Genomic DNA, 72,089 nt, shown 5'->3' with positions numbered 1-72,089 from the left:
CTCCTCTCCTCCCAGTCATCCTCCCCACCCAGTCTCTGTTCCCACTTCTCAACCCACTCCTCTGTTTCTGTTTAGGAAAGGCAGGTCTCCCATGTGTGTCAACAAAACATGGCATATCACGTTGCAGTAAGACCAAGCACCTCCACATGCATTAAGGCTGGGCAAGGCTACCTAGTATGAGGAGGAGTTGGATCCCCAAAACCTGTAAAATAGTTGGAGATAGCTCCTGTTCCTGCTTTTAGGAGTCTCAGAAGAGGACCAAGCTACACAACTGTAACATATATGCAGAGTGCCTAGGTCAGTCCCATGCAGGCTCCCTGGTAGTTGGTTCATTCTTATGAGCCTCTATGAGTCTAGGTTAGTTGATTCTGTGAGTTTTCTTGTGATGTCCTTGACTCCTCTGATTCCTACAATTCTTCCTCCCCTTCCTCCAGGTTCCCCAAACTCCACCTAATACTTGTCCCTGGGTCTGCATCTGTTTCCATCAGTTGCTGGATGATGCCTCTCTGAAAGTTGGCTTAGGCACCATTCTGGTCACAGGAGATGACTAGTTCAGTTTAAGTATCCTCTGTTATGAGGAGTCTTAGCTGGGATGATCCTTGTAGATTCCTGGGAGGTTCCTTGCACCAGGTTTTTATCTGACTCTAAAATGATCCCCCTTTCCAGTAGTCTCTTTGAGTACTCTTCCCCACTGTCCCTAACTTCAACCCAGGGCAATGTGCTAAGTCATTCTAGTGGATAGACTTCCACTATGTAAGTGGATGCTCGTGTGCACGTAAGCAGATCCTGTTCCCTGAAACCATCCCTGGAGTGGTTTTTCTTCATGCCTTCTACTGACCCATGGGCATTGTGGGCTTGTTGGGGCATGTGTAAATAATAACTGTAACAGCAACTTGGTGCCCAACATGGGTGACAAACTCACCCACATTATGGTCTATGTGTTGAAGGGCACACATACACATGTACAATAAATAAATGTAATTATATATTTGAGAAACAATCCTAAAATAGTTTATCAGTGTTTTTTCTTTCTTTTTTTTCTTTCTGGAAGGGTCTTACTAACTCTTGATTGCTTGCCTAGAACTTACTATGTAGAGCAGGTTTGCCTCTGCCTCCCCAGTACTAATATTAAAAATATATGTCACTCTGTTGACTATTAAAATGTCACTATGGGGAGAATGTACTTTGGTATGGAAAAAATGCAAAACTAAAGTCTGCTGTTTACTGAACTTGAGGCCAACCTGAACTACTTGAGACAGTGTCCTCTCCAAACAAAAGCAGCTGTGTGTGGTGGTGCATGGTGTAATTGTAGGACTCGGGACAGGGGCAGAAGGAGGAAAGCAAGTTTAAACTAGTGTTTGTATAGCATTCCAGGTGAGTCAGGTCTACATAGAGAAACCTTGTCCCTCAGCAGAGCAGCAATAGATGTCCTAACCCATGAAAATAGAATGCCTACAAGTGGTTCAGGTGCTTGCTTCTGAACCTGTTGACTTGAGCTCAATCCCTGGGGTCCACGTGATGGAAAAAATGACTCTCACATGTTCTCTGATTTCTGCATGTGTGCATGCATAGAAAACAAGGTGCTGTGGCTGTAGATCACTGATAGAACATCTGACCAAATACATGAAAGCTCTGGGCCCCATCCTAGCACCTCAGAAAAACATCTTACTTGACACAATTTCTTTGCTGTCTCTAATCTCCTGAACCTTCTTGTGCAGCCCGTCCTAGTTTGGATGCTGGGATTACAGGCATGTGCTACCTAGTCAGCTTCATATATTGTTTAAAAGTCTCCTGAAGAGTTGGGATAAAGACTTCCTAAACATACAGAAGTACTAAGAGCAGAATGCATTTACACTCCTCTAGCCCTAGGCATTAAATCCAGCAGGACATAGGCTCTGGCAGCTCCTTTCTGTTCTCCCCACTTCAGAGGTCACTCATCCAGGTTTCCGTTTAGTCTCATTAAGGTGAATGAATCATCAGTGTCTGGACAGTATTATGTCCATGTGACACAACTAGATTCATCTGAGAAGGAAGTGTCAATAAAGACAGTGTGTCCATAGGATCTGGTTCTAGGCAAGCCTGTATGAACATTTTCTTAATTAGTAATTGATGGGGGAAGTGACCAGTCCATTGTAGATGGTGCCATCCTTAAGCTGGTGGATCTGGGTTCTGTAAGAAAGCAGGCGAGCAAGCCATGGGGAGCAAACCAGTAAGAAGCACCTTATATGGCCTCTACATCAGCTCCTGCTTCCAGGTTCCTGATGTGCTTGAGTTCCTGTCATGCCTTCCTTCCTGAGCAAGGGGAGCAGGAGCCCTTGTGTGGAAACACACTCATTGTTGACCTCACCATGCAGTGAGCACACCTCAGCTGCTTTTGCTGTTACAGTGGAAGGCAGGTCTGTTAACTAGCGAGCCCTAGTTTCTCCAAAATCTCACAGTTCTGGACTTGCCATTTAACATGCAGGTATAAGGTCCCTCTGGAGTTAATTTTGTACAGATCTTAAAATCTGTTAGTAATACATTTGCATATAAATGCTACCATGTTCTAGTCGCGTGTGCTAGGGTTTTCTAATCTGGTTTTTCTGGGTTTTCTAATCTGGTTGGTCAACACCGAGTATGTTTTAATTCTGTTCTTATGTCTATTTGCTCTAATGTTCTGTTGATCTCTTTATCTTTCCCAGATGGTACAATCTTTATGGTAGTTGTGTGTGAAGTTTTGAAGTTGGATGATGTCACTGGTGTGGTATTTATTCAATCTTATGTTGATCATTATTTCATTCAGGATGACCTTTTGCCATCAGTTTTCTGTTGTTAATAGCATAAATTATTAGAGTTTTTATTGGACTCAAATTTTGAATTTTCATAGTATATTATTGACATAATAGCCAAGATAGCAGCAAACCACAAGGTTGCTTTCTTTTCAAGGTTGGTTCAGCTCACTGCTAAGATTAGCCCATCTCCATCAGACACAAGTCCTAGTGGGACCCACAGTACTCAAAGCTTAAATGTGCACTGTTACACCATTTCTTTAAAAAGGCATTTTAATTAGGTTATCATGAATATAGGTGGAGATGGTACCTATGGCCTAGGCATGTAGGCTCCACACAGCAAAGAAATAGAGGAAAGAACTCTGTGGCCTCAAGCAGAGACAGTTGAGTCCGTCCATGTGTCTTATCAACAGATTGTAACTGGAAGCCAACTGCTATCGTCCAGGTGGTTCATTTCTTTTCAGTCCCCATATACAACGTGTTGTTTGGCTGCATTTTATCCCAGTAGAGTGTGGTCTGGGCTGTGCTCAGACAGATCTGTGACTCTCCATGTTGGCTGGAATTTGAGACTTTGGAATCCAACTTGCTATAACAGCGAAACTGAATATAAAACCTTAGTAGCCTTTTGAGGCACTTCTACTCAGTTAGAAATACACTGTCCAGGTGACATCATACAAAAGTCACATTGAAGACACCAAGGAATTGCCATCATTGCTTCTAACTGACTTAATCTAAGGTTTCCCAGGTTCTCTGAGAACTGGGTAGAGAGGGAAACAAAGGATAATGCCATGCACTCAGAGAAAAGATAGGGATTCACGTCTTAGTTTGGATGTCCTGTACTGTTTGATCTCTTCTTAGGTGACCTAGGGAAGGTTATTTTGATGAAGTCTGCAACCTAGCAAGAAGTACTGACACCCCTATGTGGGGTAAATAGTTTCTTCCTTTTGTTCCCCTTTCTTTTTCCTCCTCTGTCTGCCTCTCATTTGTCTTCACTCCATTTTCCTTCAATTTCCTTCACTCTTTTCCTTTAGAGCTCTTTCTACTTTATTTTTTATTTATTTTATTTTATTTACTTTCTAAATAAAGTAAAATTTCTAAATAAAATAATAAAATAAATAAAATGTATTTTATTTACTGTCTACTCTATTTTTTTCATTGTTTATATTTGCTCAAGACCATCAAGCTCCTATCTTTGAATGCTAGGTTCCCAATTAGTGGAACTAATTGTGTAAAATTAGGAGGTATGCCCACGTGGGAATAGGTGTGTCTTGTTTGTTAAGGTGTCACTGTAGATGGGCTTTGAGATTTAAAAAAACCCAAGCTGAGATACCTGTTTCTTTCTCTTTGTCTGTCTGTGTATCAGGTTGTTAGTCTCAGCCCCATACATGCCTACCTTGATGCTACCATTCATGATGACAGTGAAGTAATCCTCTGTATTCAAGCCACAAATTGAAAGTCTTGCATTATAACAGTCACCTTGGTCATAATGTTTCTTCACAGCCAAGGGTAGTAATTAAGATAGATGCTTGTGTAATATTTTGCATATTTTCTGTATATATTCATCCCGTGTCCTGTGAAAATGAGGAAGGCTAGATTAAAGAGTCATGGATTGTCTTGACAAAACATTTAGTCTGTAGCTTGCTTATTACTGATGACTCATGCAGATCCGTAGAGGAAAAGAGCAACAACGGACAGATATTAATGAAACCTGTGTGGTTTGGCAAGAAAAACAGTGGCAGTCATGAGCTGAAACAGAGACATTAATTATCAGGGTGATTAGGATCATTAAAGAGAAGGCACCTGTTTCTCTTTGAAAATACAGAAAAGGTGTTGCAAGGGTACTGCTCAACCAGCCAAACATTTAAATAGTGAAGGAAAAGGCAACAAGATTCCTAGTCCCAGAAAGCAACTTCATACAGAACTCATTGCTGGTGTGCTCCAGTTGGGCAGAGCCAGTACAAATCTAGACCCCGTGTGGACGCGTCATTGATGTGTCACGTTTTTTTGAAAGAAGAAAGATGCACAATTTAAAGGTCATGGGTTCTTCCTCTGTGCTTCAGTTCAGCACTACTGCAGGCACCTGTTTGGCAGAGCACAGCAACAGGGAGGAGATGTGATAGTTCATTGTATGAAGGTATTAAAATGAAGACTAGGTTGCATTTTGAGAGCACCAGATGTTGAGGTACCCAAGCTTTGAGACACCTTTCATGAATAGCTGCATGTAGGGAGTGGAAGTTGCCAAAGAGAGAGATGTGTGAAAAGTTCCAGAGAGAAAGAGCCACCTCAGCCCTTTGAAACTGAAGCCCCAAGTGCCTGACACAGAGCTGCAGGACTTGGTGTTTGCCCAGCAGGGTTCAGGCTTGCCTTGGTGCAATCTTTCTTCTTTGAAAAGGAAATGTGTATTCTGTACCTTTGTGTGTTGTGTAGATATAATTTTTTTTCACAAGATCTCTCTATTAAGAGACTGCCTTCAGTGTGCGAAGAAACTTCGTATGTTCTAATGTTGTTGGGACTGGTACAGAATATGGAGATGTTTGTGTGTGGTTAGAGTAATTGCGTTTTGCATCATGGGTTGAGTGTGAGCCTATCATGACCCGTGTCAAAATGTGGTGGGTTGAGTGAAAAATTTTCCAAGTACAAAGTTGTATTTGAGACTCTGTCTCAGGTTTGTGTTTTCTTCGGGGTACATGTGGTACTACTAGTATGGGGGGCCTTTCTGGACCACATTAGTCTGTGGGGATGGGCTTTGAGTGTTTATTCCCTGACCACACTTGCCTTTTTTTGTAGTTGAAACCGAGCAGTTCCCTTCATTCTCATGCAGAATTCGTACCATAACAGACTCCATCCCTAAATAGCATAAGGTAAAGCAGAAGTAATTGCATTTCCTTGCTAAGCCATTTTTTTTTTTCTGCCCTGATATTCTTCATATCTTTTTGCTGGGAAGAATTAGGTTTTTGTACATGTGAAGCATTTGCTCTTGTGCTGAGCTATGCCCACTTTTTTACTTTTAAACTTTGGCAGAAAGTATCATTTCTCCCACCAGGATGGCATACATTTATGAGATTAATACTGATCTCCTGAGTTATCACATTGCAAATATGTAACTTTCTACATATCTCTATGTATGTTTTAATATATTTTTTAATTTTCGAAATGTGTGTGAGAATATTTTGCCTATACCCATGCATGTGTACCATGTACGTGCCTGGTGTTCACTGAAGTCAGAAGAGAGCACTGGATTCTCTTGAACTAGTATTACAAGTTGTTGGGAGCTCCAAGTGAGTGTTGGCATTGATGCAGCTTCTCTGGAAAAGCAACAGATGATTTTAAGTCTTGACCTGTCTTTATATACTCTACTGGGCTTTTGCTTGTTTGTTTGTTTTATTTTTTAGCATAAGCCTTTAGTCGTTAATGGTTTTGATAATCCTTTAATCTATCAGGCAATAACTTATTAAAATGCATTCCTTCTTAAGAATATCATATTAGCCTTATAGCTTGAGTGAGGCACTCCAGTTTTCTGAAAGATAATTACATATGTTGAGTGGATTTTTAACTCATTGATGGAATTTAGAGTGAGCTCCTGAGTGCTCTCTCTCTCTCTCTCTCTCTCTCTCTCTCTCTCTCTCTCTCTCTCTCTCTTTTCTGTTTGAGACAGGATTTCAGTATATACCTTTGGCTATCCTGGAAATCAATACATAGACAAGACTGGCCTGGAAATCATAGAGATATACTTGTCTCTGCCTCCTGAGTTTTGGGATGCCCATCCTGTCCTTTCTTTTTTGATGTCAGTAATTTCGATAAAGTTTTGCTGATGTTCAGTACTATTGCTCAGTTTACATGTCTCTCACTATGTGTAAGTCAGCATTTCTCTTGCAATGCCATGTACTTTTTAGATGGTCAGAAATTAGAGTCATAATTCTCTTCTGTTTCTTTCTAAAATGACTTGGTGATTGCATTTGAAATTTTGTGATGTTAAATAAATTTGTGGAATACACAGAATTATAAATATGTTCACAATGAAGTGTACATTTTTAATGCAGTCTCAACATTTCTGTTACATACTTATATGGGATATTGTAGGATACAGTGACCTGTGAGGATGTGCACGTAAACTTCACGCATGAAGAGTGGGCTTTGCTGGATCCTTCCCAGAAGAGTCTCTACAAAGATGTGATGCTGGAAACCTACTGGAACCTCACTGCTGTAGGTAAGACTGTGAGTTTCCTTCACTTTGAAACTTAAGGGGACAAGCCTTTAATGGAGGTTGGTGATCCACTGTGATTTCGACTGGGAAAGTAGAAAAATGTGGTGACTAAGTAAGGCCTGGTTCTAAGGTTCACTGATGATAATAACTCAAATTTTGCATAATTTCCAATAATATATCATATATTTTCTGATAATATATTTTAGGCTACAAATGGGAAAACCAGAATATTGAAGAACATTGTCAAAGTTCTAGAAGACATGGAAGGTAATTAATTTTCTTGTGCAAGGTGATATATTTGTATCTCTGAAGAAATTTTAATGTGCCCTGATATTAATGAAAAGCAACAGTGTAAATACTTATAGCTTTGTGATGATTATTAAATTTTTACAGTATCATGTACCTCAATTTCAGGTACCTAATCAGTGTTTGCAAGGTGGTCCTCTAAGAAACAAGACAAGGAAGCAATGCCTTAGTAGATGTCACTGTATTAGTCACAGTCCTCCGAGATCCATATTGTAGAACTATCCATTTAGTTGTATTCCATTCAAGCACTGTAAAAGCATTCACATTCATGAGGGGATGAGGGTGTGTCCAAGTTACCCTTAAGCAAGCTAATGTTAGTCTTGAAGTGACCCACCGTAGTTTAGTGAGAGGGGCAGTTTATGACAGTCAAGAAGGGTGTTGTGGTAGATAGACCTTAATCCCTGTACCCCATCTCTATGAAGAACAAATATTCAACTGTGTGAATGGAATGTGAAATCCTTTCGTTATTGTTCCCTAAATAGGTCTATGATGTGTCACTCTGGATACAACTCATGTGATCCTAAGGGATATGGAAAGAAGCAATGCACCTCTCTCTCTTCCCCCCAAAATAAGAGATATGTAGTGGTTCCTGCTATGAGAAGATATAGTGATTGTGATACAAGTGTTCAATTAATTGGATTTCCAAGTTTACAGGGAGCACATCCACAAGCACACGATGAAAAAGAACCTTGTGAGTACAGGGAATATGGAAATTCTTCTGCTTGCACTGGTTCATGCTGCACATGTAACGTGACTGACACCGCAGAAAAATGTTATGCTTGCAGTCAGTGTCCCAAAACTCTGAATCTTTCCAGTTCTCATCAAAGTGGTGAAAAGACTCATTTGGGAAAAGGATGCTGTGAATGTGAGCCTTGTCCAAAAGGCTTGACCCATCACAGGTGTCTTCACACACACAGAAGGTTCCATACCGAAGAGGAACCCTGTGAGGATAAAAAATGTGATGAAACATTTAGATCTGATTCTTCTTTACATTTACACCAAAGACCACATTTGAAAATGGAACCTTATGAGTATAATCAAGGTGATCAAGACTTTGCATGTCACAGTTATCTTCAAGTGCCCAGAATTCATACAGGAAAGAAACCGTATGAATGCTATCAATGTGGAAAAGCCTTTGCGCGTCCCAGTGAACGTAAAATACACGAAAGAAGTCACACTGGAGAGAAACCCTATGAATGTAGTCAATGTGGTAAAACCTTTGCATATCCCAGTAGTCTTCAAAGGCATGAAAGAAATCATACTGTTGAGAAGCCCTTTGAATGTCATCAGTGTGGTAAGGCCTTTACACATAACAATCATCTTCAAAGGCATGAAAGAAGTCATTCTGGAGGGAAACGCTATGAATGTTACCAGTGTCGTAAAGTCTTTGCACATAACAGTCATCTTCAAAGGCATGAAAGAAGCCACACTGGAGAGAGACCCTTTGAATGCAATCAGTGTGGTATAGCATTCTCATCTCGCAGTAATCTTCTCAGTCATGAAAGAAGTCATGCTGGAGTGAAGCCCTATGAATGTAATCAGTGTGGTAAAGCCTTTGCACGTAGGAGTCATCTTCAATATCATGAAAAAATACATACTAGAGAAAAATCCTATGTACCTCGCAGAAGAGGTAAAGCTTTGCACAGACGCCTTGGTGCTGGAGGTGCCAGTCCCATGGGGTGTCCATCCAGACCGTCAGCAGTGGTGACATGGAACCAGTCAGAGCCTAGAAGAGAAGTTTGTACTGCAGGTGGCAGAACCAGTGAAGTGACCCAAGCTCTTTGGAGAGGACCTGAAGATTGTGGGTGGGTCCCAGCCATTAGTAGTGGAGTTATTTATGCTGTTGGAGTTTCTTTTTCCTTCTTTCAGAATGTGACCACTCTGATTCTTCCCTCTTGAAGGGGAAGGTATTTAATTTACGTTTGATTTTTAAAAAAGCCATAATTGAAAGACTTTGAACTTTTAAAAGAGATCTTGGATTTTTAGTGAGATTGGATATTTTTAAAGAAAAATTTTAATGCATTTGAATTTGCAAAGATTATGGGACTTTTATTAAAGTTATTTATGTTTTCAATATGAGATTTTGGGAATGAATAAGAAAGGAAAGGTTGTGGCTCAATAGTGATGTGTTTGCATGTGAAGCTGAGAACTGACCCACTGTACTGACTGGTCTTATGTCAACTTCATGCACAAACTGGACTTACCTGACAGGAGGGAAACTTAATTGAGAAAATGCCTCTGTAAGATATGGCTATAAGGCATTTTTAAAATGATTCATGGGGAAGGGTCCTGGGATCTATAAGAAAGCAGGCTGAGCAAGCCATAGAGAGCAAGTCAGTAAGCAGCACCCCCTCCATGGCCTTTGCATCAGCTAGATTCCTGCCCCATTTAGGTTTCTGTCCTGACATCTTTTAAGATGAACAGCAATACTGAAGAGTAGGCTAAATAATCCTTCCCATATCACCACTGCCAAAATTCTAACTAAGAAATCCTGTCTCAAAAAAATAAAAAAAACAGGGTTGTGGTCAGACAGGGCAACAATTAAACACACTGGTCATTCTTCCAGATGACAGAGTTTCAATTCCCAACACCCAGATGGAAGTTTACAACTTTCTGTAAGTCATGTTCCACGGTATCCAACACACTCATAGAGACATACATGCAAACAAAACACCTATGCATGTAAAATATATACTATTCTTTTAAAAAAGAATATGTCACATTGTGGAACTTTCTCTAACATAATCTGGACTCATCTCTACTCAAGTAAATCTTTTGTTGTCTTCTTTCACATGAAGAGAATGGTATTTACAATTATAATTAGAAGCAATGTCCAGAGTCCATTTACAGAGAGATAGAAATCATTTAATCCTTCAATTCTCAAATAGGGAATTTCATCACTATGAAGTGAGAGAAAGCAGAAGGAGTACTGGCACATCTTCATCTTCTACACTATAATAACATATTTGGGAGTCAGGGATTTCCTCAGTAGTAAAGCTGCTGTTGGGTACCCACGTTTGAATACTAGAACCCACATCAGATGGCCTAGAACTACTTCTAAAGCCTTGTCCTGGAGATCTGTTGCATTCTTCTGGCTTCCTTGGGTACCAGGTATGCAAATGGTACAAAGATAGATATGTATGTATTTGTGTGTGTGTATTTTCCATAGTTTTAAAAAACCTTCATTTATGTGTTTTGTTTTTTCCTAAAATTAAAATAAATTTAGGTGTATTTTTGGAACATGGTTCTGGAAAGGGGTCTTTTGAAGAGAATTCCATATGCTAATGTTAACAATTCAAGAAAAGACAAGAGTCTTGAGACCTTAGTTTCTTCAAAACATGAAATTGTTCTTGGCATGTGTTTTTGTGTTCCTCCCAGGTGTAGTAGGTAGGAGTGAGTTGACTTCAGATTATACATTATTGCTTGCTGTTGTTACTCATTAAATGCTTAAACTATCATTATATGCCCATATGGAAAGACATGTTTTGGCCCAGGTGGCTTGTTTTTATCATTGTATACAGCTTGAACTCATGAGACCTTTCTTCCTCATGTGACTTTTCTTAACCTGCCAAATATAAATTGTCTCGGGCTCTGAATAAAGTTGGCTATTGTATGAGACTTTAGTCTTCCACATTTATTGGCTTCTCTCCCAGGTCCCACCATCTCTAGAGTGGTGAAAAGCTGTGCTTGCAGAGGAAACAGATGTCGGCTACGAGATAAGAGAGTGAAGACCCTCAAAAAGGAAGTGAGTGAGAACAAGGTAGCAGAAACCAGGGAAGGCTGTGCCTTATATCTAACCAGTCCATCAGTTTTCAGAGTTAGGAAGAGCACACGTGTTAAAACTGCAACTATTAAATCGCTTGCAAATGTTTATGATTGTTATTCCTGTTTGCACAAGAAGGAATTTTAGATGAAACAAAATGGGACAGAGTCCAAAAGTTCATTGAAAAGGCATATTAATAAGTGGGAAAGATCCCTGTGCAATTTTTGGTCGCTTGATTATTAACTGGGGCTGATATCAAAATGATTAAGGAAGAATGGGAGAATATTGTACATGAAGGAGTGATGGTGAATTCCTTGAATGAATATAATCTTTATGATCAAACCTTAAAAGTGGTAAAAGAAGCAAAAAGCTGATTTTCCTTGTTCAGGGAAAATCAAGAGTAAAAATAGCATCCCCAACATCTATGTAGGCAACAGTTCCTCGAGCTCCCTTACTGGAGCTGTCTTTACATCCATGTTGTCCATTTTCTGAAAATGACCCTGTAGCATGGGGTGCATTATTTGCTCATTAACCAAATTTTGAATTATCCATTTTGATGAGGACTTAGGAGCATATGTGGGAAAGCTTAACTTCCTTCACCAATTCCTTCCTGGCCTCATGAGTTGTAATTGGTATGTCCAGTGCAACTTCAGCAAAATCTAAAAGTTACAACTATTAAATTCAGACCAAAAAGGCATTATGTAACATATGGCTCCTTTGTTGACTTTAAACATATTCATTTCTCCACTAAATTGTCACCTACAGATATTATAGCATAAGATAAACCTGTGAAATGGATTTATTTACATCATAAAGGCCATAAAGCTCTAACTGGCCAATAGAAGATTTACAGCCAGGTTTCCTCATGCCCACAGGTATTCCTAAATATTGGCCTTCAATAGTTTTGTATTTAAAAAATTGCTTTTATACTATATGTATTCATCATGATGATAACATGCATTTTGCCTTTTCCCTTCACTCAATCGTAAAGAACCGGTGCTCCAATGTCAGTGGACTCTATTACCTCAAGGCATGACAAACTCCCTTACTATGAATGAATACTATATAGGAAAGGTGTTGGAGCCCGTGAGGAAGGCCTCACTTTAGCCTAACGTCACTCAATATATAGATGATATCCTGTTTGCCTGCTCCAAAGAGGAAGAGCCATAATCCATAGATGACATGACTCAGGATATACCAAAATGGACTTATTATTGCGCTGAAATGGTACAAAGATCAGACACTGTACAATATTTGGGGAAATTAGTTACTAGAATAACTGTTAAACCACACCAAAAAAAGTCCATTGGACAAGACTATTTATTTATTTATTTATTTGTTTGTTTGTTTGTTTTGTTTTTTGAGACAGGGTTTCTCTGTAGCTTTGGAGCCTGTCCTGGAACTAGCTCTTGTAGACCAGGCTGGCCTTGAACTCACAGAGATCTGCCTGCCTCTGCCTCCCGATTGCTGGGATTAAAGACGTGCGCCACCCAGACAAGATAATTTAAAAGCACTCAATGACTTTTAGAAGTTATTAGGGCAATTAATCGACTGTGTTATCCTTTAGGGGAGTACCCATGATGCACTAACTATTCTGTTTAAAACTAGAGGAGAAGCAGCATTGCTTCTCACACATTATCTTCGGAGGCAAAGGAAGAACTACAGATACCTGAATCTGGAATAACAGAGACATTGTGTGTCATGTGGATTTTCACTCCCTTTAAAATTACTTATTCTCCCCACTAATTTGTCTCCTACAGGTATTATAGCACCAGAGAATGAGCCTTTAGAATGGATTTGTTTACACCAAAAGGGGTAAAAATATACTACCAGCTTTCTTTACTCTTCTTGATCAGGACCTGATATTGCCTGATATTATATGAATTTGATCTTTGCTGTATTATATTATTTTTAACTAACAATCAGTGCTTAAACATGTTAGAGAATTCCATGGACTTTCACATTATTTGCTGATTACTGTGGAAGGCTAGGAAATTATCCAGCTGTCAAGCTATACTATTTTTTTTACATGACCTGAATTTTGATTACAAAAAATGTCCAAACCTCTTCCATTCTAGAGGCAGAACCATTATATAGATGGCTCATCTAATGGATTAGGAAGGATTCATAGTCCAGAAATTCATCAATCTATTAATACTTCTTTTTCTAGAGCTCAACATGTGGAGCCAGCTGTTTTGATTGATGTATTACAGTTCATTTATAAACCTTTAAATATTGTTTTAGATCTTGCTTATGTTGTAGGATTATTTTCAGCAATAGAAGCTGCTTTAATTCTATCTTCACTTGCTGTCATTCTCCCATTACTACAGGAGCTACAACTTCTGATTAAAACCAACACATAGCCTTTGTTACTCATACTCTAACCTCCCTGTGTTTTTATTGCTAAGGAAATAAGTGAGCAGATGCATGAACCTGCCTTGTTTTTCTTCTCCAGAACAGGTACATAAGCACCTACCCACTAAAGCTAATTGACTTAATATACATAATATACTCTATCCCACGTATAGAAGTGAGATAAATTGTGAGGAATATCTGATTGATTTTTTTACACCAGTAGAGTTATATAGCTTGAATTAAGTTAAAACCACTAATGAATTATAATAAATGACTGTCTTGAACCTTTTGCTCTTCAACTTTGAATGCCCTACCTGCATGTATTTGTTTATATCTATTCTAAATTTCTTTGGGCTGTACATCAATCCTCAAGAGAATGCTTCTGTAGTAGGCTCTACTCTTATCAAAACCTTTACTATTATGGGAGTTTCTACTTCTAGACAACTTGCAATGGAATAGCTTATACTAATAAAGTATTTTAATAACTGTAAAGTATTAATCATATTACAGGCATTCCTTAAGATTCTCAAGACCAGAATATAATTTAAAGAGCAAATAGCATGTTAAAACAGTTCACTAAAAAAAATTAAAAAAAGGGAAAGTATCAAGAGGTACTTTTAAGTTTTAAAATTAACCTACAGGTTGTATATGTTTCAGAGCTCAAAATCATTTCTCTGCAGAGCACTCTGAACTGTTTTGAGCTAGGTCTGTGTGGTTTAAACAGTTTGAGACTTGGAAGTTCAGTTGGCTGAAAAATTGGGAAGAGATATGCATCTGTCATTGCAGATAGACGCACTGAAACATTATGGGTTTATGTTCAGCTCCTCTTTTCAGGGACCATCAAGGACAGCTGCACAGGGTGCGAAGAGCATGGAAGTCACAGGAAAGATAGCAACCCTCCAGCTAATGGGGAAAAAGAGATAGGAACCACATCATCAGAATATTCAACCCACCTGGGGCCAAGGTAAGAATCTATACACCAAGGAGAAGATGTTCTACAAACACATGAAACTCTGTTCTATGTGACCTGCAAACCTTTTTCTGGCACTGCTAGTTGATTTGACCCATGCATCTGCAGTGAATGCCGCTGAATACATGTATTGATCTAACATTACTCATCCTTTTTAGCTTCACACTGGATTGTTTGGATCCAGCTCCTGTTATCAATACTAATGGCTCTGTGTTGATGACTAAGTGGGCCTTGGAACCATAAGAGACTCATTCATCCATCTGAAGAAGGAACTGTATTTAATTTTTCCTTGGGATTTGAACCACTTCCCATTTGCATAAGATGTCATAACATTAGCATTCTAATTAAAGGCAAATGTGGGCTTATGTTCTATGAGATACCAGAACTACTCATCATATGGATCTCTTCAAGCTGTTCTCTAGATTCTTTGATCAATATGGTAATATAACCAATACTCCTTGAAATAGTTTGGATTCCTGTTCTTGGTGATAGACAGTTCTTTCACAACTTCAATATTATTTATTACATTTATAATTTGCTTGTTATAGGACACTCATATATCAAATGACAATTACATTTATATACATCATCTTAAAACTACTCTGGATATCCTGTGTTTAAAAACATAAAAAAGGGGAATCTGTTGGAACACAGTCTAAGAATGAAATCCGATGAGGAGATTTCTGAGTGTTTATGAGAAAATCTCAAGAAAACAAGACAAGATTGTTATGACCTTACCACGCCAGCACGGTCTGGAACCACGAGTCTCGGCGGAGGGTATCCAGGTTGAATGAAATCCACAGAGCATGAGGTTGAGGTGAAACAACAGCTCGTTTATTGTTCTGCTGGGGCTAGCTTTTATACCATGGCACCAAATGGGGAGGGGGCTGCGAAGGGACTGTCACCTGACCCAAGGACGAACTCTCACCTGACTCCAGTAGGGGTCAAGGACTGATCACGTGCACTCCACCTTCATCTGTCCCCAGTAGGGACTGTCACCTGACCCCAGCAGGGATCAAGGAATAATCATGTGCACTCAAACTTCCTCATCCAACTCCAGGAGCAGAGGGAAGTTCTGATTCTTTGCAGATAAGCACCTTGAATGGGGGCAGGGAAATATAACTCGGGGTAGCAATTCCCACATGACCTCAGTTTCTTCAAAAACTTGGACTTGTTCTTGGAATGTGTTCATTCTCCTCTTGCTTGTAGCATACAAGAGTTAATTTACTTCAGATTACTCATTGCTTGCTCATATCATTCATACAGGAAGCAGTATGGACAATACTATGCTCATATTCCCAAATATTGTTTATAATTGTTTGTTTACATTTAAAGGGGGATATGCTATAGAGATGAATAATTTGCTTGGTATGAATCTGGCCTATTAATATGAATTTAAGGTCAATTTTGTTATATGTATATTTCTGCTCTTGATTAAGGTATTTTGTATGCAGCTCATTTAAAAATGTAATGTATAATTAAGAAATATAGATTAGTAGACAATCATCTATAATAGTCAAGCTTGTAGTCATGTTAGTTAGGTTTTATAGATATATAGAGGTATATTTCAGTTAGATAGGTATTCTTCAAATCTTTCAGAGACCTTCAGAAAATGGCATTTAAAATGTTTTAAGAACTTAGGACTTTTCATGACAATGAGACACATCTGCTCCTGGCAGCACCAAGCTACTTCAAGAGGAGGATGGGCATCAAAGAGGCTCCTTATGGAGTTGGTGCTCTTGCCTGGACTTGCCTGGACTTGCTTGATGTTATGCTGCATGAACTGGACATGTAGGACCCACAGAGAAATGACTGCTGAACTTGCCTAAAGGTGAGATGATCCTTCAGGGTTCCTGCTTCATAAAAGAGTCTACAAGACATTCTGCAGGATACAGAAGAAAGTGAGTGAACTGTCTTTGAAATTCCCTGCCTAATGAAAAAGTCTTCTGGATATTATGGGCTGAAGATGGATGCCCCAACAGTACAAAAGAACTTTGGGTGACTGTCCAGGCAGCAAGATGTCCCTGTCAAATGCTAGTTTTGGAAGTTGTTTACAATGCACTTCTTGTTTACTTAGGTAATATTATAGCCTTCTGGAGTCTTTGATTGAGTTGAAGTATAGTTATAGTTTTCTTTAGTTATGATAAAAGATAAAGTAAATAGAAATATTGTAACTGTAATTCTTACTTGATACCTGTTTTGTCATATGTAATTTTACTATGTTAAAATTAAAACCTTTTTAAAAAAAATTTAAACAGAAAAGGGGAGGTGATGTGGGAGTCTCCTCTGTGTGCTGTGATTACCATTAATAAATAAAGAAACTCCCTTGGCCTGTTGATTGGGCAGAACTTAGGTAGGTGAGGAAGATGGAACTGAATGTTGGGAGAAAGAAAGGCAGAGTCAGGGAGACACCATGGAGCCACTGTCACTGGAGATAGATGTGCTGAAACCTTGTGGTGATATACAGATTAATGGAGATGGGTTAAATTAAGATGTAGGAGTTAGCCAATGAGAAGTTAGAGCTAATGGGCCAAGCATTGATTTAATGAATACATTTTCTGTGTGGTTATTTCGTGTGTAAGCTAGCCAGGCAGCCAGGAACCAACAAGCGGGTCCTCTCCAACAGTAGAAGGCATATAGAAGAATCATCTAGGGATGGTTTCAGGGACTAGCACCTGCTTTCCTGAACATGGGCAGCTACTTCTACAGTGGAAGCCTATCTACTATGGTTGGTTAGAATATTAGCTTAGACTGAAAAGTGAGTGCTCATACAACCCACCAGGGTCTCTCTGCAGAAGTAGCACATAAAAAGAGATGGAGAGTACAGACAGGTCAGTAGTGAGCTACTGGCTCCCCATGCTACTTTATAATTAAATGTTCTGGCTTCAGGTAACATTCAGGAGCATTGGTGGTCCATGCTTGTTACTTAGAAGTGCAGTGTATTAGGTAGACTGACTGCCAGAACATGCCTGCATTTTCTACCACAATTCCCCCCTCTATATCATCTTACATTCCCAAGAGCAGATCCCCATGATCAACAAGCAGAATATGCCAGTCAATATTATTAAAAATAAAAAAGATGACAGCATAGGTCAGGTAAAAACAGCACCACTGACAACTAAGCTGGTGACAGTTCCTTCAGATCCCTTACTGGAACAGCCTTCAAATACATGTCCTCCCTTACCTGACCCTGAAGCATGGGGTGAGGAATGGAACAATATATCCAGTCTTAATTTCTCTCCATTTCCTGATGAGGACTATGAGAACCCATGGAAATGCTAACTCTACACCCTAAGCATGCTAGGGCATTGAAGGAAAAACTAATTCATTTGTCGATTCTTTTCAGCCTCATGAGCTGTACTTGGTGTTTCCAGAGCTATTTAAGCAAAACCAAGATGTCGAATGCCTAATTATGCACTAATCGATGTATTTAAGATTTTACAAGGAGAAAAGGCATTGAACAATCCTCACATATTATCTTCAAAGGAATAAAAATGAACCACAGCTATTTGAATTCAGACTAAAGGAGGGCACTCATTTCTACCTGAACTTGGAAAATGGAAGGTGGAGGTCACATGGTGAGTATTTAATGTCTGGACAGTTACTGACACTCATGGCTGGGCCCAAAGGGCACGTGGTACTATTGTCACAACATGAAAACGACTGACAAAGATGCCAGAAAGCAGAAGGTGATGGATGGGTGGATAAAGATGGCTTTCCCTTCCCAGATGACCCTGCTGGGGTAAATGATTGTCAAATTCCAGCACTCTGAATATCCGGCAACTTCAAAGCACAAGCTTACATTTCTTTATACCATCTTAGTTGTGAAAATGAAGACAGCTATGATGACCACAATCAAGAATTCTACAGTGACTCCTGCTCTTTTTGAGAGTGCACAGAGAGGGTGTGCTTTGGCTGCCAAATTGTCATTATTAGAAAAGTTAAGTAAAACCATCTTCTAATGGTACTGGCTCATCACCTTCAGAAACCTGCAGTGCCTGTAGAGAAGGCTCAGCTGTCAAGACCGTGTGCTGCTCTTACAGAGGACCCGAGCCTGGCTCCCAATACCCAGGGTGTTTCGGTCATTTGCCTTTAATGTCAACAGCTCTGATCCTTTTCTGGACTCTGAGAGAACTAGGAAAGCATATGCATTCATACATGTATGTGCAAACAAATAAATAAAGCTTAATGGTAAGTGAAAAAAAAACCTATGGGTAAAGCTTCAGACATTGTCAAAAAGCAGAATGCTATTAAGACAAATATTTGCTTGAGATCTAGAAAGGAACTGATTTTCTTATTAACCTATCATCTTATGATAGTTTATGTAAATGTTACATAAATGTTATAATGTTATAAAATATATAATATATATTATATAACATATATAATTATATAACATATAATATACATATTATATAATATATAATATAAATATAAATGTTATAAATATGGTCAGGCAGGGTAACTTATGCCTTTACACCTAGATGTTCAGAGGCAGAAGTAGATAGATCTGTGAGTTCGAGGCCAGCTGGACTACATAGAGAGACTTGGTCTCAAAGATATATATATATATATATATATATATATATATATATATATATATATATATATATAATGGAGTTGAGAAACAGAAAGTCTTTGTTCTAGGGAGACTACTCTCTTGAATGTAATTTTTGAAGATTACTAGTGTATCGTGTGAATATATATTTCTCATAGATGATCCTCATAATTATTTGAATGCTTTCATACTGATAAAAGAATCAACTTTTAAATGTTTGAAAAAGTAAACCTGTTGATTCAAAATCACAGAAATTTACTACTTGAATTTCTGGCTAGAGAGACGGCACATACTGTTTGTGCAGGGGACTGAAGTTTATTTCCATGACTTCTATCAGGCAGAGCGAACCAGACTCAAAACAAAGTACACAGACATACTTTTCTTTAAGATTTTCTGGAATGTGCTCTCACTATGCAGCACTAGCTGGACTAGAACTTTCAAAGTACTAATTGGGAAAGAATAAAGAGATCAAGAGAACTTGAGGAAACACTTGTGAATTTAAAAAAAAAAACAAACCAATAAGTCAACTTTGACACACGAGGTCAGGTAACCCAGTAAGTCTGGCCTTACTGACACACTTGACTGGGCCACCCTGGCATCTCCATGCAGATGTGTTCATGGCACAGACTTTACACACTGTACAGAATTAACTGCAGACAGATCCTACACCTGAATGTTCAGTGCCAAGTGCAGAACTTTTAGAAGACGCTGGAACCAGGGCTCTGCGAGTTAACTGCCTTCCACTGCAGAGATGAAAGGGGCGTCTACGCGTGCGTGCTGCATGGTGACGTCAGTAATAAGGACAAACCATCACACGATCAACCAAAGTTCGCGTTACGTGCAGACTCAGTCTGCACATCGAAATTATTCAGAGTTGCAGGGACAGCGTGGGGGGGGGCGCTCACGTGACCTCACGGGGCACCGCATCTGCCGCCGGTTCCCACAGCCCCGGGAGGACCCCACACCGGCTCCCGCGGCTCATCCCGCGTGGGGACTGCGGCCCTCGCTCACCATGGCGGATTCCGAGCTCGCCCCGCTCTCCCCACAGCTCCCGACCGCGGGTCACAGCGGAGACACGGAACACGAGAGCCTCCCTCAGTCCCTGATTGTCCAAGTCTGCAGAACGGCGGCCCGGAAGTGCCCGCCCCATTCTAACTGACAGTCCGTCCGGAAGCTCTGATTGGCTAGTGAGGCCTGCGTGCCAGCGATCCCTTATGACTAGAGTGTTGTGAAGCTACACAGCACAAAGGTTTCCAGCTCTGGCTCTCACCCCAGGCACTGAAATGTCCCAGACCTGCAGAGATTGGCATTGCAGCAGAACTCGGTGTAAGATCTCTGTATTGTGTAACAATCTCAGCCCTGTTCCATGTCACGCTTTGTTCCTGAAAATCAAGGCAATGTGAACACAGCATCTTGTAAAATCAAAACACAAATTATAGATGTCACAGAAGACATTCTTTCTTAGCTGCTCTGAGACTCTGCATAGAATAGAGTATCTCCACCTGTTACGATTTCAAAATGCAACACCGGCTTCATTATCACATTGCCATACAATGAACAATCCCAATCTCCTCACTGGGACATTGGCGCTGCCATTCAGATGACCGCAGCAGTGCTGACCACCCACAAGAAAAATCCATGAACTTTAAATGTTACGTCTTCTGTTTTTCAAGAAAACGTAGCAGTACATATTGCATAACAATACAAAGTTCCAGCTTTGGATGGACCTGGCCCCACTAGAACAGAACAACAGCAAATTCTGTATGAAGGTGTTTGGGGAACCTGTGATCACCTTCCATAGCTCAGTGCTTGGCTGGGTGGGCAGTTCCTTTACATGACAGCCTCTGTGTCAGCACATGACAGCCTGTGTCAGCACGTGACAGTCTCTGTGCCAACACACGGAAGCCTCTGTGTGAGCTCAAGACAACCTCTGTGTCAGCATGTGACTGCCCCCTGGAATGACTCAGTGTTGTTCTCCTTTCCAAACCACACAGATTTTACTCATTTCTGCCCCTACAGTTGCTCTTATTCACCATGGACCTGCATGAGTCGTCAAAACTAACTGTATCATGGACTGTATGTTTTGTCAGTACAGTCCGTTACTCTTTAACACAGCCTTACCCAATAGCATATGGCATGGGCACCACACAGAGAGATCGTACATCAAAATATTGCACAGATAACCTATCTTAGTGAATTTCCTATTGCTGTGGAGAATCATTATGACCTAGGGGACTCTTACACTGGAAGGCCTCTAATGTGGGGCTTGATTCCAGTGTCAGGGGATTAGTCAACTACCATCATAGATTGGGAAGACATGACACTCAGTGTTACATACAGATACACAGGCAGGGGGAAAAAAAGCACTTGTTTGGTGTGGGCTGTTGAAACCTCAAATCCCACCTACCGTGGCCCACCTCAGCAAACAAGGACACATCTACTCCCCCCCCCCCCCCCACGACATACTGCCTATTATTACACCAAGTATTTAAATATAAGAGTCTGAGAGTGATGAGCACAATATAAACCATAACAGGAATATGACCTAAGGAGGGAGGGAGGGAGGGAGGGAGAGAGAGAGAGAGAGAGAGAGAGAGAGAGAGAGAGAGGAGAGAGAGAAACGCAGTAAACTTTTTCCAGATATAGTATGGATCCAGTCCCTCTGGCCAGGCAATCAGATCTCTTAATATAACCTTCCTTACCCTATCTAAGAAGAAATCAAACAATTCTAGGCCTCCATGCTAAGGTAAAGTCTCTGTGCTATGACTGTTCGGTCACTTTAAGAGACAAGCCATGCCCATTCCCCGCGGCCCCGCCCCTCCTCTCGCCATCTTGATTCTCTCTCTGTTCCCTTTGCGCCCCCCCTCTCCTTCTTCCTCCCCCCCCCCCGTCTCCTCTTCTCTTTCTCTCTCTCTCCCTCTCCCCCTCCATTTCTCCCCTTTTGCCTTCCCCTTCATAACTCAACTAATAAATATTTAACCTCATTCTACATGTCGTGTCTATCCATGTTTCTGTCTCCTGCCCGTCAGCCATGTGTCTCTGCCTGGGACTGGCTGCTCCCAGAGCCCCGCTGCCTGCTGCCACATGGCCTGCTACCTCCATTTGTGGACCTATAGCATTTCTGCTGCCTACTGCTGCCTGGGATCTTGCAGCATTTTTAACACTCTGTCTTTCCTTTGAGTGCGTATCATTCGTTACCCTTTTTTCCCTCCCTTGGAGAAAGTTTCCTTGGAGAACCTGGGAAACCTGGAAACATGTCTGGTGGAAGCAAAGAAGGCAGTCCCTTGGTGTGATAAAGTGTGACTGTTGCAAATGACATCCGGAAGCTGCATTAACTGTGTAGAAGTGCCTCACAAGGCTGCTAAGATTTCAGTTTTGATTTAAATATTTTAACAAATTCTAATCTAAAGGCATAATGATTTATTTGATAATAGATTGCTGCAGTTTCATGATGGGCAGCTTGGATTGCATGTAGGGGAAAGGGCCAACCAATGAAACGCACCCTGGCCCTGAAACCAGAGCCAGTGAAAGAAACCCACCCTGGCCCTTTTACCCTACATTACATTATAACTTCATGGGCCACTTTCAAAGGCTCAGTTCAACTAAGGCATAAGAACAGGCCAAAAGCTTTCTCTCAGAAGGAGAATGGCTGTCTGGAGATGATGGTGGAGTCTTGCTCTGAAATTCCAAAAGTCTCTCCTGTGATCCACCCATAGGGGATAACCAAAGGCTCCAAACAGTATCCTAATTTGCTACCAACACATCAAGTGTCATTAGGTCTGCTGGATCACATAGCTCAAGCGGTAGAGCAGCCAGCACAGCAGCCTGGACCTTCTCCTGTTCCAGGCCACACACAATGGTGGCGGCTTTCCATGTCACTTGGTATATGGGCTAGAGTAATAAGCCCAAGTGAGGAATGTGCTGTCTCCAGAATCCAAAACAGGTCTAATAAAAGTTGTGCTTCTTTCTTGGTTGTGGGAGGGGCCTGGTACAACAGCACCCTTCATCTCATATGGAATATCTCTGTATGTCCCATACCACTGAACTAAGAATTTCACTGAGGTAGAAGACCCTTGACGTTTGGTTGGATTGTTGTCCCATCCTCTGATATACGTATATGTTGCCAATGCATTTGAGTGTTTACTCCTTCTTGCTCACTTGGTCCATTCAATAATCCTCACCAATGTAGTGCAGCAATGTGATATTTTGTGGAATAGACACACCATGAAGATCCCCTCTAACTAAGTTATGACACAGGGCTGGAGAGGTAACTTATTGTTGAAGTAAAACTGTAAAGCTATTCTGCTGAACTTGTCAACCGAAAGCAAATTGCTTCTTGTGGTCCTTATGGACAGACACTGGGAAAAAGGCACTTGCTAGATTCCTAGCTGCAATACCAGGAGATGTGCGAATTATCTCAAGGAAGGACATCACGTCTGGTACAGCAGTTGTCTTTGGAGTCACTACCTGACTGACTCTTTTATAGGTAATTGTCGTTTCTTATTATAATCTTATTATAATCGGTAATTATACATCTGTCTTCAGCACTGGCCAGAGAGAAGAGTTAGCGGGAGATGTGGTGGGAACCACCACCCAGAATCACTCAAGTCCTTCATGGTGGAGCTAATTTCTGCAGCTCCTCCAGGGACGCAGAAGTCCCTTACTTCTGACTGCTGGATTTTATTTCTGACTACTCGTTTTGATTCACTATTTTCCCTGGCAGAGGCAACTCTAGAGGCTCCATTTAGCCTTTCCAACCATAATAGCTCGAACTCAACAGGTCAGAGAACCAATGTAACAGTTCTGCCAATTTCTAAGTATATCTATCCCAATTGTACATTCTGAGATTTGAAAAACAAGTACAGGACGATTTCAGGGTCCCGCTGGGTCTACTGTAAATTGGAGTCCACTAATTACTTGGCCTCCCTAAGTCCCCCCTTTAACGAGAGAGCCGCAATGTTTCTTGGGATCTTTCGGAACCAGTGTCAACTCAGAACCAGTGTTCAATAGACTCCAATAATTCTAATGGCTTCTTCCCCGCTGTGTTTAGTTACCCTTGTGAAAGGCCGTTGGTCCTTTGGGAGAAGAACTGGTAGAACTCTCTAGAACTGGGAGAGAAAGGGTAACGGTAAACATTTTCGATATTTTATCAAGGTCCTTCTTCAGAGGAAGTTAGCCATCCCCTCATTCAAGAGTTTCTGGTCTAAAAAACTCGTTCCCCAGGTTAAGAATCACCTTTGCATCATCCATTGCAGCTTTTTGTTGGGAGCAATGCAGTCTACTCTCAGATTGGCATGTGACTACCTGTTCAACAGTTTTCCATGGGGCAAGCCACCTGTAGGAACGAACTATCACTTGGCAAGGGATACAAAAAAGCAAAGGAATTGGCAAAATTCATGCAGCTTGCAGGCTCTTTTCTCTCTCATTATATTGGTGATTCTTTGGGTGGTTCTTCGTTTTACTTTGTCAGTCACACATACAATAGCTGTAATTTCCCCTGGAAACTCTGTTCCTTTTCAAACGTTTTTCCCTAAGATTCAACAGGGGGCTAATGTTTCTCAACTCTCTTGTCTGGAATTACTAATGACAACTTCTAATCCTTGGATCTTTTCTGACTCAATACAGACAGTTAGTTGCGTATGAGAAAGCAACACTAGGAACATTAACCACGTCGCTCATTCTGGAAAGGAGAGGAGGGCATGCAGACAGAGAATAGGGAAAACCTCAGCAATACACATAGTGCAAACTGATGACAGTAACTTCCCTGGATACCAATCACAGAGAATCAATATATTCTCATAAGAATAATGAAATATAAAATGTTGGATGGAGAGATCCATCTTTTCCATACACAGGAATGTGGGATGGGATAAGAGTGCTTGTCTAAGTCTGCCAAAAGAAAAAAAAACCAAAACAACAAAAATAGTTTTTTAAAAAGCCTGGCAATCGTGATGCCCACTTTAATCCCAGCATTCGGGAGGCAGTGACAGGCAGAACTCTGTGAGTTCAAGGCCAGCGTGGTTTACAGAGAGAATTCTGGGACAGGCTCTAAAGCTACAGAGAGACCTTGTCTCAAAAGGAAAGAAGAACCCCCAAACATCAAAGCTTGCCTTTTACAGAGAGATGAGACATGGGGTCCTCTTGTAGAAAAGGGAACTGTATAAAAAATCTTGCAGACATGAAATAATTATCTGGGTGCTGTGGGAGCTCCTTCAGCCAATAGCCTGAGGGTACCAGACCACTTGGGTTTTTTCTCCTGTACTGTAAGTGCAGCCGGAAGGCATGCCCTTGCTCTCTTGCTTCTGACTGTTGGATTTGGTTCTTGTTCCCCATTCGTGCAGAGGACTGTGATCTGTGAGGCTATCCCTAAATAAATAGCCCTTTACTATACGTAATTCTGCACTAATGTGGGATTATTTTGTAACTTTCATCATCATCCTGTGTCCAAACGTGGGGACCAGTTTACCCTTTTCGGAATTGGTTCTATAGCCGTGTGGCACATGGGCACTGACTCTCCTGCCCACGGTTCCAGCTGGCGCTTAGACCCAGAAGAGTACTGCTCAGCATTCCCTGCCTCGTGCCCCGTATGCTGTCCTCGGCACATTACACGCCAGTTTGCATGATGCTGCCGCAACTCGCACTGACAGAAAACTTTGGGTTTTCTCTTTGTCCTGGTCCCCAACTCTCGGAATCACTTGATCGCTTTAATAACTGCTATTAATTTGTTAAACAAATCATATTTTTCAGCACCTAAGTAAGCAATAAGTGCTGTTCACTGCCGCTAGCGTCTCTTGGCCATGCAGTTGCAACTGCGACACCTGCTGGCCAATAACGATTGTTACACCTACTCCAATTCATTGTAATTGCCTTACGACAGGTAAAATCTGAAAAACTACATAAATTATTGATAACATAACTGTCTAGGAGTTCAATAATCATTTTGCTTATGCTATGGATGCTATTCTGCAAGGCTTTTGTTATTTGCCTCTTACATCCCTTTATTTGATTATAGGAATTAGTTTTGTTTTTCATATCATCTCATTAAAAATGGTTTGATAACAAGGCCAAGAATGAAGAACCTTTTAGAAACAATACAGTTTTTACAAACTAATAATGGACAGATAGTTGAGAAGATCAGTACTATGGAAAGGAATAACATGAATTTAAGAGAATTATCTGAAAGAATTTGTGTCATTGAATTTAACAGTCAGAATCTATTGAAAAGTTATGATAGATTAACGGATAAGGTATCTCTCCAGGAAGGTAATATGCACACTATCAAAATTACACCCAGGATGAGACATTATATTTACTGGACAAGTTTCATACCTTGTATGACTAAAGATGAAAAGATAGCTATCCAGAAAGAATCAATAAGCAAAGAGAAATCTGACTTATGATGTTGTATCATCTTCATGATAAAATTTGATTATCTGGACATGGACACATCTCTACTTAAAAATCAGAGCTGGCTTTGGAGTTGGACAATGGCTATTCTTCTCTAAATCCAAGCACGCTGTTAAAAGAAAAATTCAGAATTTCTGTCTCATGTCAGGAGCCATCTGGTATGGGACAGAAAGAAGATACATGTTAAGGAAATATTTTACTTTTCTCCATGCACATTTTGTCTGTATTGTATCTTTTCACTGAATATATGTCTATATGAATAATGTCTAAGTTTTCCACAATGAACAGTAGATTTTCCTGCAATAATTTTTGAAGCTTCCTGGAAGAAGATGGGGCCCCACAACAATGACTCCACCTGGTTGATATGATGTCATTATGCTGATAATGCTACTATGAGTCTGTTTTTTGGGTACCAGCTGCAGAAATGATGTTCCCTCTTACAACGTTCTGGCCAGAACTCCAAATAAGAACTCCAGTAAACTTATACATCATTTTACTTTTATAGGATCCCATAGAAATGACATCACCCCCATGACAACTGGATGCAATTCTAGAAGACAATGTTCTCTCTCCCAACAAAGTTTGTCCTCAGGGTTAGGGGCGCCATTTAGGGGTTGATTATTACTCATATAGGGTTTGGGTGGAAATTATGTGCTCCCAGAGAGCTCATAAAAAAAAGGGAAAGCTGAATGGGTTAATAGGTAGATTAGTGTAAATTTACTCACACTAATAATAATAGTGAGTAATAGAATGAATACTTGTTAGCTATATTTATGGACAATTTACATTGGCATAGATTTTTGTATATTGATACAAGTTTAGATTATAATTGTTATATTGAATATGCTCCTATTTCTGTTTACAATGTTTGTACACATATGCAAAGTTATTTTGTCAGATTATATGCATGCATACTTCTAGCTCTGCTTAAGACATTTTATAAATTGATATAATTTTACGATATAGTTATAATACTGCATTATACATTTCTACCTCTGTTCAAGATACTTATACATTGGTTATATTTTGAGATCATTGTCCTCATGTACTGCACAGTTGTTTAAAGATTGTTTAATATTCTGATATCTTAATCTTTAAGTTATATAAATATTAAGTATTGTAGGTCAATAGTCATTCATGTTTGTTATAATTTTAGTCAGACTAATTAGGTTCTTTAGTTACATAGAGATTGTATTTTGCATAGAAAGTTAATCTTCAACCACTTCAAAGTTCTGTAGAATATGGTATTTAAATAACTTAGGATTCTGTTGACATGAGACACGATTGCTCTTGGCAGCACTGATCTATTTCCGAGAGAATGTTGAACACTACAGACACTCCACTTGGAGTTTGTATTCTTCTTTGCACAACTGACCTTTGGGCAAGGAACTGCCCATGCCTCAACCACTGAGAAAGTGTATGATGTCTGGACTGGACAATCAGGATACAAGAGAAAAGACTGTCAAATCTTGCCAAGACAGGGTAAGACAGTTCTGAAAAATTTCCTGCCTATGAAAATGGCTTGTCAGTTACTCTAGGCCTTAGCCAAAGTTGGTTGCTTCAACATTGCAAATGAGACTTTGGGTGATTGCCCAGGTAGCCAGTTATCTCTGTCATCTACTGTGCATTCTGGAAGCCGATTGCACTTCCTGCCTACTAAAGTAATATTATCTCCCTTCTCAGGCCTTTGATGGAGCTGTAGATTAGATAGTCATAGTTACTTTCCTCTCATGATTTAGTCAAGCCATTTTTTGTTTTGTTTTTTTATCAATAATTATTTAGCTTTACATTTTTCTCTGCTTCCCTCCCTGCCTCTTTCCTCCCCGCTTCAATCCTTCCTCAAGGTCCCCAAGCTCCCAATTTACTCAGGAGATCTTGTCTTTTTACTTTCTACTTCCCATATAGATTAGATCTATGTAAATCTCTCTTAGAGTCTGCATTGTTGTTTAAGTTCTCTGGGATTGTGGTTTGTAGGCTGGCTTTATGTTTAAAAACCACCTATGAGTGAATAAATGTGATAATTGTCTTTCTGTGTCTGGGTTACCTCACTCAAAATGATGTTTTCTACCTCCATCCATTTTCCTCCAAAATTCAAGCTGTCGTTATTTTTTTCTGCTGTGTAGTACTCCATTGTGTAAATGTACCACATTTTTCTTATCCATTCTTCGATCGAGGGGCATTTAGGTTGTTTCCAGGTTCTGGCTATGACAAACAAAGCTGCTATGAACATAGTTGAGCACATGTCATTGTGGCACAATTGAGCATCCTTTGGATATATACCCAAAGGTGGTTTTACTGGGTCTTGAGGAAGGTTGTTTCCTAATTTTCTGAGAAATCACCACACTGACATGCAAAGGGGTTGTACCAGCTTGCATTCCCACCAGCAATGCAGGAGTGTTCCCTTTTCCCCTCCAGTATAAGTTGTCATCAGTGTTTTTGGTCTTGGCCATTCTTACAGGTGTACGATGAAATCTGTTCAAAGTTTCATGCACAGTGTACCAAAAGTATTGTCACTCACAAGTGACGTCAGGATATACAACTGATACATCTCCTTAAGTTTGTGATATGGTCAACACTAAGGACTTTCAGTACTCTGAACGCCCAGGAGATGCTGCAGTAACTGAAGAGTCTTTGGCAATAGTATGTGTTGGCGAATTTAAAAGCCCATTCCAGATACTTAAAAGATTCTGCCTCACACTTCTGTTGTTCACAGCAGTCCTCAATCTGTGGGCCGTGACCCCTTTGGCAAAACTCTATCTCCAAACAATATCTAAATTATGATTCCTCACAGTCAAAATAATAGTTATGAAGTATCAATGAAAATAATTTTATAGTTGGGGATCTCCACAGTATGAGGAACTGTATTAAGGGTCACAGCATTAGAAAGGCCGACCACCACTGTTCTATAACTTCTTCTCATGCCCAAATTGGTTTTAGACTTCTCTGGAGGAACAAAGCTTATAGGATGAAAACTAAAATACACATATTTGGGATTTATTGGAAAGATTTACAAGCTTCATTCCAGCTTATCTGACAATATATGACTGGAAAGCCCAATATTCCAGGAGTTGCTCATTCCACAATGCTGGAAATCTCAACTGGTCTTCAGTGTATGGTGGAATTCCAAGGAAGTGGGCTCTAATTCCAGTGAAGGAACTGACTTGCTAGCCAGGCAAGTACAAGCAGGGAAACAGTCAAAACTTCCTTCACCTCGATCCTTATATAGGCCTCTAGCAGAAGATATGACCCAAATTACAGGTGTGTCTACCTACTCAAAGATCCAGATTAGGAGTGGATATACTTATTTTAAATTAGGCAAATACCCCCTACAGGTGTGCCTCCCACTTTTGGATGTTAGTTAATACCAGATGTGGTCAAATTGACAACCAAGAGTAGCCATTGCAGGAAGGTAAGACACAGGGACTGAGTCAGGATCCACTCAGTAGTTGAAGTCAGGGCCTTGTCCTATTCACAGTATGTGTGTTTTCCCCTGTGAACCATGCCCAAGTTCCTGATCCTTTACAGGTATTTGCGTAACACCCACCATCTCCTTTTATCTCACATCTCTCTTAAATGTGTGCTTTGGTACATGGAGTCATGGCGGTGAAAGGTTTTCGGTCTTTCTCTTCTAACTGGCCTTTCTTTGTTTGTTCTGAGACAAGGTCTGCTGTAACCCAGGAACCCTCAAGCTCAATGATGTAGCTGAGGATGACCTCAGACCCCAGAGTCTCCCACTGTTGCCTCATAAGTGCTGGGATGTCAGGCGTGCATCACCATGCCTGGTTTCCGCCATGATAAGGATGGAGCTGTGAATCCCACCAAAAGAAAGTGAAGACTATTACCCACAGTCTTTGGTCTAAGTAAGCTTTATTTTCTGTTCCATTCATAGCACTATCTTCCTAAAGATGGGTTTGAGAAGGTAGCATTGAACACAGAAGAAGGTATGTTTTCAATAGTCAGAAAACAGCGGAACTAGGGTTTTTCTTTCTTTTTTTTGCTATTTCTTTTTTATTATTATTACTTTATAAATAATAGGAATCAAAATTTCCACTTCCTCCCCTCCTCCCTTTTCCCTTCTGCTCCCCCACTCAGCCTCCTCCCTCCCACTCCAGTCCTAAGAGAGGGCAAGGTACCCACCCTGTGGGAAGTCCAAGGCCCTCCCCATTCCATCCAGGCTTAGGAAGGTGTGCATCCAAACAGACTAGGATCCCCAAAAGCCAGTACATGCAGTAGAGACAAATTCCAGTGCCATTATCATTGACTTCTCGTCTGCCCCAATTGTCAGCCACATTCAGAGGGTCCAGCTTGATCCCATGCTCGTTAGTCCCAGTCCAGCTGGCTTTGATGAGCTCCCATCAGATCAGGCACACTGTCCCAGTGGGTGGACACACCCCTCATGGTCCTGACTTCCTTGCTCATCTTCTCCCTCCTTCTGCTCTTCAACTGGACCTTGGGAGCTCAGTCCAGTACTCCCAAGTGGGTCTCTGTCTCTATCTCCATCCATCACTGGACGAAGGTTCTATGGTGATATTCAAGATAGTCATCAGTCTTACTACGGGACAAGGCCAGTTTAGATACCCAGGGTCCTAGCTGAGGACATCCCCGTGGACATCTAGGACCCTCTCTTGCTAACCCCACAATGCCTCCTTTAATTAAGGTATCTCCTTCCCTGCTCCCATATCTGTCCTTCCCTCATCTCAACCATCCCACTCCCCCAAGCTCTCCACAGCCCTCCCCTTATCCCTTCTCTCTCCCCCTCTCCCCTTCCCCCAACCCCACCTCACCCTCATGCTCTCAACTTTTGCCTTGTGATTTAGTCTGCTTCCAATTTCCAGGAGGATCTATATATGTTTTTCTTTGGGTTCACCTTATTACTTAACTTCTCTAGGATCATGAACTATAGGCTCAATGTCCTTTGCTTATGGCTAGAATCCACTAATCACTGAGTACATACCATATTCATATTTTTGGGTCTGGGTTATCCCACATAGGATAGTGTTTTCTTATTCCATCGATTTGCATGCAAAATTCAAGATGTCATTGTTCTTTTACTGCTGAGTTGTACTCTAGTATGTAGATGTGCCACACTTTCTTTATCCATTCTTACATTGAGGGGCATCTAGGATGTTTCCAGGTTCTGGCAATTATAAATAATGCTGCTATGAACATAGTTGAACAAATGCTTTTGTAGTATGATTGAGCAACTTTTGGGTATATTCCCAAGAGTGATATTACTGGATCCTGAGGTAGGTTGATTCCCAGTTTTCTGAGAAACCGCCACACTAATTTCCAAAGTGTTTGCACAAGTTTGCATTTCCACCAGCAATGGATGAGTATTCCCCTTACTCCACATCCTCTCCAACATGAGCTATCATTAGTGTTTTTGATCTTAGTCATTCTGACAGGTGTAAGATGGTATCTCAGAGTTGTTTTAATTTACATTTCCCTAATAGCTAAGGAAGCTGAACATGTCCTTAAGTATCTTATGGCCATTTGAAATTCTTCTGTTGAGAATTCTCTGTTTAGTTCAGTACACCACTTTTAATTGGGTTATTTAGAGTTTTAATGTCTAGTTTCTTGAGTTCTTTATATATTTTGGAGATCAGACTTTTGTCTGATGTGAGGTTGGTGAAGATCTTTTCCTATTCAATTTTGTGGAATACAGGCTTTTGTAGTAAGACCTAATGATTCTCTGAATTTCCTCAGTGTATGTTGTTATGTCCTCTTTTTCGTTTCTGATCTTGTTAATTTGAGGGTTCTCTCTGCCTTTTGATTTGTTTGGATAGGGGTTTGTCAATCTTGTTGATTTTCTCAAAGAACCAGCTCTTTGTTTCATTGATTCTTAGGATTGTTTTCTGTATTTCTATTTTGTTGATTTCAGCCCTCAGTTTGATTATTTCCAATCTTCTACTCCTCCTGGGTGAGTCTTCTTCTTCTTCTTCTTTTTTAAAGCTTTCAGGTGTGCTGTTAAGTCTCTAATGTGAGCTTTCTCCATTTTCTTTATGTGAGCACTTAGTGCTATGAACTTTCATAGTGTCCCATAGGTTTGGATATGTTGTGTCTTCATTTTTGTTGAATTCAAGGAAGGCTTTAATTTCTCTCTCTCTCTCTCTCTCTCTCTCTCTCTCTCTCTCTCTTCTTTCCTTCCTTGAGCCAGGGGTGGTTCAGTAGTTGACTGTTCAGTTTCCATGAGTCTGTAGGCTTTCTGGGGATGGAATTATTAAATTCTAGCTTTAATCCATAGTGATCCATTAAGACATAGGTGGTTATTCCAATTTCTTTATATCTGTGGATGTTTGCTTTGTTACCAATTATGTGATCAATTTTTGAGGAGGTTCCATGAGATGCTGAGAAGAAGGTATATTCTATTCTGTTTGGGTAGAATGTTCTATAGATGTCTGTTAAGTACATTTGGTTCATTACATCTGTTAGTTCTCTTATTTCTCTGTTAAGTTTCTGTCTGCTTGACCTGTCCATTGGTGAGAGAGGAGTGTTGAAATCACTCACTATTAGAGTATGGGGTTTGATATATGCTTTGAGTTCCAGCAATGTTTTTTTTTTACATATATGGGTGCTTTTGGACTTCCCCCTGATAAATTGTTCCTGTTATGAATATAAAGTGTCCATCTCTATTTCTTCTGATTGATTTTAGTTTGAAATCAATTTTGTTAGATATTAGTATAGCCACACCCGCTTGTTTCTTTGGTCCATTTGATTGGAAAACCTTTTCCCAACCCTTTATTCTGAGGTAGTGTCTGTCTTTGAGGTTGAGGTGTGTTTCTTGTAAACAGCAGAATGATGGATCCTGTTTTCGTATCCATTCTCTTAATCTGTGCCTTTTTTATAGGTGAATTGAGTCCATTGATATTAAGCGATATTAATGACCAGTGGTTATTAATTCCGGTTATTTTTTCTGGTGGTAGTGTTTGAGTGTTTCCCTCCTTTTTGTTGTGCTGATAGAGGGTTGCCAGATGCTTGTGTTTTTTTAAAAATATTTATTTATTTATCATGTATACAATATTCTGTCTGTCTATATGCCTGTAGGCCAGAAGAGGGCACCAGACCCCATTACAGATGGTTGTGAGCCACCATGTGGTTGCTGGGAATTGAACTCAGGACTTTTGGAAGAGGAGGCAATGCTCTTAACCTCTGAGCCATCTCTCCAGCCCCGATGCTTGTGTTATTATGGGTGTTGTTGGCTTCCTTGGTTTGTGATTTTCCTTCTAGTATTTTCTGTAAGGCTGGGTTTGTTGCTACTTATTGTTTAAATCTGTTTTTGTTATGTAATATCTTGTTTTCTCCATTGATGGTGAATGCAAGCTTTACCGAGTATAGTAGTCTGGGCTTGCCTCCATGGTTCTTAGTGTCTGCAGCACATCTATCTAAGACCTTCTGGCTTTCATGGTTTCCATTGAGAAGTCAGGTATAATTCTGATAGGTTTCCCTTTATATGTTACTTGACCCTTTCCCCTTGCAGCTCTTACTATTCATTCTTTATTCTGTATGTTTTGTGTTTTGATTATTATATGGTGAGGGGATGTTTTTTTTTTTTTTTGATCCAGTCTATTTGGTGTTCTGTATGCTTCTTGTACCTTCATAGGAATATCCTTCTTTAGGTTGGGAAAGTTTTCTTCTGTAATTTTGTTGAATATATTTTCTGGGCCTTTGAGCTGCAATTCTTCTCCTTCTTCTACCCCTATTATTCTTAGGTTTGGTCTTTTCATGGTGTCCCAGATTTCTTGGATATTTTGTGTTAAGAATTTGTTGAATCTGTTTTGTTCTTTAATCAATGAGTTTATTTCCTCTATAGTATCTGCATTACCTGAGATTGATTCTTCTATCTCTTGTATTCTGTTGGTAATACTCGTCTCTGTAGTTCCTGTTTGTTTACCCAGATTTTCCATATCCAGCCTTCCCTTGGTTTGTGTTTTCTTCATTACCTCCATTTCATTTTTCAAGTCTTTAACTGTTTCCTTTACCTGTTTGATTGCTCTTTCTTGGTTTTCTTGGGTATCTTTGAGAGATTTATTCATTTCCTCTACCTTTTTGTTTGTCATCTCCATTTCTTTATGGCAGTTTTTCACCTCCTGTTTAAGGTCCTCTATTATTTTCATAATGTTCCGTTTAAAGTCGATTTCTTCTAGTTCTTCTGGAGTAGGATGTTCAATTCTTCTTGTTTCGTGATCCCTGGATTCTGGTGATGTCATGTTGCCTTTCGGGTTGTTGGAGGAATTCTTGCATTGGCGCCTGTCCAACTCTTCCTTCAAATGCAGCCAGGAGAGTCTTGTCGTCTTGGTCCAGTCTATGCTGTGACTGACACTCTGGGCGGATCTCCTCAGTGCAGGAGCAGGAACTGTTCCCCTCTGGATGGAACTCCTCAACACAGAAACAGGGACTCCTGGTAGTCCAAGGACCCTGCAGACAAAAGGGTGAACTTCGGGGGAGGGCAGGGTCGAGTGGAACACAGAAGACCCTGCAGCCGAAGCTGAAGGTGCCCTGCACTCCCTTGAGGGGACCTTCCGGCCTGCCTGGCCAGCAGACACTCATCCCTCTGGGTGGGTTGCCTTTCTGCAGGAGCAGGAACTGTTCCTGGGCCAAGAATCTTGCAGACAATAGGGCAGGCTTAGGGGAGGCAGGGTAGTGTGTAACAAAGAAGCCCCTGCAGCAGGAGCTGGGGGGGCACTGTGCTCCCTTCTTGGACGATCCGCCCAGGATGGCACACACTCACCTTTCTGGATCGATCTCCTCAGCACCAGTTCTGTCAACTTTTGAAGCTTTGAACTTTCAGGGTCTGATCGTTCTTATTTTTACAATTATATATCTATGCAAACCAGTTTAAATATAGTAAATTTATGCCCATATAGACTGATTTCAGGTTGGTCTGTCTTTTTTTGTTTAATGTATTTTGGACTCTAAGTTAATGCTTACAGCAGTGTGATTACAAGTTTCTTAGACAAGGCTATGTGTAACATGTTTGCTTCAGACACTAAGTCACTGTAGGCTCTTCCTGACTTGTGGTATTATGTAATGTGCTGTGCATTTTTGAATGTCACATGCCCCCTTTTGTAAAATAAGTCAATCTACACTGGGTTTTCATTCTTAACTCTTCTGGGATCGTGGCCCACATTGACACTTGCAGGATCCTCCACAGGTTGGGGCCTCTTTTTAAAAGAGGTTTCTATGTAGGCCTGCAGGTAGTGATTCAGTATTATAGCATCTTGATTGTTAGGTTTGATATGACAGGACACTTGTGTGGGGCTCCCATCCAGAGTTCTAGAGGGAAAGTGTATCATTTTGCTAAAAAATAAGTTTTTGTTTGTTTGGTTTTGGGTACATGGTATCTCTACATAACCCTGGCTGTCCTGTCACTATGTGGATCAGGGTGTCCTTGAATTCACAAAGAGTTTCCCGCTTCTGTCTCTGAAACACTGGGATTGAAGGTGTGCACTCCCATGCCCAGCTGATAAAAAGTGTTTTATGATGTGAGTTGTTTCTACTTTTCTTTTTTATTTTTCTAAAATGATTGTCTCATCTATAGTGATCTTTACCTCTACACTGGTCTGTGTGCCAGGTACAAGCTCAGTGTCCCGGGAGGCCTGGTCAGTAGTCACATACCCTGGAACTGGAGTTACACCACGGTTGAAAACTGCCATGTCATCCTGGGCATCAAACCTGGGTCCTCTGGGAGAGCAGCTTGTGCGCCTAACTGCTGAGCTGTCACTCCAGACCAAGTTCTCCATTCTCAACAATGTTCCCTGTCTAGAGCACAGGCAGCCTAGGTCACTAGGGGGTCAGACTCCTGTTGGCTATTAAAGAAAGGACTCCTCCTGCCTCCAGCATGCATGAGCTCTCTACCTGGTTATTGTATAAAACAAAGCGGTTAGCCCTAAAATAATGCAGGCAAACTACAAAAGCAGGGTTAGCAGGCTGCACTGATAAGTGTGCATATTTAATCTTACACATGCATCAGAATAATAAAGAAAAGGAGACAATAAATTGGAAATTTTGTGAAAGCTAAAATTACATTTTAATTTCTTTTTTATTTAATGACACTCAGTTCTTTTAATTGCTCTGCAAAGCTTTCATTGTCTTTGCTCTGCCCACAGTCTGAAGCCCCCCCCCCCCCGCCCCAAACCACCAAGAGACCAGATCCCATGCAAAAGCAAAGAGTCCTTTTAATAAGTTAACTCGGGTCATCTATCCATCCAACACAGCGGGTGGAGTAGGAGGGACCCGGAGTTGTAGTAGGGCAGGACATATATTCGGGGTAGAGCAAGGGGGCATTTGGGGAGGTCTGATAGTTACATAGTAACAGTCTCAGTATTGGTGCTTTGATGGGGGTCTGCTATTTGCATAGTAGCAATCTCAGTATTGCTGCAGTCCAGACTGGTGAAACCTGTCCTGAGCTGATTGGTCAGCTGCACCTATGCTATCCCTGAAGGCCGTGGGAGAGGATTTCGTTATCACATTCCACCATTATCACTAAAGCACGTCCAGAACCCGCCAGATAACTTCTGATTGGTTCCTTACCCCATGGAGGATAGCTGGTGGTTTCTTCCCAGTAATTAGGGCATGGTTGGGCGAGATCGGGGGCCTCAGCACATCCTGAGTCAGGGCCCCTAAACCTCTCTGCTTTTACAATGTGGCCATGTCCAGAGGTGGACCTGCTATCTGAGCATCCTTAGGTTTAGGCGGACCTCCACATGAATTTGTCCATGACTCCTTTGCTGAGGAAAAGCATAGCTTTGGGAGTGAGTTCCAGGCTATCCCCCTCCTCTGCAGGGATGACTTCTCAGGCCTTGTGTCTTCTTGGCTGTTTGTCTTCATACTCGGGAAAATGAGAACCAGTGAAGCTGGCTAACAGCAGGGCCGACAAACAGCACTTCCATGTCTGTTCATGGCCGATCATGGTTGTCATTGGTATTTGCTTGTCCACAGTTTCAGGGGGGGACACCTCTGTGAGTCTGAGACCAACCTGGCCTACACAGTGAGTTTCAGGCTGACTGGGGCTCCATAGTGAGAGCCTGTCTCCAAAAAAGAAACAATAACAAACAAAAGCCCTTTAAAGAACCTGGGTGGCAGTGGTTTTAGCCTTTAAACCCAGCATTTAATAGATAAAGGAGTTTGATCTCTGTTAGTTCAAGGCCAGCCTGGTCTACAAAGCAAGTTTGAAGATGTTCAAGGCTACACACAGAAAAGAGACCCTGTCTCAAAAAAGAGAAAAAACTTTAAATAAATAGATGCTTACTTTAAAAAACTGGATTCACGTTCTCTCCATGTCTGCCCAACACAGGCGCTGAGTGCAGCTTGAGTTCTCTGTAACAGCAGTGTGTGCTCCTGACAGCTGAGTCACCTCTCCAGCCAAAATTACAGGTATTAAACCTCTGCAGTTTTAAATCAACAAGTTTACTTGCAGACATTTAAAAGTTGATTCTTTTATCATTATAAAAGCATTCAAATAATTATGAGGATCATTTATATGAGAAAAATGAATTCACATGATAGACTGGTGATGTTCAAGAACTACATTCAAGAGAGTAGTCATCCCAGACAGAGTTTCTATTTGTCATCTCCACTCTTTGCTTACTCAATTTTAGTTTTGAGTCCAGGTCTCATTGCATGGTCCTAACTGGTGTCTAAGTCACAGATCCAACCACCTCGGCCCGACAAGGGTTAGGATTAAAGGCATAAATCACCATACCTGAGCATATTTGTAATCTTTATGTAACATCTATACAGTATATCACAAGCTGAGAGGTAAACAAGAAAAATGCTTTCTAGACTGCAAGTATATGTAACTTGTTCATAGCACGCTTTTTAAAAACACTGCCTGCGCCTTACCTCATGGGGTTTATTTTGGTTCTTTGTTGAGGTTTATTTGTTTATCTTTGTTTCCTGCATACCCGCCTGACTAATTCTCTCAGAGGAGAGAAGAGGGGTCAGACCCCTTAGAGCTGGGATTACGGGCATGTGAACCAACCATGTTGTATCTTTGAAACCAGACTCAGGTCCTCTGCAAGAGCACAGCTGTGCATTCTCGGCTGGTACTACGGGTTTCTGAAGTTGGTGAGTCAGTACCCTCAGAAGATGGTTTTACTTAGCTTTACTTTTCTAAACAGAAAAACTCGCTAGCCAAAGTGCACTCATTCAACGTACACTCAAAAAGAGCAGGAGTCGCTAGAGAACTCCCTGTCTTTGCTGTCAGGGCCGTCTCCGTGTCCAGCCACGTTCTGCAGCTGCCTGCAGTTTCTGGGATCATGTACAAATGAGTGTGCCAGACTGAACATGCCAGTCACATATTAGCATGGCTTTAAGGACTCCTCAGTGGAAGGCCTGCAAGCAGGACACGGGATGCAATTCCTCCCCAAAGTAGTGGAGCACAGCAGCAGAGCAGCTGGACTCCGACTCTTCCTGCCATTGTCCCTGCTGTGAGCTCTGCATCACCACCGTCATGGACTCCACACAGAGATGTCTAAAGTGGTCTGTGGACTTGGGGCAAAGGCCAGGGTGTCATAGTCCCACATGGACTCCAGGACACTAGTGACCAAAATGCTGGGGTGGCAGCGGCTGCACGTGTTCACCGTTTGAGAAAGGGTCTCACTTATAACTCAGGCTTGCCTAACTCTCACAGTGGTCTCCCTGGTACAATTCCTCAGGACAGAGCTCAGTTGTGTGCCATACCAGGCTTCTGTTTATTTCATTAATAAATGTGCAGAATGAATAGAAGTCGGGCATGGTAGTGCAGGCCTTTAATCTGAGCTTTCTGCAGCAGAGGGAAACTGATCTTTATGACTGTTAGGCTAGCCTGGTCTGCATAGTGAGGTCCTGTTTAGCAAGGGCTACAGAGTGAGACTCTCACAAAGAAAATGAAACTCTAAGATCGTGATGTATATATAAGTATTATTAAAGTGGCTTTTCACTAATGGTGCAGAACTGAGAGAAAAATAAATCTGTAGATTTATATATCAAATGGACAGTAAAAATAAGCACAATTTAGTCAAAATATTAAGAGGTAAATATGGAGTGATTAGGTAAATATACTTTGACCCCATCCTGTTTAGTTCATCAAAATTCTGTATTTACGTTGATGGGCCATTTCTACAGGATAGTTTAAGAGACTGCAGATTTTTGGTGCATAGTCTTTTAAATCAAGCTTTCTTTTTACAAAAATGAAAATAGCACATTTTCCACAGTGTATAACTATCCAGAAAGTGGCCAGTTTCCTTAGTCCTTTCTCAGTTTCTTAGCAAAACCTCACTAATGTCCCAGAAAAGAGTCCTACTGAGTGCAGGGATTGTTCAGGGAAGACTTTGCAGTCCAGCCCCTAGTTCTGCGGCAACGCCAGTCTCTTCAGGTCTGGCGCAGTTGTGTGCCTGGGCTGGAAGACAGGGCTGGGAACCATTGGGCTGCATTCCTCCACAACACTTTGTCCCTAAGGACGCTGCTCCCGTGACTAAGGCCTCAGTAACCAATCAGGGCTCACAGCCGGATTGCCCGTCAGAATGGGGCGGGCACTTCCGGTCCGCCATGCTACAGGTTCTGAGGCCCCGGGCCTGAGGCAGAGTCTCGTGTTCCGTGTTCTCCGCTGTCGGGAGCTGTGGAGACAGCGGGGCGAGCTCGGAATCCGCCATGGTGAGCGAGGGCCGCCGTCCCCACGCGGGAGGAGCCGCGGGAGCCGGTGTGGAGTCCTCCCGGGGCTGTGGGAACCGGAGGCGGAGAGGTCCTTGCATTCCTGCAGCTCCCGGGTCATGTGGCCCCGGAATGACAAGGCTGCGGCTGCGCAGAACACAGGGATGGGGATGGGTGGGTGGGTGGTCGAAACTGCGCGAGGATGACGTCACCATGCCGCGCATGTGCAGTGTTCATCTCTGCAGTGGGAGGCAGACTTGTTAACTTGCAGAGCCCTGGTTCCTCTAGCGTCTTCTAGAAGTTCTGCACTTCGCGCTGAACATTCAGGTGTAGGATCCATCTGCAGTTAATTCTGTACAGTATGTAAAGTCTGTGCCATGAACATGAACACATCTGCATGGAGATGCCAGGGTGGTTCAGTCATGTGTGTCAATAAGGCCAGATTTACTGGATTACCGGACCTCATGTATTAAAATATCGGTGTTTTAATTGTGATTTTGTTTCTAAGTTTGCGCCCCTCCCCCCGGTTTTTCTAGACAGGGTTTCTCTGTAGCTTTGGAGCCTGTCCTGGAACTAGCTCTTTAGACCAGGCTGGCCTCGAACTCACCAAGTGCTGGGATTAAAGGAGTGCGCCACGGCCGCCTGGCCTGTTGATGTCTTTATTCTTTCCCAGACTGTAGTCTTTATTGTAGTTGTATGAGAAGTTTTGAAGCTACATGATGTCACTATGTGAGCTATGTACTCAATCTTGTGCTGATAAGTTTTTTTTTTATTCATGATGACTTTTTGTCATCAGTTTTCTGGATATTTTATTGAACTTTTTTGAATTTATAGCTCAAATTCTGTACTGAAACAATATTGAGACTTACTGTCGTCCACAATCATGGAATTTCTCTGCTTTGTTCGAATTCTTTGATTCTTTTAATTTTGAAGTTATCAACTTTTGCTACAGACATTTGTTACATTTCTTTATATTTCTGGCTGTTTAATCCATGGTGACATAAGAAAGATATGAGGATATGTATTTTTAACTTGCTAAATCTATTTATTTCATTTATATGAGTATTTCCCTTGAATGAATGGATGTTACCTCCTGTGTGATTGGTACCACAGAAGACAGAAGGAGGCATCAGATCCCCTGCAACAGCATTTAGAGTTGATTGTGTGCACCATGTTAGTGTTGGGAACCAAACCCAGATTTCTATAAAAACAAGTGGTAGTAACTGCTGAGCCATCTCTCTGGTCCTAAAATTGACAGATTTTCAAATATTTTTCTGTGTGTGTATGCACAAGTACATGCTGAAAAGCCAGTGTTAAGAGAGTTGAAGTTTGCTTCAATTCTGTGTTTGGGGTTTGGGGGATGACTCAGGGGAAGTTTGCTGGTTAAATTTGGTCAGCTTGCCACAAGCTAGAGTCACACTGGCCTGTAGACAAATCTATAGAGTGTTTTCTTGATTAGTGGTTGAAATAATAGGGCCCATCCCACTGTGGGTGGGGCCACCCTGGGCAGATGAGTTGACAGCACATGTGGGGTACATAAGCCTGTGGTGTATATGAGTTAGCAGATCTGTTCCTGGACCCATCCTCTTGGGGTGTCAGCCAGAGCTGGAGACTTACTATTGAAGAGATTTTTCTTTATTAAGGTCTCAGTGTACTCAAGGTTGCCTGGATCCCAATGTCCATTAACGTTGCTGTCCCCCTGAATCCGCTGCTCAGTTCTTGGATTAAAGGTTTGTAGCACCACACAGTGCTAAATCTACCCATCTGACTCACAGGGCGGGCTGTCCATTTCAGTAACAGGAAAATTGTTTGCATTTGGAGCATGGCTTCTCCATGGAGAACAGAAGAGTATGAACAGTTTGTTGTCCACTGCAGGGGTCAGCAGGCTAGGCAATGGCTGGATTTCAGGTTGTTTAATTTTAAGACAGTGAGCTGCAGGGGCCGCCGTTGGAGGAGTTCACAGGGTGAGTGAACTTCTGTGTACTTTCCCCGTGTTCATTCACAGCATATGATGAGTGCAAACCAAATTACTGGGTGTACACACTGGGGAGCTTACCTCCAGCCTCTGAAGTTTCCAATGGGCGACTCTCTCACATTGGTACGTGCAAACGTGGCAGAGGACTGAGACACAGGCGTTTGCCTGTGGCTTGTGTGTCGGCATACAGCGCTCAGCAGCTAACATTTTACACAGAGAAGGTCATACATGCATACATCCAGGTCCACCAGGAAAGGACCTGCTCTAGTTTAGTCAGTATAGGTAAGTGTTCTTTCAGCTTATTTTTCAGTCTTTTACACCCTGGCTGTTGGTATCTGTGTTAGTGTTCTGTTGCTATGAAGAGACACCTTGGCCATGGCAAGTGTTGTAAAGGAAAACATTTAATTGGGCCTGGCTTATAGTTTCAAAGGTTTAGTTTATTGTCACCATGGCGCGGAACATGGTGACAGGCAGGCAGACATGGTCCTGGAGAAAGTACTTGAGAGTTCTACATTGGATCCACAGGCAGCAAGAAGGCCACTGGGCCATGCTTGGGCCCTTGAGACCTCAAAGTCCACCTGCAATGAGACACTTCCCCCAACAAGCTCACGCCTATTAGGAGGGATTAGCCACACCTCCTAATCCCTCTCCAACAGTGCCACTCTCTGATGACTGAGTATTCAGTCATAAAGGCATGTGGAGGCCATTCGCATTCAAACCACCACAGTCACTTCTGTTCTCCAGTTATCAAGAACTTTATTCCTGGTGGTGGCACTGCAGGCCTTTAATCCCAGCACTCAGGAGGCAGAGGCAGGCAGATCTCTGTTACAAGAGGATGAGACCCTTTGTTCATCCTGGCCACCTGGCTAGCTTACACCCAAAATAACCATACAGAAACTGCATTAATTAAAACACTGCTTGGCCATTAGCTCTAACTTCGTATTGGCTAACTCTTACATATTAGTTTAACCCATCTCCGTTAATCAGTGTATCTCCACGTGGCAGTGGCTTATTGGAGATTCTAACTGGCATCCATTTCAGGCAGAGGATCCATGGCTTCTTTCTCTCTGCCTTTCTTCCCTGCATTCAGGTCTGTCTTCTCCACCTAACTAAGTTCTGCCCTATCAGACCCAGAGCTGTTTCTTTATTCATTAACCAATGAAAGCAAGACATGAACAGAAGAACCTCCTACACCAGATCTCTCTGAGTTTGAGGCCAGCCAGGTCTACAGAGCGAGTTCCACCACAGCCAGGGATACACAGAGAGACCCCCCTGCCTAAAAATTTCAAAACAAGAAAGAAATAAGAACTTCATTTGTTGTTTCTCAATTGGTTATTCATCCATTTATTTTGAGAGCAAGGTGCCATGTAGCCTTTTGTCTTTCTGTAAGGCAAAGATGGTTTTCTTAATCAGCCCTGTGGAGATAAAGAGTTTTAACCAAGGGGCAGGGTGTGCTATAAAGTCCTCCCAAGTGACTATGTAAGGAATCTGGTCTGGGTGTCCAGATTTGCCAAAGATCATGTCTTTTGTCCTAGAAATGATAATATGGGTCAAAGGTTCTCTCTTTTGACTGCCTGGTTCCAAATGCTGGTCATTTATTCTTGCAAAAGATGGTAAATTTTCTCCCTTTAGTCTCCAGTTTGTCTCTCTTTGCCTTATTTCTAAAGTCCTGAAAGTCTTCCAGAATCAAAGTTAGGTGACTGAGAGTTCTCTTAGTCTATCCCATACCATCCGTGTCAGTCTAAGGCAGAACAAATAACAACACAAGCACAATGGACAGATAGACTGTCATTCTGGCACCTGGAGGAAGAAGTGAAACTGAGGTGCTGGGAGTAACCCTACATTAGGGAAATTCCCAGGAATCTACAAGTATGACTCCGGCTAAGATCCTAAGCAATAGTGGAGAAGGTGCTTCATCTGGCCTTCTCCTGTAATCAGATTGATGACTGTCTTAATTGTCATCATAGAACCTCATCCAGCAACTGTGGGAAGCAGAATCAGAGAGCCCCAGCTAATCGCTAGATTGAATTACTGGGGACCAGATGAACAGAGTAAGGAGTGATAGCAGGAGCAAGGGGTAAAGACTGTGATGGGGAAACCCCCTGAAACAGTTGACCCGAGCTAGTGGGAGCTCACTGACTCTGGACTGACAGCACGGTGACCTATATCGACCTAGACTAGGCCCTCTGTGGGTGACAGTTGTGTGACTTAGGCAATCTGTGGGGCCACTGGCAGTGGAACTAGGATTTATCCATTGTGCTTGAACTGCCTTTTGTAGTCTGCTGGCCTGGTCTGTCACCTGGGTATCCTGTCCCTTTTAGAGACAATCCCTGCCCACTTCCAGTCTCCCCTGTCTGCCACCCAACCTCCTCTTTAGTCCAGTCCTCTCTCCCTCCCCCTCTCTCTCTTTCTCTCTTTCTCCCTCCCTCTCTCTCCTTCCCTCCCCCATCTCTGTCTGCCCTTCTTCTGGAGAGGCATCTTCTGCCTCTCTCTCTCTTCTCCCCCCTTCTCCCTTTTCCCCCTTCTTCTTCCTTTCCCCTCCATAACCCACTAAATAAACTCTATACCCAAACTCTGCATGGTGTATCTATCTATCTTTATTTACATCTTAATATTTCAGCATTTGCAAAGGCTATCATGTTTTCCTCCAGGATGGTATGTATCCATAGTATTAATCCCAAGTCTCCTGAACAATAGTGTCATAGTTAGCATTTCTTTTGCTACGATAAAACACCATGACCAAAAAGCTGGTTGAAGGAGGAAACGGTATATTGGTTTACACTTTCATGTCATTGTTCATCTTTGTGGGAAGTGAGGACAAGAACACAAAATGGGCAGGAACCTGGAGGCAGGAGCTGATTGATGCAGAGGCCATGGAGAGTGCTGCTTACTGACTTGCTCCTCATGGCTTGCTCAGCCTGCTTTCTTGTAGAACCTAGGACCACCAGCCCAAGGATGGCACTTTTATTCATCTCCTTATACTCCATATTTGTGTTTTCCTGGATTTCTTTAAGGGGTTTATTAATTTCCTCTTTAAGGACCTCTATAGTTCATACAGGCAATTTTAAAACTTTTTCCTTGTATTTCAAGTATGTTGTAATATTCAGAGCCTGCTGTGGTAGGATAGCTGGGCTCTAGTGGAGACATTACCCTGGCTATTAATGATTGTGTTTTATGCTGGCATCTAGGCATCTGGGATTGGGATATTTATAGGTCTAGGACAGATTTCTGAGTTTGTCTTTGTTGGGTGGGTGTTTGTTTCTTGGCTTCTGTTTTTTCTCTGCATTTTCAGGGAGTGTAATGGCTGTGTGTTGCCTGGTAGAAAATTTCCTTTGGACTTAATAGTTTTGGCTAATGGTGGTCCCAGGTAAACTATGTTGCTGAGTATTGGGAGCTGACATTTAGGAATGGGAATAGATTAGGGATCTGAAGGGATTGACATGGAGCAGAGTAGTGTGTACAATGAGGATCTGCTTATGACATCTCCTTGGAATGGAGGAAAACAGTGAAAAGAGCCTGCTCTAGAGAGTCTGCTATTGGCCTGGGGATGAGACTCATGGATTGGATCTAGAAGAACAAAAGGAGAGGGTAAGATAAACAGACAGCCTACTTGCTTCCTTGGCAGAAGTGGTCTGTTGTTTAATGGGATGTACCTGGTGGAACTGGGGACTGGAATAAAGCAACAGGTGTGAGAGGGTGGCTAAAGGGGGAAGTCTTTGCACAGCAGATGTGCACAGATGGGAAATCTGCAGCTGGCGTTCTGTTGCAGAGGTTGAGACGAGACTGGGGTATTGGGTTTGGAGGAGAGGAAGGAAGGTGAACGTCATTGGTTAATTTACCTGTTTTCCCAGCCTGCTCGGCTGGTGTATTACAGTGAATGTCTGCTGGTGTTGGAGGCTGGGGTACTGGGATGCATTGGGGGAAGGAAGGTTGGAGAGCTTTGTGATCCACTGGGGATGGGGTCAGGGAGGAAAGGGAGACAGCAGGTGTTCTGCTGCAAAGCTGGACATGAGTCTGGGGAAATTGGATCTGGAGAACAGGAGAGGTGTGGAGCCACCGTCAGCCCAGTTGTCGGGAAGAACTAGGTCATTGTCACAGTCTGAACAAAGCAAAAACAAATGCCAGCAGTGTAAATAGCTCACTGTCCATTTCTTGTGGGATTCACAGTCTTCTGGGCTCCTCCAAGGGACTGTGGTCACTTCTCCAGCCCTGCCCTCTGCAGCACACACAGCCTGTCTTCTGGGCTCCAACTGCCTGCGCTCCACCACTGCCGTTCTTGGTGTCATCTCATGGTGCTGGTATCTCCACTGTGCTCAGGCTTCTTGCTGCAATTCCACTTTCACCAGTGGCCTCTCCTGGCTTACTTTCTGGTTCTAAACCTCAACTTCCCTGCATAATTCTGTTCAATCCTGAGCCTTCAGCTGCTGCTAAGACTGCATCTTCACCAAGAGCCTCTCACTGTGTCAAGCCTCAGGTGCCCTTCACGACTCCTTCATGCCTTCAGAACCAGTACCACCTGGATGACTCTAACACTCCTAAGTTCACCTGCCAGTGCAGTGCAAGGTGCAACCTTGGCCACTGTGGTGGTGTGAAAGACAGTAGCACCCTGTTGGGAGCTGTGGTGTTGGTGGTGTAGGTATGGCCTTTATGAAGTAAGTATGTCACTGTGGAGGCAGGCTTAGAGATGTGATATATACTCAGGCCTCGCTCAGTGTGATACATAGACTATTTCCTGATGCCTGCAACATGTAGAACTCTCTGCTATTTCTCCAGTGTCATGTCTGCCTGCATGCCTACATGCTATTTCTCCAGTGCCATGTCTGCCTGCATGCCTGCATGCTTCCATGCTTCCCACCATTGTAGTAAAAGGAGCCACGGGCCACTTCCCACTGCCCAGCTCCTGGCTAGCTCTACCCCAAATAATTGCACAGAAACTGTATTCATTTAAACACTGCCTGGCCCATTAGTTCCAACCTCTTATTGGCTAACTCTTCCATATTCGTTTAACCCATCTCCATTAATGTGTATTGCCACTTGACTGTGGCTTACCTGCATGAGTCTAACCAGCGTCCGTCTTGGAGAGGAGAACCATGGCGTCTGCCTGATTCTGCTTTCTTTCTCCCAGTATTCTGTTTGGTCTACTCCACCTATCTAAATTCTACCCTATCAAAAAGCCAAGGCAGTTTCTTTATTTGACCAATGAAAGCAACACATAGAAATAAGACCCTCCTACACCACACCATGGTGATAATGAACTGAATCTCTGAATTGTAAACCACCCAATTAAATGTTTTCCTTTATAAGAGTTGCCCTGCTCATGATGGCTCTTCACGGCAATAGAGCCCTAACTAAGATGCCACCTCTGGAGCACAGCTTCTGTGTACCGACTCTGAGGAAACCCTGCCCCGATCTCACCTCAGTGATGCTGGTCTTTTCTCATCATCGCAGATTTCGGAGCTTGAGCTGACTAGTATCAATTGTCCAGTCAGTCAAAAGCTTTGCTTCAGTGGTTCTGGTTTCTTGTTAGTTACGGTTGATTCTTTGGCTCCAGTGGACCAGACAGCACAGATTCACAGAAAAGGGCTGTTAAAATCTGTCCTTTCACAGTCCTCCCCAGACAGCCTGGTCAGGTCCCTTTCAGTGGGCACAGAAGCGAGATGTGTCCTCCTCCTTTTCTGTTTTCTTCTAAAATGTCTTTGTGACTGCATCATGTAAACATACTCTCAGTGAAGTGCACACTGAGTCGTTCTCACCATTTCTGTTGTGTACTTATATGGCGTGTTTTAGGATGCAGTGACCTATGAAGATGTGCTTGTGAACTTCACTCATGAAGAGTGGGCTTTGCTGGATCCTTCCCAGAAGAGTCTCTACAAAGATGTGATGCTGGAGACCTGGGAGAACCTCACTGCTGTAGGTAGGACTGTTCATTTTTTTGGTCACTTTTTTACAATAAGGGGACAAGCACTTTTTTCCTTTATAATTTTTTAAAATGTATTTTGCATACCAACCACAGTTCCCTTCCCACTTCTCCTCCCACTCCCCCAAACCCCTCCTACTCCAAAAGTGTAAGGCCTCCCATGGGGAGTCAACAAAGCCTGACAAATTAAGTTGAGGCAGGACCAAACCCCTCTCCCCTATATCAAGGCTAAGCAAGGCATCCCACCACCATAAGGAATAGGCTCCAAAAAACTAGCTCATGCACCAGGGTTAGATCCTGGTCCCACTGCCAGGGGCCCCTCAAACAGACCAGGCTATGCAACCCACATGCAGAGGCCCTAGTTCGCTCCCATGCGGGCTCCACAACTGTCGGTCTAGAGTTCATGAATTTCCACAAGCTGGGACAAGCATTTCTTAATCATTGATTCTCTCCTGGAATTTCAGTTGTGAAAAAGGAAGAATGTGGTGAATTAATCAGGCATGGTTCTTGAAATTACCTGGCGTGAGTGAGAAGGAAACACGGAACACAAACAAACCCGCTTAGGAGTTTATTGGGGGGGGGGTATACAGGCCTGGGGATCGGTGTGGAGAGAGAGAGAGAGAAATGACGTGTCCAGCTTTTAAAAGCTGCCTAGCACAGGCACACAGGGGGTTGGTGTGACTACGTTATACACTGATGATGCAGATGGGTGACTCATGCATGCGCAAGGGTTTTAGCTGAGTCATATGTGGATGTAACCACGCATGTGTGCACGTGGGTCACAGGGTAGGGGGGGATGGCTCTTTGTGCCCGAGGACCCATCTGCATGTGCCTGCCTTTAGAACCTGGAAGTGCAGGCTTATCTGTGGCTGAATAATTACACTTCTTAGGTTCAATAAAGATAGTGACTTGAATTTTGCATAATTTCTAGTAATATGTCATATACATTTTCTGGTACTGTATTTTAGGCTACAAATGGGAAGACCAGAATATTGAAGAACATTGTCCAAGTTCTAGAAGACATGAAAGGTATTTTACATGTGCAAGCTAATACATACATATATCTGAAGAAATTTCAGTATGATCTGAAGCTTTAAGGCAAGGCAGCACTGTGAGTAAGCACAGCTTTTGATGATTCTTAAGTTCTCACAAACCAATGTACCTCAATGTCTGGGAGGTGATCCATGTTTCCAAGACATTCCTCTAAGAAAGAAGACATTGAAACTGTTATGCCCAAATCTGCAAAGTTCAAAAGTCAACAAGGAGACCGAGTACTGTATGTAAAAGCAAAGAACCTTTATTTTATACAAGTTTTCAAACTTGGTCTCTCCGCACATCCAACGTATTGGAATAAACTGAGATCCCCGAGCTCAGTTAGAATAGGGTTTTATGGTAGTAAAAGGTGGGGGTGAGGGGTTTTTGAGGTTCAGGACCCCTGATTGGCTGACATTTGTCTAGGGGTGTTCTGGTGAGTGTGTGCTGGCAGGTGATCCTATCTACAGCGGTTGGGATGTTAGGCATTTCCTTTGGATGGTTTGTTTTTGGGTGGTGCTCACGTAATCTCAGCTTGTGGTTCTTACCTGGTTGCAGGAAGAACCTATAGAAACATGTGTTTGGATTCTATAGAAACATGTGTTAACACATGACACTGTTACCGTGACTGGATTCTATAGAAACATGTTAACACATGACACTGTTACCGTGACTGGATTCTATAGAAACATGTTAACACATGACACTGTTACCGTGACTGGATTCTATAGAAACATGTGTTAACACATGACACTGTTACCGTGACTGGATTCTATAGAAACATGTGTTAACACATGACACTGTTACCGTGACTGGATTCTATAGAAACAATGTGTTAACACATGACACTGTCACAGGACAGGTGTTGGGTTCATGCGGGTCCAAGGAGAGAAGACTCAGAGATACCTTAAGAATGAATTTAGCCTTTTGTGGCTGCAGGGGCTCAGCCTCTAAGGACTGCAGTGCTTTCCCTTCACCCAGGGCATATTTATTTTTCTCCATATTTACATTTTAGCCAGTTGATTTTCATATGCTCAAAACAATGGGATTGAATCTTCCAAAAATATAGTGCCAAGTGCAAATTCATCAGGTACCACAGTTTTCCCAAACCAAGTTTGCATAGACTTTGTACCCTTGAAAAACTCTCAGATAAGATTCACATAGGGCAGCAAGAGAAACAAAGGGTATCTGCTAAATAAAAGATGGATCAGGGCTAGGTGCTAACATTCCAGAGGTAGGCCAGGTGTAGGCAGTGGGGATTAGGCTCAGGTACAGCCCAGCGGGAATGCTACCACAGATCCCTCCTTTCTTTATACAAAAATTGATTATCTTGAATGCAGTCTTACAACATATGCAGCTTTTTTCTAACTATTTGTCTTACAATTGCATGTAAGTAGACTAAAACACATTTTAAAGCCAATAAAGTTAATATTGCTAGAACAAAAGCAATACTTGCTAGGATAAGAAATCTATTTCAGGTGGTTCATAGGGTTGAATAATGCTACTGTATTTACAAGACCTTCCATAATCTATTCCTGCTGTATCAGGTAACTTTTCTTTGCAAAAGTTTCTTTTTGTAAATGAAATTAGTTGAGAATAATTAGGGTGACCCATCAAATGCATCTTAGCGTTATCTCAATCATACTTGCTTTTATTAAATATTAAGAATGTGATACATACAATAAAAAGAGACATTGCATTCACATTTTAATGTTATCTGCTCCTTCAGAATTTCTATCTGATCCTCTAACAAACAGTTTGCTTTAACTGAGCTAATTAATTCATTATCACATTGTCAGTTGTTATGTTGGATGTCTATGCCAGTCTGTAACGCACTCAGCAGTTTGGATTTTTTATGAAGCTCTACTCCAGCTGTTGCTGCTGTTCCTGCTGTTGCTACAGTGATTCCCATAATAAGTGCAATAGCCAATCCAACTATTTGATTCTCTCAGCAAACTTCTGTACAGGATCATCACAGGAGAGTTTTACTGTGGACTTGACAGCCTCACGGGTATCCAAATTGCCTGCCTTGCTCTAAGAATATAGAAACTTTCAAAAGGTCCAATTTAAGCCTAGGTATGAAGGGTACAGCATTCGCAGTGATGCTGTGTTGGGCATGAGGCCCAATGTAACTTCCTAAGCCTAACTTGAGTTTGATGAGGCCTAGTGTAACTTTCTGAGCCTAGCTTGAGTTTGGAGACCTGTGTCTGGCTATAACTTCCACACAGGATGTGACTCAGCACAACCTGACTGACCTAGGTCCGCCTCTGCCCAGCCACCGCTAACGTGGCAGAATATTATTGGCCCTTGTCCCTTGCTCTGCACTGGCCCTGCCTGATACAATTAAACGAGATCCTGCTTTGACAGGCTTCCGACTCAGTGTGTATGTTTCTCCCCGTTGGCCTGGTGGAGGTCTGATGTTTTGATGCTCACCATCCCACTCAGGCGCAGGGAAAGTCCGGCAGCTCTGGCTCTGCTGCTGCCCTTTCTGCCAGAGAACCCGGCAATGCTGTAATTATTAGGGTGCCATTGTACAGGCCCCTTAGTAGTAAGTAAAATAAAGTATGGCTTTGATTTGATTTAAAAGACAAAGTATATTTATTATCCTTAATATTTAACTTTCCTTCAGATGCCTTAAGAGGGTAGAAGGTAATGAGGTCTTTTAGGTACCAGCCCCTTAGACCTCTTTAGGGTCCAGTCAAGAAGCTACCGCTGGCAAGGGACCGGACTAGAGAGTCAGCTCACACACGCCGTCCTCCATCATGTCTGTTGACTCTTCTGTGAGCATTCTTTTTTATCCCACACCATACACAATTCTCAGGCAAGGCAAAATTAAAGATCTTTTATTTTTCATGGTTTTAGAACTGATAAAAGCTCACAGAGAGCAGTAGCTTGGCAGCTTCTTTTATGACTCAGGGAAGTGTGGCTGTGAGACTCCCTGGCAGCTGCTTGGAGGATCAGTTAAGGAGGGAACTTTAAATAGAATCTAAGAGGAAAGGAAGTGTGTTTTGTGTGCTGAACTACATTTCTAAGCATGGTTAGGTGATATGTTAAAAGTTTATAATTGATAAATGTGAAAGGGGGAAGTACACATGGTACCTTCTCCTGGCTGGCTCACCAGGACTAGCTCTGAAAACAGCGCCAGCGTGAACTATGGAAGGAAGCCTGTGGCATTTGATCTGCGTTAGCATATTTACCAAATGTTTAGCAGGCTAGAAAAAGGGGGGAGGGCCTTTCAGATCTAAGAGTTACATTTACACCTAAGCAGTAGGAGGAGGCCTGTTAGTATCATAGTACAAAATCTGGAGCTGGACTCCTCCCAGCCTCCTGGGCTAGACTGTGGTTTGTTCCCATAGCATTTGTGGAAATGAATTGCCTTTGGACTTCGAAAATGTTTAATAGCTTGTTTCTGTTTACTTACCTGGTTAAGACCCAATCAATTAATCTTCTAAGTTAAGATCTTATATTGATAAACTGAGATGAAAAATAGAGTGTTAGTAACCTGTTTAGGGTTATAACAGTGTTAATTGGAATAACACTTCCCATATCGGTAGAGGGTGAATCTAGGGTGTGCTTGCTTCCTATCTCGCTGAGGGCTGGGCTAAGCATCAACAATTTCAGACATGCCATAATTCTTGTTGTTGGGCATCCGTGAATGCTTCAAGTCAGGTATCTTTACCTGGACACTAATCCTGACGAACTGCCTGTCAAAGATACTTGCAGAGGGACAGACTTCTGAGTGTATACAAATATCTGGCTGAGAATAAGGGTATTGACTGTGATTAGTTTCTCGCCAGAATCACACATTGCTGGGAAGAGTCATCCAATGTGTAAGGGAAATTGTGCCCAATAAAAAACACCTGTGTTGCTTGGTGTTGCTTGCTTGGAAAAATCCCCAAGCTGTAATGTGAGGAAAAGAGCTATTGCTTCACATAAGAAATCTACAACAAGGACAGCTAATACATCCAAAAGGCAGTATTCCTTATCACCTAGTGAAGAGTGTCTCTGGTGGGTTGACCTCGGAACTGTTTGCTGACCTCTCACTGCCTCTGTGGCCTCTATCAAGAAGGCGCTTTCCCATTCCCACAAGGTAGTCTGAATTGAACTGCCAAACTGTAGGAAGGGATTTGACATTCAACTCCATTCCATCGGATAGGTTCATCAACAGAAGCAGTGATCCCTACAGTTCCATCCAAACTATTCCATTTCCATCTTAACTTTGAGTGAGAATATTTTCCTTGAGGGGAGCCAGGACTCCAACTCATGACTTCTCCTTGGGAGATATTAATTAGCACTCAAGGTCTCTCACTCTGGTATTGTTGCTAAGGCACCCACTCAGATTCTTTGTTGGTAACCCACATCTCACAGAACAGTAGATTCACGGAGCTAGTAGTATTAATCTCCTGTTCTTTAAAACCAGATGCTTGGAGCATATAAAACTTATTAAGATAATCTTGGGTAGTTTTGTCTATGGGTAGCCATACTTGAGAGGTTGTATTTAAGCATCAAATTCCATTTTCCATGCAAATAGGAATTCCTCGTACTCCCCACAGTGTAATTGTCAATCACTCTACCCTCCTTAATTGGCTGAACAGCACCTCATTTGTCATAAGGACCAAGTAACCATGAAGATTCATTAACAACTACAGGAATATCCATATCTCCCCTTCTTACTGCTCAGTTAATTGGAGACTTGGGGATAAAACCCAATAATCATGATCCATCCCCTTTACTTGTACTGTTACCATGGAAAGCATGCCAAGATATTCCTTATAACTTATTCACAGACTTGTGAGTCATGGGAAGTACCACCTCTCCTTTGTCACACAAATTCTTAAGCTGTCCCCAGGTGGGAGGAATAGTTGTTTGTTGCAGAGGTCTCCTGTGTCTTGAGTTTGGTGGAGGTATCTCTGCATCTGCAGCATCTGGGGGATGTATCTTGCTCATGCGGGACCACAGTCTATTATCTCCTGTGAGAGCATCAGCAGAGCCCTGGCCCCATCATGACACCCCCATTTCTCCAAGCAGATGTCATAACATTTCTGTAGTATATAGGTTAATTTAAATCTACAGTTCTTTTCTGTGCTCCAGTGTCTGCTGCTGTTGTCTTTGTTTCATTAACATTTAGAAAATTTAAGGTTAATAAGGCATCTATCTCTGGGTGTCCTCATATCCTCCTTCTGTTTAGCAAGCATCTCTTTCAGGTGCGGTTAGATCTCTCAATAATTGATTGTCCTGTAGGAGTTTATGGCATCCCTGTAACATGTTTCATGTTGTAACGTGCAAAAAATGGTTACATTTTACTGGAAACATAAGCTGGGGCATTATCAGTCTTAATTTGTGCTGGTATACCCATTACAGCCACTGTTTCTAATAAATGTGTAATTATAGAATCCACCATTTTGTTATCTTGTTGCCAGGTAATAGAAACTTTTTTTTAAAGCCCTACTATTAACATGATGTGTGTTATGAAATTCTAAGGCTTCTAACACATTTCCTATCAACAATTGATCAATTTCTGTATTTCCTTCTGCTAATGGCCCAGGCAACCCAATATGGAATTGAATATGAGATATAAAGTGGCCAATTTCTTTCTCAGATTGTCTGTTGTAGTTGTACAATAATAAAGTTAATTTTGAATTATCAGGAGTAAGTTCACCTTGCAAATTTGAAGTTAATTCTTGACTAGACAATCCAGTTGTCGGCTGTAACCAGTTAATACCACTCAATAATTTTTGGAAATCATTAAGAGTATGCAGTCAATCTCTCCTAATCTGTACTTTTTGCAGCTGAATTCTCTGTTTACTTAATTAATAGCCTAAATAGCTAAGAGAATATCCTTGTCTTAGTTTTTCAGGAGATATTTGTAGTCCCCAACAGGATAAAATTTTCTGGATTACATTGAACATTCTTTCTAAGGTATCTATGTCAGAAGAAGCAGCCAATAAAATATCATCCATATAATGATAAATAATAGACTGAGGAAATTATTTACATACTGCTTCCAGTGGTTGATTTACAAAATATTGACACAAAACTGGGCTATTTAGCATTCCTTGTGAGAGGACATCCCAGTGATATCTCCTTACTGTTTGAGCTTTATTATAAATAGGAGTTATATAAACAAATTTTTCCCTATCCTATTCTTGTAAAGGGATAGTAAAAAAACCATCTTGTAAATCAATAACTATAATAGGCTAATCCTTAGGCAATAAAGAAGGTAAAGGAATCCCAGGATGTAAGGATCTCATAGGTTAAATTACTTTATCAGTTGCTCTTAGTTCGGGCAACATTCTCCATTTTTGCAGATTTTCTTTTTCTTACAAATATAGGACAATTCCAAGGGCTAGTAGTTTCCTTGATGTGCTTAGCATCTAACTCTTTTTTCACGAGTTCGTCAAGCACCTGCAATTTTTCTTTAGTGAAGGGCCTCTGCTCTTCCCATACAGGCTTCTTAGCCACTTTAAAGTCGGAGCAGGTAGGCTATCAGAAGTGGCCCGTACTTCAAATTTGGATAGCCAGTTCTTGTCCTATCTTTCCTTTCTACAGTCCGCATAGCCTGTGACCTTCCCTTATAATTCTTTCCAATGTTCTTTCCAGGAATATATCCCGATTTAGATATCAGTTAATGAGCTGTTTCTGAAATTGTGGGAATATTAATTTGAGCTCTCCACAGTTGTAACAAATCTCTCCCCTGTAGATTCACGACTTTATCAGTCATATAAGGTTTCAACATTCCTACTTGTCCCACAGTCCCTATACATTTAATCCACTTTACAAGAGTCTTCATTTATTTTGCAGGCAATGAAACCTTATCTCAACTAAATTGGAGTAGAGAGGCCAGTTGGGATCCCAGAATTCTTTTTTTTTTAATCTTTTTTTTTTAAAGTAATTTTATTAAATTATAAAAGTTTCCATTTACGCCCCTCTTCCCAACGCCCTCCCACTCCCCCCCTCCCTCTCCTCCTCCCTCTTTGTCCCTAAGGGCAGTCAGGGTTTCCAGCCCTGTGGGAAATTCAAGTTCGTCCCCCCTCCCTCCAGGTCCAGGAAGGTGAGTATCCAAACAGACTGGATCCCAAAAATCCAGTATATGCAGAGGAAACTAGTCCCAGTGTCATTGTCAATGGCTTCTCAGAAAGACTCCGGGCCAGCCACATTCAGAGAATCCGGCCACATTCAGAGAATCTGGTTGGATCACGTGCTCGTTCAGTCGCAGTCCAACTGCCCTTGGTAAACTCTCATTAGATCCGACCCCTTGTATCAGTGGGTGATAGCATCCCTCGCAGTCCTTCGTCATTTTCTTCGTCCTTCTGCTCCTCATTTGGACCTTGGGGGGCTCAGTCCAGTGCTCCAATGTGGGTCTCCGTCTGTATTGCCATCCATCGCCAGATGAAGGATCTATGGTGATAAGCAAAATATTCATCAGTATGGTTATGGGCCAAGGCCGGTTCAGGCACCCTCTCCTCTGTCCAGAGAACAATCTGGGGATCTCTCCTTGGACCTGGGGGATCCCAGAATTCTTGTGAAATTATAGATATCTCACCACCAGAATCCAATAAACCTTCAATCTTGATTCCATTTAATTTATGCCTTTCATCATTGATGACTATTTGCCAGAATACCCCCTTTTTGCAGTATTTCTAAAACTTCCTGTCCTTATTCACTGAAGCTGCTTTGCCTTTTAAATATGGGAATAATAGCAATTGAGCAATTCTATTACCAGCTTCTATTATCATATTTCTTTTCACATATGCCATAATTTTAATTTCTCTCTGGGAGTCGTCATCTGTAGTTCCTGGGTATACAATAAATCCTTGAGCGATTCGACTGCTTCTGTCAAAAATTATTTCTACTGTTTATTGTGGGAAGGGAATCATACATCCCAGTGGTTATCTTATAACAAGGGATTTATGAGGACAATGTTAGATTTCTGCCCACTGCCAGTTCTAAAATTCTACTCCCTAAAGTAGCATGTATTAGATCTCCTGTGTTCCCCTGGTGGCTCTGTTGGTGAGCCATATCATTGCTGACAGGAAATTGGTAGCTTGTGTTGTTTGTTACTGGGCCCCAAGGTAGGCTCCTCACCCATTTCCCCAAAGGTAAAGGATTACCATGCTTATCTCTTTTTGATTTACACTAGTTGATCCAGTGTTTAACTTTCCCCCATCTCTTACAAATTCCTGGGGGTTGAGGCTTTCTATTTGGATTATCCTCTAAAGAGGTATCCTTTCTAGTAACAGAATTTTAACAGTCTTTTCTTAACTGTCCCAATTTCCCACAGTTAAAGCATCTTGTATTTTGGGATTTAAGGCCTTTAGCTATAGCGTGTCCAACTACATTATTATTATAATGTATGGATCCAATATCAGCAGTAGCTTTAACCCATTCATTCCTCTGAAGGAGCTCCCTGAACCTTCAAGGGCCGTTTGACCTTTTGGCATTCTGTAGTAGCATTCTCAAAATCCAAAGGGTCACTTAGAGCCTTTCTAACATCTGGATCAGCTATTGCTCTATGTAATGCTGAAGTTAATCTTTGCTGAGCGTCAGTGGAAACTTCTCGTGTACTTTGTGTGATTTTTGTGAAGGAGATAGATCCTTTTGTGAAGGATCCCCGGCTCTTCAACCTTATCCCAGGCACTTAAAACCACTAGATGATACTTCTCCATAGTAGCATCATCAAACTGCTTTTGTGTTCGCAGATTGGCTTACTGGCCTCTCCTAATAATCAGTCCTTTGCTATATTCATTTCTGTAGTCTGAATTACCCTGTTCCATGGCTGCTGCATCCTCTCTTCACCAAGTAAGCCACTGTAACTGAGAACTAGCTGCTAGTATAACTGTCATTAGGTTCTTCCAGTCTTGTTTCGGAATAACTATTCTGAGTAGCCCAGTTGTTTAAAACCTGTCTTTTATTTATTTATTTATTTATTTATTATGTATACAATATTCTGTCTGTGTTTATGCCTGCAGGCCAGAAGAGGGCACCAGACCTCATTACAGATGGTTATGAGCCACCATATGGTTGCTGGGAATTGAACTCAGGACCTTTGGAAGAGCAGGCAATGCTCTTAACCTCTGAGCCATCTCTCCAGCCCCTAAAACCTGTCTTACATAGAGCAAATGCATCCCATATGCTACCACTGCTTCTTTTAACCTTTTCAGATCTTTCACACCTCTGTGTTTCCAGTCAGTCTGAACATAGCCTTGAGACTGTTGATCATTTGCAGGAACATGCTGGAGGTGTCCTTATGACTCTAGGCAACCAGTCCTCAAATTCCCTCATAAGGTGGAGCTGTAGGTCTATAATTGAACATTTCCCTTTCTCCTATTGGGAAAAATTTCCTTTTAATTCCTTCTCTTTCCTTCTCTTTTCTACTGGAAAGTTTCCTTTTTGTCTCTGGAACTCTTGTATTTTTTAAACATGCAGTTAACCTTTCAGCCTTTCTGATTTCCAAGTTTGTTTCATCTGATGAAGAAGGAAGTCACCTCCAGTATCTTGACTTTCCTCACTTCTGCTGTCCTCTGAAACAGCTTTCCTAGCAATCTGTGAAGGAACATTCTCCTCTGCTAACCAAGTGTCTTCCCTTTTCTCTGTTCTACTTCAGATATAACTTTAAGTGACTCCTCACTCTGCAATGGCTCTAGAGCATTTGATATTAAGTTACATAAAGACCAATTTTTTTTATGGTATTGGCTCTCCTTTCTTATGAGCTCTCCTCAAATCTCTCTAGCTTGCTTCCATATTTTTAGTTTCAATTGAACTTGAGGAGTTGCCTGAAATCAATGGCAATGCCATTTAATTAATACAAAAAGCTCTGTAAGTTGTCTTTCCTTCACTTTCACTCCATCTTCTTATAACAGACATTTTAATAACTGCATGTAGTGTCGCTCCAGTGATGGGGAGTTTCCCATGACCCTGCCAATCCTGGAGTCTCTTTACCCTGAGGGCACGTCTTCCAGTTCTTAAGATACCAACTTCTCTGTCCTTCACAGGTCCGTTGTCCTTCTTCAAGCCTCCTGTTGGACACCGAATGTCACAGCACACTGTTGGGTTCACTCTGGTCTGTGGAAAAAAGACTCAGAGACACATTAAGAATGAATTTAGCCTTTCCTGGCTGCAGGGGGATTTCGCCTAATATTCTAAGAAATGAAGCACTTTCCCTTAGCTAAGGATATTTTTATTTTTCTCTATATTTACACTTTAGCTAGTTGATTTCCATATGCTCAAAACAGCAGGAATGAAGCCTCCAAAAATACAAAGCCAAGTGCAAATCCTCGATTCCTCAGTGCCACAGTTTTCCAGGTTTCCTGAACTGAACTATGCTTAGACTTTCTATCCTTGAGAAACTCTCACCAGATTCACATAGGGCGACAAGACAAACAAAGGTTATCTGCTAAATCAAAGATGGATTAATGTTAGGTGTAGCCCACCAGGAATGCTGCCACACGATAGTATTTTAATAGTTCCATGAGATCCATCTTGTAGAACTGTCCATCCGTTTAATTTTGCACCTTTGTATCATATAGGCATATACATTGATAAAGGGATCATTGTTTGTGCAAGACATATTCTAAGCAAATAGTCCATAGTAAATCTAGTGTTGCTCATATAGAGACTTTCCAAGGTTTAGTGAGGAAAGATCACTTTATGAATATCGAGAAGGGTGTCGTGGTGGAGAAACCTTAATCCCTATACCACATCTTTGTGGGGAGCAAAAGTTAAACTGTGTGAATGCAGTGTGAAAATCTTTTGTTTGTTATTCTTCCCTTAATAGATATCTCATCTGTCCCTCTGGATACAAACCATTTGAACAGAAGAGATATGAAAAGAAGCAATGTAGTTCTCTGTCTCCTACAACACTTAGAAGATATGTAGTAGTCCCCACTATGAGCAGATTTGGTGAATGTGATACAAATTTACAGCTGATTGGTTTTCCAGCTACACTGGGAATACAACAAACTCACGCTGTAAAAAAGTCTTACGAATACAAGGAGTGTGAGAATTCTTCTGTCTGCTCTGGTTCACTTTGCACTTGTCGTGTGACTCACAGTCTAGAAAAATGTTATGTATGCAGTCAGTGTGGTAGAATTCTGAGTTCTTCCAGTTCTGTTGAAAAATGTGATAAAGCTCATTTGAGCAATGTAAGTGATAAATATGAATTATCTACTAAAGGCTTTAATCTTCACAGGTATCTTCAAACACACAAAGGAACCCATAATGAAGAAGATCTCTGTGAATATAATCAACATGATAGAGACTTTAGATCTGATTCCTCTTTACAGTTACACCAAAGAACTCATGTGGAAGTAGAACCCTATAAATACAATCAATGTGGAAAAGACTTTGCACATAACAGTTGCTTTCAAGTACATAGAACTCATACTAATGAGCAATCACGTCAATGTAATCAGTGTGGTAAAGTCATGACAAGTCACCATAATCTTAAAATACATGAAAGAATCCATCCTGGAGAGAAACCCTATGTATGTGTTCAATGTGGTAAAGCCTTTGTAAGTTGCCATAATCTTAAAATACATGGAAGAATTCATACTGGAGAGAAACCCTATGTATGTGTTCAGTGTGGTAAAGCCTTTGTACATTTAACTAGTCTTCGAAATCATGAAAAAACTCATACTGGGGAGAAACCTTTTGAATGTAATCAATGTGGTAAAGCTTTTACCTGTCGTAGTAATCTTCAAGTACATGAAAGTACTCATACAGGCGTCAAACCCTATGGATGTAGTCAATGCGGTAAAGCCTTCGCACACATCATTTACCTTCAAAGGCATGAAAGAAGTCATAGTGGAGACAAACCGTATGAATGTAATCAATGTGATAAAGCCTTTGTACGTTTAACTAGTCTTCAAAAACATTATAAAAACCATACTGGAGAGAAACCCTATGAATGCAGTCAGTGTGGTAAAGCCTTTGCAAGTCACAGTAATCTTCAAGCACATGAAAGAATTCATACTGCAGACAAGCCCTATGTTTGTAATCAATGTGGTAAAGCCTTTTTAAGTCGCCGTAATCTTCAAATACATGAAAGAATTCATACTGGAGAAAAGCCCTATATATGTGATCAATGTGGCAAAGCCTTTGCACATTTTACTAGTCTGAGAAATCATGGAAAAATTCATACTGGGGAGAAACCCTACATATGTAATCAGTGTGGTAAAGCCTTTGCATGTCGTAGTAATCTTCAAGTACATGAAAGTACTCATACAGGAGTCAAACCCTATGAATGTAGTCAATGCAGTAAAGCCTTCGCACACATCATTTACCTTCAAAGGCATGAAAGAAGTCATAGTGGAGACAAACCATATGAATGTAATCAATGTGGGAAAAGCTTTACACAGTTCTGTCGTCTTCAGAAACATTTCAGAAGTCATACTGGAGAGAAACCCTATGAATGTAGTCAATGTGGTAAAGCCTTTGCAAGTCGAAGTAATCTTCAAACACATGAAAGAACTCATACTGGAGACAAGCCCTTTGTATGTAGTCAATGTGGTAAAGCCTTTGCCAGTCGTCGTAATCTTCAAGCACATGAAAGGAGTCATACCGGAGACAAGCCCTTTGTATGTGATCAGTGTGGTAAAGCCTTTGTAAGTCGCAGTAATCTTAAAATTCATGAAAGTAGTCATACAGGAGTGAAACCCTATGGATGTAATCTGTGCGGTAAAGCCTTCGCACATGTCATTTACCTTCACAGGCATGAAAGAAGTCATAGTGGAGACAAACCGTATGAATGTAATCAGTGTGGTAAAGCCTTTACCCGTCACCAAAACCTTCAAACACATGAAAGGAGCCATATTGAAAAAGCCCCTGTGAATGTAATTGATGCACTAAAACTCTGCAGGTCAGTGTAGTCCTCAAACATCAAAGAATAGTGAAGAAAGCCAAAGAAATGACAATGTGATTATGCTTCTTCATGGTACAGTCTTCTTCAAAGGCATGAAAGGGTTGCTGTCTGGAGAGAAGTGTTATGAATCTAGTAAATTCAGTAAAGCTTTGCATACCACACACTATTCCCACTGAGCCATCTCACTGATGCCCAAATAGGATTAGTAGAGCCTTTCCATCAGTCAAATACTGTCTTCTTTTGAAATTTTAAGCAAATTGTCACCCAAGAATTGAGGAGCACAGAATATTTTGAATAATACAACCAATTTGTAAACGACAATGGTATATATCCTGCCATCCCTCTTAAAAAATTTTGTTAGTTTATTTTAGGCACTAAATGCTTGTTCCTAACACTTTCTCAGAAACATGAATGGCAGAGAATTGTCTCAGTGGGTAAACGTGGTTGCTACTAAACCTGAATACCTGAGTTCAGTCTCTAGGATACACACATTACTCATACCAGTTTTTCTCTGATTACTATACTTGGGCTGTGTCATGCACACCACACACCCACACACGTGAATATTTTTGTAACTAGTGAGGTTGCTCTCTTGTTTAATGCACTTGCTCCCAAACTTGACTACCTCAGTTTGTTCTCTAGTACTGACACAGAAGTAAAGAATGCTCACCTGTAAGATGTCCTCTGCCTGCTAACGGCACAGCGTGGCACAGGTGTTTACAAACTGTTAAGAATATCTAAAGAGGTGAAATTAACAAAGCAAAGAATAGCCAAAATATTGAGAACACAGGAAATGATTACCAATTGAAATGAATACATTGTAGGATTCTATCACATCACTGTTCAACAAAAATGAGAGTTACTGTTTAAATCTTCCATTATTTGTCTCTGATTCAAAGATAGGCCATTTTATAAACATATCTCAACTGGTCATATTGGTTTATTTTGGAGACAGGCAGATGGATCTTTGCCCCACGCTACCGTCTCGCCAGCAAGATCTTTCTGAGTTTGAGGCTATTATGGTTTACATAGTGAGTTCCAGGATACTAATGGCTATCTAGAGAGATCCTGTCTCAACCAAAAAGAACATTTAGGTAACTATAGCATATATCACAGTATGGATTTTTTTTTCCTAGCTTAATCTGGACTCATCTCTAATCAGCTAAACCCTTCATTGTATTCACTCACATCAAGAGAACTGTGTTAATGGCAATAAGAAGAAATGTGCAGAGTCCATTCACAGAGGGAAAGGAATCTGTTCAATCCTTTGGAGACCATGTAGCAGGAATTTTCATCACCTCCAAGTGAGAGAAAATAGAAGGAGTCATGGGGCATCTTCATCTTCCGAATTATAATGACATATTTGGGTATTGGACAGTTGTTTCAGCACTTGTGCTATAGGGTACCCAGTTTTGATTCCTAGTGCCCTCATCAGATGGCTCAGAACTACCTGTACTACAGCTCCAGGAAATCTGATGCATTCTTCTGTTTTCTTTTTGTATGAGATATGCAAATGGTATAAAGACATTTTTTTTAATATAATTTTCCAAGTGTAAAAATAAAAACTTAAAGAAAGCCCTTTTAAAGTTATGGAGTTGTGTACACACACACACACACAGTGTTTAAATATATGCATAAAAGATACTACATATTGTTAAAAGGGCCTTTATGTTTTTTACAAATTTAAATAAAAATAGTTTAACTTAAGTATGTTGTCAGAACATGGTCCTATAATAAAATCATGTGAGGCGATTTCTGGATGCTTGTGAGAACACTCCCAGGAATACAAAAAAGAGCCTTGTGACCTCAGTTTCTTCAAAACAGAATTGTTCTTGGAATGTTTTTTTATGCTCTTCCTAGGTGTAGCAGATAAGAGTGAGTTTACTTCAGATTACTTATTATTGCTTGCTACTGTTATTCAATTAAATGTTTAAACTATCTTTTTCTATGCCTAATGGAAAAATGTTTTCCACGTCTGGCTTGTCTCTGTCGTTGTATACAGCCTGAAGTCATGAGACCTTATATGACTGTCTTAATTACTGCGTATAAAGTGTGTTGGACCCTGAATAAAGTTGTCTGTTGTGAGAGACTAGTCTGCCTCCTTTATCAGCTCCATTCTTCCAGATCCCCTCTAGAACAATGGTGAGCAGAGACTGAGCAAGGACCACACATCAGGTACAAAAGGTGAGTGTGGGCCCTCGCAGAAGGGGGTAAAGGACAATAATGGGGCAGACACCAAGAAAGGCTTTGACTTTGTCAGGCTTTTGCATCATTTTTTTTTTCTTAAAAAAAGGGAAGCACAAGCATTAAAACCTCAACTATTCAACTGTCTGCAAGTTGCTTATGAGTATAATCCCCGATTTCCAGAAGAAGAAACTTTAAATGAAGTATGGGACAGAATCCAAAATAATATTGAAAGGAACATGAACTCGGTGAAAAGCCTTCTAGGCTTCTATTATTCAATAAGGATGATATCCTCTTAGTCACCTCCAAAGAGGAAGACTTACAATCTATCTATGAAATGACTCAGGACATAGTATGTCAAAATGGGCTAATTATTACACTAAAAAGGTACAAAGATCAGATATTGTGCAACGTTTGGGACAACTGGTTACTAGAGCAACACAAAAAAATATCCATACACAAAACAATTTAAAAAAACAGTTAACTTTCAGAAGTTATTAGGGGGTATTTAATTGGGTATATTCCACTTTAGGAATGCCAAATTATGCACTAACCATACTATTTAAAAACTTTAGAAGGTTTCCTTGCACAGTCCTTGAATATTATCTCATGAGGCAAGAAAACAGCTACAGCTATTTGAAACCAGACTAGAAGAGGCATTGTGTATTATGAAGGTACTTTGCTGCCTTTAAACTTATTTTCCTCAGTAACTTATCTCCTATAGGTATTATAGCACCAGAGGATGGAAAGTTTACACCACAGTGGTCTCAAAATACTAAGTGCTTTCCTTACTCTTCTTGCTGTATTATGTTAACCCCTAAAAAAAAAAATCAGTGTTTAAGAGTGTAATACAAGTCTGTGGATTTTCAGATTTTATTTGTAGATTATCATGGAAGGGTAGAAAATTATTAATCATTTGGCCAGCAATTAGATTTTTTTTATGAACTGAATTTGTGATTACAAAAATTGCCAACCTCTCATTCCACAGGCAGATACTTATTTTATTGATGTCTTATCTAGTGGTATAGGAAGAATTCAGTCCTGATAACTCATCAATTTATTAATATTTCTCATTCCTTTATTCAATGGGTGCAAGTGGTGTTTTGATTCATCTGTAATGATTAATACATTAACTCTTAAATATCATTTCGGATTCTGCTTATGTAGTTGGGTTTTTCCCAGCAATAGAACCTGCTTCAGTTTTGTCTTCACATCCTGCTATGCTCACATCACTACAGGAACTACAGCAGGTTCAAAGTCTTCACACATCCTTTGTTTATTCATACTCATGCACATTTTAACCTCCGTGTCTTTATTGCAGAAATAAAGAAGCAAGCTTATGCATGAACCTGCCTGATTTTCACTTCTCCATAACAGAAACATCAACACTGTACACTGATACTAATTGACTTCATGTATAGTACGCTACCCTGCAGAAACAAGTGAGACAACTTGTACAGGAATGCCCTGTTTGTGCTCTCCTACACTGTCTGGCCATGTAGCTGACGGTATTCCCAGAGTTAAAAATACTAATGAATCATGACAAATGAATGTCATCCACTTTGTTCTTGTCCCTCACATGCCAAATTTGCATACAGTGATACTTATTCCAAGATTCCTTGGGCAATTCTTCAATCCTCAGAGAATGCTTCTGCATTTTGCTCTTCTACAATATTTTGCTATTATGTGAATCCCTACTTCTATAAAAACTAATTGTGGACCAGCCTATGTATGTAAATCGAAGAACTTCTGTAAGGAATGGAATGTTAACCACATTACAGGCATTCCTGTACAAGGCCAGTTTACAATGGAAAGAGCATATAGAACATGAAAATAATTATTATAAATAAAAAGGGGTGCTGGGTGGTGGTGGTATATAGTGGGAGGAGGCCACTTGTTGCTTCCTGGCTGCTTAACCCAGAAATAACCACACAGATACTGTATTGATTAAATCACTGCTTGGTCCATTACCTCTAGTTTCTTATAGGCTAACTCTTACATATTAATTTAACCCATTTCTATTAATCTGTGTATGGTCATGTGGCTGTGGCTTACCTGCTAAAGTTCCAGTGTCTGTCTCTGGGGGCTACATGGTCTCTCTTTGACCCTTTGACCCTGCCTCCTTTCTCCCAGCATTCACTTTAGTTTTTCCCGCCTAGCTCTGTTTTTTTGCCCTATCACAGGACAAGACTTTTTTTTTTATTCATTAACCAATAAAAGCAACACATACACAGAAGGACCTTCCACACCAGTGCTGTTTGCCTTTAATCCCAGCACTCAAGAGGCAGAGTCAGGTGCATTTCTGTGAGTTTGAGGCCAGCCTTGTCCACAGAACAAGTTTCAGGACAGCCTGGGCTGCACAGAGCAACACTGTCTCAAAAAACCAAAAAAAAAAGAACAAAAAAAAGGGAAGCACAAAAGGGCATTCTTTCACTTACTCTTGATTTTTAAAATTCTCCAGGTGAAAGCTAAAGATCATTTCTCTACAGACCATTCTGAACTACCTTTAAATTAGCCTGTGTGGTTTAAGTAATTTGAGATGTGGAATCCTGATTCACTGAAGAAAATTGGGAAGTGGATGCATCTGTCATTACCAATTTATGCACTGAATCATTACATATTCCTCTTCAGCTCCTCTGGCTCCTGACCATCAAGGACAGTGGTAGAGGATGGGAAGATAGTGGAAGTCACCAGGTAAATAGCCAACCTTCAGCTAAGAGCAAAACCCAATATTGAGTGTACCATCAGTTTTTATGTCTGCCTACCAGGGTCCAAGTTAAGGCCCTATAAGTGAAGACAGTATTTGTTCTGAGGAATATGGGGGACCCTATGTCACCTGAGAATTTTTTTCTGGTGATATGACCTGCTTCGACCTGTACATCTGTGGTGAGTGCCTCTGATCATGTGTATTGTCTTATGTTTCTCATCCTCCTTTTCTTCAACTTGTAGGTTGAATGGATCCAGCTCCTGTCATCTTTACTCATGTCTCTGTGTTTTTTTTGACTAGATCTTGGGACAATAATAGACTCATCCATCTGAAGAAGGGACTATATTTAAATAATTCTTTGGATTCAAATTTCATTTGCATAAGACATCATTACATTAGTATTGCTACTAAAGGCAAATATAAGCTTATATTCTATGAAATACCAGAACTGCTAATCATATGGGACTCTTTTCAAGTTTTCTCTAGATTTTTCTTGATCAGTGTGATAATATGACTAATAGTAGTCAAAATAGTTCGAATCCCTGTTCTTGATGGGAGAGTGTTACACACAATTCTATCACTATTCTAATACTCATTATGGTTATAACATTTGTGCTTATAGAATACTCATGCATCAAATAACAAATTTATCTACATCTCTAATCAAACCACTTTGGATATCCTGCTTCTGTGGTCACTTAACATCTTTTGGCTCTGGCCTGCTATGCCCATCTGGGTTTCTCTACTCTCTCTCCTCCTCCTGGGAACTGCAGACCTGACCGTTATTTCTTGGCTCCCAGGTATAGCTACAGCTTCTGCTCTCACCTCCCTCCTACAATTTCTCTTCTCCCCATCACAACTGCCTCCTTTGTCTCTTCCTTATGCCCTCCTAGGCCTCTCCTCTGTAAAAGGAAGGAGCGGGCTGCGTTCCTGCCTGGATCCCGGCTAGCTTATCCCCGAAATAATTACACGGAAACTGTATCCTTTTAAACACTGCCTGTCCCATTATATCTAGCCTCTTATTGGCTAACTCTTACACATTGATTCAACCTATTTCTAATAATTTGTATGTCACCACGAGCTTGTGGCTTACCACGAAAGATTCAGCATGTATGACCTGGCAGCTTCATGGTGGTGGCTCTCTGCCTCTGCCTGAATCTGCTTCTTTCTCCCAGCATTCTGTTCTGTCTACTCCACTATCTAAATTCTGACCTATCAAGCCAAGGCAGTTTCTTTATTAACCAAAGAAAGTAACACAATAGACAGATCACCCTCCTACATCACTCCTCCCTCAGGCAGAGTTCATCCTGCAGTTCTGGCCCACTACACAATTAATGCCTCTCAGCTTCCTCTTGGAACACAGAAATTTCCTCTAGAGGAGTTTCATTTTTTAATGCTCTGTCTTTCCTCAGACTAAAAACGGCTTGGCTTCAATACAGTTCAATGTGCAAAATTGGCCCACATGATTTCCAAATTTTCACAAATCTGCCTCTACAAAAACATATAACCCCAAACTCTCATATGCTCTCATATACTGATATGCACTTCCTCTGCTTCCCACTTTTAAATATATCTTATTTGTATGATTTCTCTGTGCTCCACCCATAAAAAAATCTCTTAAGACTATGCTGTAAACTCTGTCTCAAGATTCATAAATTTATTGAATCTAGTTAAAAATCTATACATGAATAATCTTGGTTTGCTCCAACTTACTATGTATGTGATTCAACTCTCGTTTAAAATAGATCTAATACATAGAAATTTTAATCTAATATTTTTGATACCATATGGTTGGTAGTCATCTTTGCTATGGGTAAAGGATACGTGCCATGTGTGTAGGGTAACCAACCAATTGCTGAGCACCCTGACTCTGAACCCAGAGCCAGAGAAAGAAACACACCCTGTATTTGAGACCTGGGTTAGGGAGACAAACATCTTTATCCCTGAACCCAGGACTGAAGACATGTGCCCTGGCTCTGAAACTAGTATCAAAGAAACACCCTTTTCCCTAGAATCAGTGAGAGAAATATGCTGTGGTCCTAAGATTAGAGTCAAGAAGCTCAAAAGGACCAGTGAAAGAGACAGTTTGGCCATGAAGTCAGTGCCATCTCTGCCCCTGATCAAATAAACTAACCAATCCCCGAACAGGGATAAACTAACCAAGCCCTGTTTCTCTGGGAAAAAGCTGCCTCTAAGAAGCCCTATAGAAGCCTCTCTGCCCGTTCAGTTTACCCCTCCCTGGGAGAGGCAGCCACTCTCCTGGATTCCTCCTTCCCAAATAATTCTTTTTCTCAAAAGAGTCTTTGGTGATGACCTTTATTCACCTAGTAGAACCTGGCTGGGGCGTCCCCTAGGGGACTGAGCCGCAAAACCTTCTTTAGATGCTCCCTAGGGGGCCTGAGCAAGGCTGAGGAGAAAAAAAGGAACAACTTTTTGTCTAAGCCTGAGGATATTGCTACATTTCTGCAGGGGCTTCCTCTTTAGCAGAGTGTTAGCAAGAGGAAACATCTTGGGTGGAGAAGAAGCAGATAGCTCTTCTAGGATTTTCCCTTAAGGGAGCAGAGCAGAACTCAGCGGTAGTGCCTCTCCGGGAAAATAGCAGGATCCCTATATCCTGCAGGGAGACCGTCTCCCACCACACCCCAGCTTCAGGTAGCCTGGCTTCCCGTTAGTCAGGACACCTTTCCTCAAGGGCTGAGTTGTCCCTGGACAGCCTCCAGAGCTGTCCTATTGTGACTCTACCCCTCCAGAGCTGTCCTCCTGTGGCTCTAAGTATAGCCTGGCCTCCGGATATCTCTGCAACTTTACAACTGTAACACATTGCCCTACAGTATGACTTCACCATCTTAAGATGACCACATGGTATCCACCAACTAAGGCAGTACCTATAAAACTTCCCAGCCCTGCTGAGCTCTCTGCTTATCATTGTGTTTCTTTTTTAAACCAAGAAACAATTGCAGGAGCCAGCCACGATAATCTAAATATAATCTAAATATATCACCCAAAGAAAGTTCTTTACTTCCAACCATTATCACCTGACAGAGTAGGACTCAGCCATCGATAAATTTAATAAGAGGTCTGAGTCTCAGTAGTTTATCCTGAAGCAATACCTGGTTGCAGGAAGAACCACAAGCTGAGATTACCTGAGCACTGTTAAATTGGGAGCATCTCTCCCAGCCCCCAGGCCTGAGAGTTGTATTGGTCTGGACTCCAAATCCCAGCATGCCAGGTCCTGACCCCTCCCTGGGGGAGGGTCAGGGCCACTCCCACAGGGTATTTATGTGAGATCCCAAACGAGGAATGGGTCTCTTTTCCTTCCTCCTGGTGGTCGCGTTTACGGGGCCACCTTATATTAATAAATCTATTAATTAACAACTCTGGACCTAGTATATTAACAGACACTATAGGTAGTGGTCCTGTCTCCCATATCAGGAGTTTTCCCCTTGTTTCAGCCTTTTAAGCCACTTTGGGCAGGGGACATGGGACGATGCGTTTCTTTCTGCAACTGCTTCAAGCTGACATCCGGGTGTTGTTATCCAGGCCCAAGTAGGTTGAAAGGCTAGCCAAAGGTGTGTGTGTGTGGGGTGACGTTTAGACAATGGGGCACTCATCAGACTTCGTTGAAGGAACAGGGAGTGTTCATATCAGTGGGACTATGCCACACCAGCTTTTATGAAGTCCAGGGCTCGCCACTATTCAGAACAGGTTATAGTCAGCAACTGATGCAAGTATGGAGCTGAAAAAAAGAATGTTTGGACGTTTTCCCGCTTCTGCTGCCTCCAGCAGCAGTCACCTCTCACGGCAGTCACCTCTTCTCACTGCTGCTGTGGCTGCCTTTATGGGCGGGGCTCAAAATTTATCTCTGAACTCTGGTCACTGATTTTGGGCGGGCAGGAGTCCAGATGTCTTTTTAGTGTAGATAATGTCTAAACTGTTTTATGTTGTTCTTTATTTAAAAATCTGGTGATAGAGTTGGATCAGGGCTCTTCCTTCGCTAGATCCAGGCATACTTCTTTAAAAGATTCTTCTGTGTTACTCGGTCAGCCTGAATCCCTGACACAGTGACAGGGAGAAGAAAACAAAGGAGAAGAGCCAAAAAATTGGACTTGGTTTATATTCTTTACCTCAAGATTTATAAATTTATTTGTTGGATATGGTTAAAAACTTGGTTAGACAAAAGATAAAACTGGTAACACTGAAAGTTGATAATTAAAAACCTATACGTGGATAATTTTAAAGGAACCATATAACATGATTCCATTTTGGATTGTCATCATTTTTAGTCAGTCACATGCCTGCTTGCTATCTTTGCTAGTTTTAAAGAAGATGATGTCATTTGATTTCACCACCGTCTTGATTAAAAGTGACTATGTTGAGTGGGCTACTAGGGAGGCAGCAAAGTTTCCAAGATATTTTGGATTGGGGTGGATTTTTGTATCATAATTCATGTTCTACCCTAAAAACAAGGTTTATAAATGATAGGCTTTAAACACAATGCTTGATTAATAAGATATTAAACACAAGACTATACCTTGCTCTAGCAACTAAACTGCAATTTAAGAGTCACCGAGGTAATAATGGTTTTAAAAAAATAAATGGATCATAAGGAACAACTGTGGTTTGCAAATGTATGGCAAGGCTGGAGTTCCAAAGGGAACAGTTGCAATGGTAGACCTTAATAATTTTAGACATGCCAGTGCCAGGTGATAGTCACCAAAAGCACCACCCACAGTGAAATGAGCAGGCTGAGGTCTAGAAGGCAGGCTACATATATACTGTTGGGGGGAGAGCAAAGAAATGATCCAAATCTTTCAAAATACCCAAATGGATTATAAGTGAATCCCAGCTATTGGACTTTAACTGTGTTGCACTATTGGATCTTGGTTTGCCTTATACAGATTACGGTTATTGTCATGTTTCCTTCCCCTTAAAGCAGAAGTTGCTACTTTATTTTTGATATTTTAGGAAGACATTTGAGAGACTTTAAAACTTTTTAAGAACAGGCTTTAAAATATTTAAATTGGATCCCAGAACACAGAGAGGCAGAGGAGGTGAATCTCTGTCAGTTTGAGGCCAGGCTGTTCTACAAAGCAAGTTTCAGAACAGTCAGAGAAACACAGAGAAAACCTGTCTCAAAAACAAAAAAAAATGATTTGGGACATTTTTAAGTGTATAAAATGTTTTATTTTGGTCTTAAAATGAAAAGCTAAAAATTATGGTCATAACCATCATCACCAAATACTAACAGAAACTGGGATGTTCATTTCTTGTGGTGTAGCAAGACAATGTCCTAAGCAGTCTGGTAAAGGGTTTAGAGTAGCTTCTCAGCCCAATGAGTGTTGACCCTCTGGGAGCTAAAAAATCTTTTCATAGGGGTAGCCTAGGACCATCTGAATGTTAGATGTTTGCATTAAGATTATAACAATGACAAAATTGCAGTTGTAAAGTAGCAATT

General features: G+C 41.3%; 2 protein-coding genes across 6 annotated transcripts in view; both read left to right on the top strand.

The window, feature by feature from the left end:
- Nucleotides 1-10,896, top strand: part of LOC125396606 (uncharacterized) — a 19,814-nt gene extending 8,918 nt beyond the window's left edge. Inside the window, exons 2-5 of one of the 2 annotated variants that reach the window (XM_085692412.2) lie at nt 5,556-5,629; nt 6,849-6,975; nt 7,179-7,239; nt 7,761-10,896. In XM_085692412.2, coding sequence (XP_085548538.2) covers nt 6,942-6,975; nt 7,179-7,239; nt 7,761-9,177 — 1,512 coding nt within the window. In that variant the 5' untranslated portion in view covers nt 5,556-5,629; nt 6,849-6,941 and the 3' untranslated portion in view covers nt 9,178-10,896. The remainder of the gene's footprint in view (nt 1-5,555; nt 5,630-6,848; nt 6,976-7,178; nt 7,240-7,760) is intronic. The other variant, XM_048428587.2, reaches the window with a different exon arrangement.
- Nucleotides 10,897-39,822: 28,926 nt separating this feature from the next.
- LOC125396611 (uncharacterized) lies at nt 39,823-63,832 on the top strand. 4 transcript variants are annotated; one of them, XM_085692405.2, is made up of 5 exons: nt 39,837-39,963; nt 41,604-41,690; nt 47,723-47,849; nt 48,821-48,881; nt 60,073-63,832. In XM_085692405.2, exons 3-5 carry the CDS (start codon nt 47,816-47,818, stop codon nt 61,748-61,750), a joined length of 1,773 nt encoding a protein of 590 aa, XP_085548531.2. In that variant the 5' UTR covers nt 39,837-39,963; nt 41,604-41,690; nt 47,723-47,815; the 3' UTR covers nt 61,751-63,832. The 4 variants fall into 4 exon arrangements, with proteins under 4 accessions (XP_085548530.2, XP_085548531.2, XP_085548532.2 ...); XM_085692406.2 differs by lacking the exon at nt 39,837-39,963 and adding an exon at nt 40,183-40,287; XM_085692404.2 differs by lacking the exon at nt 41,604-41,690 and having other exon boundaries at nt 39,823-39,963.
- The last annotated feature ends 8,257 nt before the right edge of the window (nt 63,833-72,089 follow it).

The sequence above is a fragment of the Myodes glareolus genome, chromosome 8, assembly GCF_982192425.1.
Source record: "Myodes glareolus chromosome 8, mMyoGla1.1, whole genome shotgun sequence".
In the NCBI taxonomy this organism is placed as follows: Eukaryota; Metazoa; Chordata; class Mammalia; order Rodentia; family Cricetidae; genus Myodes; species Myodes glareolus.
Note: the sequence above shows the minus strand (reverse complement) of the source record. Positions and strands in the feature narration are given on the sequence as shown.

Excerpts from the sequence above, each read along its gene's own strand:
- LOC125396611 (XM_085692404.2), top strand. Across the intron at positions 47,850-48,820 it reads GGAGAACCTCACTGCTGTAG|GCTACAAATGGGAAGACCAG; the intron begins GTAGGACTGTTC and ends ACTGTATTTTAG. Across the intron at positions 48,882-60,072 it reads AGTTCTAGAAGACATGAAAG|GTATCTTCAAACACACAAAG; the intron begins GTATTTTACATG and ends TAATCTTCACAG.